Source organism: Panicum virgatum, chromosome 1N, assembly GCF_016808335.1.
Source record: "Panicum virgatum strain AP13 chromosome 1N, P.virgatum_v5, whole genome shotgun sequence".
In the NCBI taxonomy this organism is placed as follows: Eukaryota; Viridiplantae; Streptophyta; class Magnoliopsida; order Poales; family Poaceae; genus Panicum; species Panicum virgatum.
This window is the reverse complement of record NC_053145.1, coordinates 296,207-365,524: the sequence shown is the minus strand read 5'-3', so window position 1 is coordinate 365,524 and position 69,318 is coordinate 296,207. Positions and strand designations below refer to the sequence as shown.

The 69,318-nt window shown below is 47.0% G+C and overlaps 5 protein-coding genes, 1 long non-coding RNA gene and 1 other non-coding gene across 9 annotated transcripts; 3 read left to right on the top strand and 4 right to left on the bottom strand.

Moving 5' to 3' along the window:
* Positions 1 to 24,476: 24,476 nt before the first annotated feature.
* On the bottom strand, positions 24,477 to 29,343 carry LOC120654347 (protein ENHANCED DISEASE RESISTANCE 2-like). 3 transcript variants are annotated; one of them, XM_039931865.1, is made up of 22 exons: positions 28,890 to 29,343; positions 28,657 to 28,731; positions 28,495 to 28,548; positions 28,332 to 28,397; positions 28,144 to 28,244; positions 28,009 to 28,064; positions 27,786 to 27,902; positions 27,676 to 27,716; positions 27,491 to 27,591; positions 27,310 to 27,405; positions 27,154 to 27,218; positions 27,003 to 27,074; positions 26,721 to 26,876; positions 26,353 to 26,573; positions 26,145 to 26,184; positions 25,883 to 26,028; positions 25,699 to 25,800; positions 25,554 to 25,598; positions 25,323 to 25,463; positions 25,156 to 25,251; positions 24,951 to 25,052; positions 24,477 to 24,877 (listed from the first exon to the last, which is right to left on the bottom strand). In XM_039931865.1, the coding sequence occupies exons 1-22, from the start codon at positions 29,199 to 29,201 to the stop codon at positions 24,701 to 24,703; spliced, it is 2,382 nt and encodes a 793-aa protein (XP_039787799.1). In that variant the 5' UTR covers positions 29,202 to 29,343; the 3' UTR covers positions 24,477 to 24,700. The 3 variants fall into 3 exon arrangements, 2 of the variants coding, with proteins under 2 accessions (XP_039787799.1, XP_039787798.1); XR_005667042.1 differs by having other exon boundaries at positions 24,834 to 24,877; positions 25,156 to 25,238; XM_039931864.1 differs by having other exon boundaries at positions 27,676 to 27,902.
* Positions 29,344 to 30,423: 1,080 nt separating this feature from the next.
* Positions 30,424 to 32,550, top strand: LOC120654352 (small nuclear ribonucleoprotein SmD3b-like). Its single transcript, XM_039931870.1, has 4 exons — positions 30,424 to 30,756; positions 30,858 to 30,977; positions 31,118 to 31,174; positions 32,239 to 32,550. The coding sequence occupies exons 1-4, from the start codon at positions 30,598 to 30,600 to the stop codon at positions 32,299 to 32,301; spliced, it is 399 nt and encodes a 132-aa protein (XP_039787804.1). The 5' UTR covers positions 30,424 to 30,597; the 3' UTR covers positions 32,302 to 32,550.
* A 447-nt stretch (positions 32,551 to 32,997) lies between these two features.
* LOC120654350 (phytochrome-interacting ankyrin-repeat protein 2-like) lies at positions 32,998 to 35,568 on the bottom strand. Its single transcript, XM_039931867.1, has 3 exons — positions 34,883 to 35,568; positions 33,923 to 34,094; positions 32,998 to 33,470 (listed from the first exon to the last, which is right to left on the bottom strand). Exons 1-3 carry the CDS (start codon positions 34,994 to 34,996, stop codon positions 33,259 to 33,261), a joined length of 498 nt encoding a protein of 165 aa, XP_039787801.1. The 5' UTR covers positions 34,997 to 35,568; the 3' UTR covers positions 32,998 to 33,258.
* Positions 33,394 to 34,725, top strand: LOC120654353. The gene is made up of 2 exons (XR_005667043.1): positions 33,394 to 33,532; positions 33,888 to 34,725. It is a non-coding gene; the product is annotated as an uncharacterized LOC120654353 (long non-coding RNA).
* A 199-nt stretch (positions 35,569 to 35,767) lies between the features above and the next one.
* LOC120654349 lies at positions 35,768 to 39,038 on the top strand. Its single transcript, XM_039931866.1, has 8 exons — positions 35,768 to 36,284; positions 36,360 to 36,886; positions 37,037 to 37,087; positions 37,177 to 37,284; positions 37,885 to 37,980; positions 38,073 to 38,174; positions 38,252 to 38,311; positions 38,430 to 39,038. Exons 1-8 carry the CDS (start codon positions 35,783 to 35,785, stop codon positions 38,493 to 38,495), a joined length of 1,512 nt encoding a protein of 503 aa, XP_039787800.1. The 5' UTR covers positions 35,768 to 35,782; the 3' UTR covers positions 38,496 to 39,038.
* LOC120654351 (thiosulfate sulfurtransferase 18-like) lies at positions 39,019 to 40,769 on the bottom strand. Its single transcript, XM_039931868.1, has 4 exons — positions 40,361 to 40,769; positions 39,626 to 39,699; positions 39,482 to 39,535; positions 39,019 to 39,341 (listed from the first exon to the last, which is right to left on the bottom strand). The coding sequence occupies exons 1-4, from the start codon at positions 40,563 to 40,565 to the stop codon at positions 39,234 to 39,236; spliced, it is 441 nt and encodes a 146-aa protein (XP_039787802.1). The 5' UTR covers positions 40,566 to 40,769; the 3' UTR covers positions 39,019 to 39,233.
* A 20,361-nt stretch (positions 40,770 to 61,130) lies between these two features.
* On the bottom strand, positions 61,131 to 61,237 carry LOC120657758. The gene has a single exon (XR_005668297.1). It is a non-coding gene; the product is annotated as a small nucleolar RNA R71 (small nucleolar RNA).
* Positions 61,238 to 69,318: the final 8,081 nt, after the last annotated feature.

The following is a 69,318-nucleotide window of genomic DNA, read 5'->3' as shown; positions in this document are numbered from 1 at the left end:
AGTATTGCATAGGTTAAGGTTGCTTTATTTTGTTTTAGAAATTTGAAAAAGACCCAATTCACCCCCCCCCCTCTTAGTCTGTCGATCCTTATAGACAGCCCTGTCGGTCCGCTATGAAGCTGCTTCGTGGTTAGTGCACTCCACCCTGTCCAGGTACGGCGTAGAGCAACAAGCCGGAGGTCCCTAACAGTACCTGGGTCAGACCGGTGCCCGAAGTAAACGAGTGAAAGCCTAAGTCTACCTTACCTTGATCCTTATCTTTAGATAAACCACACTACCCAAAGCTCTCCTACTTCTTGTTCTCCTGGGTTAAGCTAGCCAGAAGGTCATTACACATCCGTTCCCTGTGGAAATTAAGATATCCTGAATACTTCCGGGTGAAGTGCTACAACGGTATCTTCCGTGCGCTTGCGGATTATTCTGTGAATGTTAAGAAATACCAACAAGCATTTCTGGCGCCGTTGCCGGGGAACGGTTGCTGTAGTTATCTTCGAACCTAGTTGACCCGTGTATCTTTTCTTTTACCTTTTCTTTTCTTTTATCCTTTTCTTATATCATGGAAAACCTTTCTATCCAAAACATTTCTGCTCCCAAGGGCGAGTTCGTAGAGCCACCACAATCATCGAAGCCAATCACAGCTTCCAGCTTCGAACTCCACCCTGGCTTTATAGCCATGGTTCGGGAACAAACCTTCTCAGGACGTGATAACCAAAATCCCTACCACCGCCTATGAGAGTTCGAGCAGTTGTGCTCATGCCTGTCAATCACAGGCATGGCACAAGAAATACTTCAGTGGAAGTTGTTTCCCTTCTCTCTCAGTGAGAGGGTGAGGAATGGTATGCCCACAACGTAGGAAGGGTAAACGGAGAGTGGGAAGAACTACGAGATAGGTTCTGTCTCGCGTTCTTTCCTATTTCTCGCATCGCTTCCCTACGAAAAGAAATCCTCGACTTTCGTCAGGATGAGAAGGAATCCTTAGGTGCAGCATGGGCCAGGTTCTCACAGCTTACACATGCTGGCCCAGACTTGTCAATCCCTGACCATGTGTTGCTTCAACACTTCTGGTTAGGGCTTAGCAAGGAATCTGCCCTACAGCTTGATATCTCTGCCGGAGGGTCATTCACCCATAAAACCACAGCCGAAGGAGAAGCTCTCCTGGATCGTATCCTAGAGAACACATCCTTCACAGAAACCCTTCTGGCAGCGGAATCCTCAAGCCATGAGGAAGTTTCGTTGGTTGATTCCACAGACCCACCATCAAATCCCGTAGAACCAACCACCGAATCTTCCCCCGAACCAGAAACAACGGAGGAAGAAGAAATTCAACCTCCAGAGTTTCCCTTCAACATCGAGGAAGACGTTTTGTATCCACGTGAACAGAGACCTCCAGTTCCTAGGGACCCAATAACCCCTCCAGACAAAGCTTCCTTACAAGAAGCCGTTAAGGGGGTAACAACTGTCATGAACAGTGAATGGGTACAGGAAGGGGAGATGTCGACCGAAGCAATTCGATTGCAAACACCCTTATATACCCTTCCCTGTTTCATCCAAGGAACTGCTGTCTCAGCCCATTATAGTCCTACGGTCGGAGCAAACATAATGTCTGCATCCTTTGCGCTTAGCCACCTAAGCAACAAACCACTGCTCCTGACCTCGAGATCCCTCTGGAGTGGACCTCGCTCCACCATGGAAGGGATCGGAATCTTGCACGACGAACCTATTTGGTATGATCAAACTGAGATTGCCCTAGATTTTCACATTTTCGAAGTCCAAGACTTCGACATTCTGATAGGGCATCCCGTCGAGAAGATGTTCCAAAACATCTCTTCCTTAGGAACACTCGACGCCACTCTTGGGGGTAAGGACATTAGCTTGCCAATCCTTCGGTCAAAAGATTCCATGACCGAACCTACACCCCAAGAAGAAATAGTTGACGAGGTCGAAGCCATCCTTCCAGTGGACACTCCTGAATCTTCCTTAGAAAATGATGCCGAACTCTTTACTGAAGAAGAGGATGATCAGGATGAAACGCTTGAGTTACCTACTCAGGAGCAAACTACTCGTCAACCCATAGAACTAAAACCTCTTCCTTCTGGACTCCGCTATGCTTTTCTGAATGACAACTCTGAAACTCCCGTCATCATTAGCGACAAGCTATCTGACAAGGAGACAGCAAAACTAATTGCTGTTTTAGAAAAGTATAGGGCCGTTTTCGGCTACTCACTCCAGGACCTTAAGGGAATCAGCCCTGCCCTCTGCACGCATTGTATTCCAACAGATTCTACAAAATCACCTTCCAAAGAGCCCCAGCATAGGCTCAACCATACGACGCGAGAGGTTGTCAAGAAAGAGGTCTTGAAACTCTTGCACGCCGGGATAATCTATCCCGTGCCAAAGAAGGGAGGAATGATGGTCGTTGAAAATAATAAAAATGAGCTAATCCCTCAACGAACCGTCACGAGATGGAGAATGTGCATAGACTACTGAAAACTCAATGCAGCCATAAAGAAGGATCACTTCCCGCTCTCGTTCATTGATGAAATGTTAGAACGGCTAGCAAAACATTCCTTCTTCTGTTTCCTCGATGGGTATTCAGGTTATCATCAAATTCCTATCCATCCCGACGACCAAAGTAAGACCACGTTTACATGCCCCTACGGAACCTATGCCTATCGTAGGATGTCATTTGGGCTGTGCAACGCTCCTGCATCATTTCAAAGATGCATGATGTCTATCTTTTCGGACATGATCAAAGAAATCATGGAAGTTTTCATGGATGATTTCTCCGTCTATGGAAAAACTTTTGATCATTGTCTTAAAATTTAGACATGGTCTTACAAAGATGCCAAGAGAAGGACCTGGTTCTTAATTGGGAGAAATGCCATTTCATGGTCCATGAAGGTATCATCCTGGGACACCTAGTGTCCGAAAGAGGAATAGAGGTGGATAAAGCTAAGATTGATGTCATAGAACAGCTTCCACCTCCGGTGAATATTAAGGGAATCCGTAGCTTCCTAGGACATGCAGGGTTCTACAGAAGATTCATAAAGGACTTTTCCCAGACTGCTAGACCTCTCACGAGCCTGTTAGCTAAAGATGCACCCTTTGAGTTCACCGACGAGTGCTGAAAAGCCTTTAACACTCTGAAAAAGGCACTCGTCTTGGCTCAAATCATCCAACCCTCGGATTGGAGCCTTCCCTTTGAAATAATGTGTGATGCTAGTGATTTTGCTATTGGGGCGGTCTTAGGCCAAACCAAAGATAAAAAGCATCATGCAATCGCTTACGCTAGCAAGACGCTAACAAGAGCCCAACTAAATTATGCAACCATAGAGAAGGAGCTCCTGGCAGTTGTCTTTGCTATAGATAAGTTTAGGTCTTATCTGGTTGGAGCCAAGGTTATTGTGAACACTGATCATGCAGCTTTAAAATACCTGCTCACCAAGAAAGATGCCAAACCACGCTTAATAAGATGGATTCTCTTACTCCAAGAATTTGACCTTGAAATAAAAGATAAAAAGGGAGTAGAGAATACTGTTGCAGACCATCTATCGCGTATGCAGGTTACTAACTTGCAGGAACCACCGATAAATGACATTCTATGCGATGACATGCTAATAAAGGTGACGGACTCTACCCCGTGGTATGCAAATATTGTGAACTTCATTGTTGCAAGATACGTACCACCAGGGGAGAATAAGAAAAAGCTGATCTACGAGAGCCGTCGACACCTTTGGGACGATCCATACCTATACAGGGTATGCTCAGATGGTCTGTTGAGAAGATGCGTACCCGCAGCAGAAGCCATACAGAACATTGAGAAATGCCACACTGCAGCATACGGAAGCCACTACGGAGCGTTCAGAACGCAAGCAAAAATCTGTCAAAGTGGTTTCTTCTGGCCGACAATGTATGAAGACACTAGAGAATTCATTCGAAGGTGTCGCAGATGCCAGATGAATGGTGGCATAACAACTCACAATGCAATGCCTCTCACAAACAACCTTCAAGTCGAGCTTTTCGATGTCTGGGGCATTGATTTCATGGGACCATTCCCAAAGTCCCAGGATTGCGAGTACATACTGGTGGCAGTGGAGTATGTATCCAAGTGGGTGGAAGCATTACAATGTAGAGCTGCCGATGCCAAACACGCCCGAAAGATGTCCCTCGATTTGGAACTTCGAGAATGGTCATAAGTGACGGAGGGTCACACTTCATTGACAAGACCTTCCGAAACTACCTCAGGGAGTTGGGAGCCAAGCACAACATTGCAACTCCGTACCATCCACAAACCAACGGTCAAGCAGAGACATCCAATAAACAAATCAAAAATATCCCGCAGAAGACCATCAACGAGATGGGGAAGGGCTGGAAGAACAAGTTGCTTGATGCACTCTGGGCATAAAGGACAACATACAAGACCCCCATCAGAATGTCCCCATTTCATCTCGTTTATGGCAAAACATGCCATCTGCCAGTGGAACTAGAACACAGAGCCCACTGGGCCATCCGGCAATGGAATATGGATTTGAAGCAAGCCGGAAAGAAGCGACAAATCCAACTAGCAGAATTGGAAGAATGGAGAGAGAAGGCTTACCACAGTGCCAAAATCTACAAAGACAGAACAAAACGATGGCACGACAAGAGGATCAAGCCGAAGGAATTCAAACCCGGAGATAAGGTATTATTATTTAATTCTAGAGTTAAGCTCTTCGGCGAGGGAAAACTCCGAAGCAAGTAGAAGGGGCCATATACCATCGTCAACACATCAACGCATGGAGCCGTAACACTCCAAGACGACGAAGGTACGTTATTCAAGGTAAATGGCCAATGCTTAAAAGTTTTTCATATGCCATATAACTCCAGTGACGAGTTTGATGTCATAAACTTAGTAGAATTCGACCTATATCAAACTCCTCAACACAAAATAAAACCCAAAACCACTTGCATGGGGGCCACCTCGAGCCCCCTGACCCATGACAAAAATCCGAGAGCCAGAGGGGCCCAAGTGGGGCCGGCCGAACCCCTGGGTCGGCCGACCCCACTTGGCAGTGAAACGCTTTCAAATTTTGTATTTGAATCCCCTCAAATGGCCACTTCGTGTTTCCATATGTGCCGGGCTGCGAAAAGGAAAATTTCTCTCGGTTTTGGCTTTAAAACGATCCTCTCCTTCTCCTTTCTTCCACACCTCCACCTTGATCTCCTTGCTCTCATCCCCTCCACAACTCTGATCATTCCCCATGGCCGGCAAGGCAATCATCCCGTTCCACGAAGCCTCGTCGACGTTCGCCCTCGAGGGAGAACCCTTGCCAGCAAACCTTGCCCTTGCAGCCATAGAAGTCGATCAGGAGGCTGAGCACATCTCCAAGACGCCATTGGCGATCATCCCCGCACCAGCCTCGAAGGAGGAGGCGAGGGGCGCTACAGGAGGGTCGGTCGAACCCCTGGTTCGGCCAAGCCACGCCGGCGACCCCTCGACCTCCCGCTCGACGCCGCGCACCGTCAAGAAGACCCCTGCCAAGAGGGGTAGGTGCCCGGCCTCTGGAGGTTCTGCGCGTCCGATGATGGGGATGCTCGCACCAAGGGATGTCTCCAAGCGCCTCTTCGCCGACCCACTCCCACCGATGTCGTTAGAGGAGGGACAAGAGCACGTTTACTCACTGTACACTAAGAGTGGGGATGTTGTTAGTCATAATTATGTAACTACACCCACGCGCACCACCACAACACCCTCACCACCACAGTGTTTCCACGTTGTGGGCATCCGTACCCCAGGCGGTGGGTACGGGAAGGGGTTGATGCCCGGACTTTCTCCTAAGGATAAAGGAGAAGCCGAGTCCGTAGCATCCTCCCCTAAGGGTGCCAAGCACGTTAAGAGACACATCCCCCCTCCTCCGATCACATGTCCCAGAGGGCAGTATGAGAGCGAAGATGAGCAGGTCCTCAAGGGACCTAAGGTCGCTCAGCTCCTCCGCACGATAATCAAGTTGCGCGATGGGCAAAAGGAGCTTAGCGGCAGCATGGCGGAGCTCACTTTAGAGCTCAAGTCCGTCAAAGACGATTATGATACGCTCCGCCGCGGTCTAGGTGTTAAAATAGAACGCCTAGAAAAGAAGGTTGAGAAGGGCAACAAGTAGACTGCACATCACCCTTCACAATATCCTTTGGGCACATTACCACTTTATTTTCAGCATTTATTTTCTTGCATTTCCCTTCAAATTGTAATGTGCCCCCATCTTTGATAATTGAATAAAGAAATCAACTCCCCGGTCTTCAAACCGGCAGAGTTTTGTTTCCATGTGTCTTTGAATAAGATCGCAGGCAAAAGACAAGTGTGGGGGAGCAGCACGCACCAAACACGACATACAACACCGAGACAAACCACACACGAAAAGAACGAGGCCAAAGGGGCCACCCTTGGGCTGGCCGACCCATGGGTTCGGCCGAGCCCAAGGAGAGCCCACATCAGCCCATCTTCCTCCTGGACCTCGGTTTGTATTTCTAAACTTGTTTCCCCTAATATTCCAAAAAGAAAATCCTGCGCAAAAATTTAAATGAAAAAAAGAACCATGCACTCCATGCACTTCAAAATAAAATTTGCATACACTTTATTCCTTGTGTTGGTCTCATTCTTGTGAAACCATTCATGATAGGGACCCCATGCTAATCTAGTAATTGACTTTTGTGATATGGTTAAAATAAATGGAACCTAGTTCTCCCTTGCAATGTACTTAGAATTTTCTTTTTAAAAAATAAAATCTTAATAGCATGGCTCCTTGTTTGTTTATAAAATACCTATCCACGGCCAGATATTGTTCAAATTTAAAACCTTCTACATATGCAACTTGTTTTCTCTTTGAGCCTTGTCAAATTGTTGTGACCCTTTTGAGAAATTCATTTCATACTCCCATTATCAAGATCACGTACACATTTCCACCACATACTATGCTAGAAGCAAGCAAAATTCCATCCATCCACAAAAATAAAAAATCCATGTCCATGTATGACACCACTCTCTCTCTCAAAAATATGCCAAAGATATGGGGCTATACAAAAAGAAAATAAAAGATGCATACCCAAAGAAGGTATGCCACATGCTTCGGCATGTCAAAAAAAAAGCCCCTTATCCAGAAAGAAAGAAAAGGAGAGAGATGGTGCATACAAAGGAGTTCATACACCATCCACCAAAAATATCCACACACTTGCACATCTTGATCAAGGTTTATGACTTGTTTCTCTTAAAGGATCTGGTCTTTGACTCAGCAACATAAGAGGAACAGGTATGCTTTCATCTTTTCCTACCCTGAGCTCCACATAAGCCTTTTAGAGGTAGGAAGAAAAAGAAGGTATAATCTGCCTTGGTGAGGATTCCAGAAAACAAAAAGAAAGATTCGAGAGTACAAACTGAGGAGCTAAGCTATGTTTTGGTTTTGAAAATATTCATAAAACCTAAGTACCTAAGCTTGGGAGACTAAGGAACTTGAAGTTTAAACCATTCCAAAGTTTCAATTATCAAGGTAAGCATGGTAGACACTTAAAAAGTTCACAAGTCTAGGAGAAAACTTGGAATAACTTGTATGCAGGTTTCTTCAAGGGAGTTGCATCCACCTTAGTCTTCGCCTCTTTACTCGAGGACGAGCAAAGGCTAAGTGTGGGGGTGTTGTTGACGGCTCTTAAGTCAGAAATAAAGCCGTCAACTCCTGCATTATTTCGTAACTTTTGAGCACCAAAAGTAGTTATAGGGCTTAATGCTAACCATTTCCACTAGTTTTGGTGATTCTTGGATTGCAGGCACCCATACCCGGAAAAGGGCCAAAACAGACAAAAGACGCAACACAGATGCACATAATATCCGATACTACGTCACACCAACAAAGAGGGCCCACAAACCAGACCAAACCGACCAAACCAGCCCCGGCACCGACCTATCTGACATCAGGACCCACCAAGCAGACACCCAGCAGAAGGCGGTGGCCAGAGGCGGCACAGGGGGGTTGGCCGACCCCACCTGGCAGGCTCTCGGCCTGAAATTTGGCGGGAAGCACAATCTTATCCTCCAGAAGGCGGTTATCCATGTTCCTATATTTGTTGATGGTGGGAACCGACCTTTGGAGCTATAAAAGGACTCCCTCACCCCTCTCAAGTCATTCAACCATTCCCATTCCACTCTCATACACTTCAAGGAGGAGAAGTAGTAGTAGTGTTCCACTTGTATCTTTAGAGTAGGGAGTGTGCGAGGAGGAGGATCGGAGAAGAGCCGGACTTGTCAGCCTCTCTTCGTCTTGTACCTCGATGGGTACGAATCATTTGAGTAAGTATCCTGAGTTCATCTTCTGTTAAGTTCTTAATTAAGTATTCTTAAGTTATTTATTCGTTTACGGGTTCATCGTACGTTCTTGTAACGTATGCTCTGGTAGAGGGCCCCTGATAAAGATGGGTAACCCTGTACGCCGCTAGAGTAGTAATCGAAGGATTAGACGTGGTGTCTAGGCCCTAGATTGCCTTTGCTTGCCTCGTACTCTACAGTATTGCGGGGTAGACCGCAGGTGGTGACAGCCCTGTCGGTCCGCTACGAAGCTGCTTCGTGGTTAGTGCACTCCCCCTTGTCCGGGTACGGCGTAGAGCAACAAGCCGGAGGTCCCTAACAGTACCTGGGTCAGACCGGTGCCCGAAGTAAACGAGTGAAATCCTAAGTCTACCTTACCTTGATCCTTATCTTTAGATAAACCACACTACCTGTAACACCCGGTTTATAAAAGAACATAAACCGAGCAATCATATACGTGCCAGGATCAAGTCACACGTATATACAACAGAATGAACAGTATATCATAGCACATATCACGTAAAAAGATATAATAAAGCGAATACGAATGTTATTTATTACAATAATGACAAAATGTCTGATACAGCGGAAGCGAAGTACAAAATACGAATAAAGCTCTCTGAAGCTGAAGCAGGGCGCCACAGGGACGTCGACTGGGAGACGAAGCACCTAGAAGTCCTCGTAGTCCTGATAGCGCTGGATGAACTCCCTCGTGTCGGCAGGAACTGAGCAGCAGTAGCGTAGCCAAGAGGAAAAAGTAGAGAAGAGGCAAGAGTGAGTACTCAACTTGTACTCAACAAGTATAACACAAACTATGAGGCTCTAGGCTGGCTAACTCAACTGCATTAGCTTTTAAGTGTTGGCAAAATTTTATTAAAGCTATTTTCTACGAGTTGATGAATTACCATTAACCCAGTTACATAGTAATTAGTCAAGTTTAATCATGTAACTACTGAGAAACCAAACCAAAACCAAGCCACCAAGGTAACCCCGAGAAGCACCTCCCTCGTCGGAAGAAGATAACTCCACTAATCAAAAGGAGGATCTGGGCCGCTCATAACCGTGAGCACGGCTAGTATACCAGTTTTACACTCTGCAGAGGTTGCACATCTTTACCCACAAGTCGTGAGCTACGCCAGTTGTTCATCACACTTCCTTAGGTGAGATGACTAGCGACTCACTACGAGGCCTTTAAAAAGAATCTCGTTGGTAAGGCGTAACCGCGAGAGTTAGGTCGGCGACGATGGGGCCCACCTCCGGGGGTACAAGCACAGGAGCGCAATCCAAGCACAGACCAAGCCGGAGGAGCAGGGACCATTGAAGCTTACTACTCTTGCCCCGCAGGTAAGTTACTCCAAACCAAAAAGATCTAATTTTTACGCCAAGTCTATCCCATTCTAGCCTTGTGGTAGCGCTGTTGTCCCAGGTTGTCGCTCTATGAACCGGTCCTTATGGAGAGTGGCCAACCAAGCACTAAGCACCGTGCTGGCCCCCTAAACCATGTTTCTACAAAAACAACTTTTAACGAGACGTGAGCCACTCAAGCCACACAGAGTGCCACTCTCAGAATTAAGTTCAAGTAAACCATTAATCAAATTAATTAAAAAGGACCAGAGTGTGTTATAGCGCAGCAACCTAGCACAACTAACCAAAATGCAACCCAAGGATATATATAAAGGATATAAAGTGGCTAGGAAATCCTTATAGGCATACAGTATTAAAATGCAGTATGAAAATGTATTTAAAGGTGATAGGTTGTTCATGTTATACTTGCCTTCCTCGTACTGCTCTGGCTGCTGCTCAAAGTGCTCGGAAGACGGCTGCTCCGGGTACTGGTACTGGGGCTCCTCAGATGGATCAACGTCTACTCACGAACACATGGCCAAAACAAAGCACGATAATAAGCATACAAACAAACATTAACAAAAACTAAGAAACAGTACATAAAAACAGCACACTAAACTACTCTAAAACTATTCTACGCGTCACAACGATCGCGTGGACATAAAGAACGCTAAAAACGGAGCTAAAACGCATTTTCTGGGCTAAAAACAAGGTTCAGGGGCTTATTTGCGAGAAAACTAAGGTTCCAGGGGGTTTTCTGCAAAAACCGAGGACTAAAACATAATTCACCATTAAATCTAAGGGCTAGCGTGCAAAAGACCAGGTGCTGGACGGCGGGTTCAATATTTAAAAAGCTCAGGGGGCTGCTTGCTAAATTCTGGGCCAAACTGCAAATAGTTTTACACTATTATGGACCGCGGGTTGATAACTATAAACTACAGGGGCTCTTAAGCAAAACAGCCGCAGCGAACCGGTACGCGTGGATGTGAGCCGTCGGATCGGGATCTAATGGCTCTAGATGAAGAGGTATGGCGATCTAATCTTGGCCGTGGATCCGAGATCGAGCGGCTCAGGGTAAAAGGGGCGCGGGCGGCGGCGCTGGCAGCGCCGGCGGCGTGCTCCCGCGGCGGCACTGCACCGGAGAAGACCGAACTCGGTCTTCCAGGGGCGGATTCGAACGGGGGCTGGGTCGGGAGGCACCTACGCGATATGCGTAATCCACCCGAGGCAACGGAACGGCGGATTGGGGCCTGGTCGGACCTTGGCAAGGCGAGGGGCGGCGCTGGGCCTTGGGGTTCGCCGGCGAGCGGGTGTGCAGGGCGCTCGGGGGCTCGGGCGTGTGTGCAACAGTGCCGAGGAGCATGCGCAAGACATGTGCAAGCTTGGGTGGAGGTCGTGCGGGGCAGTGCGAGGCTGCAGGGCGTTCGCCTCGGCGGAGCTGCGGCAAGAGTCGCCGGCGAGCGGCGCACAAGCACCTAGAGTGCGTCCTGGGCCAAATTGACGAGCGCAAACGATAGAGGAGGCCGGGAGGATGCTCACCTAGGGGTTGTGGTGGCCGGCGATGAGGCGTAGGGAGGTCGTCGGTGAAGGCCGGCGGCGTGAAGTGGCGGAGCTCGCGGAGGAAGGAGAAGCAGAGGGAGTCCGGGTGCCTGGACCCCTCAGATCGATGTGCGGTGCTCCTGTGAAACCGATGGGAGGGTTAGAAGGGGCCCGGGGCCGACGGTGGCGAGAAAACGGGGCGGCAGAGGGCTCACCGGCGGCGCAGGGGCTCTGCTCCGAGCGGAGGCGAGGCGCTAGGGTTGCGGGGTGGCGGCGCTAGCGGGATGAGAGACGCAGGGGGTGCGGCGCGGTGGTTAAAAGGCAGGGCCAGGCGGGGATTGCGGCGGGGCGCAGCGGGATGAGATCCCGGCGAACTCGCCGGTGATATCGGCATCCGTTGCGCGGAGGGGGAAAGAGGAGGGGGAAAGGGGCTCTGACGCGTGGGGCCTACGTGTCAGAGGCGGGGCGAGCGGGCATGCGCTGCGGGACGGGCGCGGGAGCCGGGCCAAACGGCGTGGGCCGCGCGGTGCGGGAGAGGCAGACAGGGCAGGCCGCGGCGTTGGGCTGAGCGGGAGAGAGACGGGCCGCGCGGGGAGGGGGTGTGCGGGAGTTGGGCCCGCGACTGGGCTGCTGGTGCGGGAGTGGGTCGGGCCGCGGGAAAGAAAAGAGGTGGGTTGGGCTGGATGGCTGGGTTAAGGGTTTGGGTTTTCTTTTTCCTACTCTTCTCCTTTCTAAATCTAATTCAAACAAAGTTTGAATTCAAATTTGAATTTGAATTCAAACCACACTCAAATAAAAGTATGCACCAGCATGAATGCAACACAAAAAATTAAACCTATGATAAATTTTAATTACTTATGAAACAAAATTAAATTAAATGCAAGGCTAAACACAATAAACCTTAGAAATTTAAATAAAGCCAATTTAATTTATTAATAAAAGCTGAAATTTAAATTAGGGTGTTACACTACCCAAAGCTCTCCTACTTCTTGTTCTCCTGGGTTAAGCTAGCCAGAAGGTCGTTACACATCCGTTCCCTGTGGAAATTACGATACCCTGAATACTTCCGGGTGAAGTGCTACAACGGTATCTTCCGTGCGCTTGCGGATTATTCTGTGAACGTTAAGAAATACCAACAGTCGCCGGCTAGCTCCCGATGGTGTGGTGAGCAGCGGCAAGTTTGTGCGGGCATGAACTTGCCCCCTTGGTGGAAAGGATTAAGATAGTGGAAATGAGGAGTGGTTGAAAAAGACCCAACTCAAGGGAACGAGTTGCAAGAGACTCAAGCCCAATGAGTTCCTCAACGGAGACATAGGATTCACGTTGGTGAATCTGAACTTCGGGAAACAAATCCTTGTGTCTCCTTTGTGGTTTGCCTCACTACTCATTTCTCTAGCTATTACTTTGTGCTTCCGCTTCGATCTACTTGGTAGTATTGTTTTTGTGCGTGCAGAGACTAGAAATATACTTGATATCATCTACAAAGACACTACACCAAGTTACACTTGTGCTAGAGTTAAAGAGGGGCGAAACTCTGATTGTGGGCAGGTTCTGCATAGGACCGGTCTGACCAGTCTGCACAACCGGTCTAACCGGTTGCCTTTTTGATTTCTGCGGTTAAGTCTTTGACCGGTCTGACCGGTCTGCCTAACCGGTCTGACCGGTCTATGTGCTGACAGTGCTTTTTAGTGTTGAATTTTGTAGAAATTTAAGAACGCCTATTCACCCCCCCCCCTCTCTAAGCGACATCCAAGATTCTTTCAATTGGTATCAGTGCTTCGGTCTCCGGATTGAAGCTTCACCGCTTGGAGAATCGTGATGTCGACTACTTGTGAGGTACCGTAGAGCCGCTATCACTAGATGGTTCAAACTACTCTTCTTGGTCAGCTCACATACTTAATGTCTTAAGGACCATGGGTCCTTCCTTTGAGCAGATTATTGATGAAAGCATTCTTCCTAATGACTTTGACAATTTGTTCAAATTGTCAAATGTGGAGATGAAATGCTTAATCAACAATCGTCCTGTCATTAACCTCTTGTTTAAGAATATGGACAGAGAACTATCAGATCTTATACACAAGGATGATAAGTTGAAAGAGACGATTTGATGCCCATCATCTTTGGAAGTTCATTGAGTCAATATGTGAAGAAGATGGTGACGATGAAGATCAAGAAGAAGAAGAGTCACTAGAGGAGTGTACTACAGCAGCAACACACTCCCATCCTCTTGTGACTCCTTCCGAAGAACAAGGAGCAGAATCAACAGAGTCTGCTGGTTGTCAGTTGGAACCGGTCAAACCGGTCCATGTGACCGGTCTGACCAGGAACCAAAAGAAGAAGAGCAAGAAATGCTCCCAAAGGCGATCAAGACAAGCACAAGCTTCAAAAATGTCAGCATCTTCCAGTGATGTTGATAACAAGTGCTTGATGGCCAAAATCAATGAAATGACCCAGGAAGATGAATTTTAAGTTAGAGTTATCAAGGCTTTAACTCAAGAACTTGAAATGATCAAACAAGAAAAAGCTTCTTTGGCACAAAGGTATCATGAATTGTCCAATGATTATTCTAATGCTACTAATTCATCTATTTGTGTAGCGTCATTAGAGAAAGAAAATCAAATGCTCAAGGCTCAAGTTGAGAGTCTCACTAGCAAGCACGTGGCTTTGTAAGGCACTCATAAGGAGCTTGAACACTCCTATGAGAAGCTTGCTGAATCACATGCTATGCTAGGCATTGCTCATGAGGTTGTGATAACATTAGTAACACACTATCAATCTCCCACACGCACCTGCACATGCTCACAAGTTCAAATTATGTTATCTTGTGATAAACCGTGTTGCTCCCAAGCAACAAATTCTTGTGTTGAGCATGTTGTTGCAGAGTCATGTGATGACCTCATCGCGGAAGAAAATGATGAACTCAAGCGAGAGGTCAAAGAGCTCAAAATTGAAATGATTAAGTTGAAGAGCAAGGATCAAGTGCAACCTTCTCAAGATAACCGTGATAATATGGTGAAGAAGCTTGAGAAGGGCTCAAATTCCACTACCATTGCTCCTCAACAAGATCAGACAAAAGAAGAAAGTCTTGTTCAAGTCAAAAGGTCAAACATGGAATCCAAAAACAAGACAAAGCTTTCAAGAAAAGAAAAGCAACATGAAAGAACTAGGGTATGCTTCAGATGCAAAGAAAAGGGTCCCCTCATTGCAGCATGCCCCATTCAACAAAGTGAGGTCAGGTCTGACCCGATCGGTCAGACCGGTCATCCTAGACCGGTCTGACCGGTTGGAGCCTAGAAAGCCCTATCTCACTCCTACAAGCGCAATCAAGATTATAACTCATGGGTGAAGCCCAAAGTGAAGCAAGTGCAGAATGTCAAGAATAATCAAGAGTCAAGCAAAACCAAACATCGCACTTGCTACACATGAAGAGAAAAGGGACATTTGGGTAAGGATTGTCCCAAAGGTAAATCACCCAACTCAAACCTTATTTAATATGATTTTACTAGGCTTAGGAAAGACAAAGCTGGTACTTGTGCTATTGGAGTAATTAACTCTCCTCAAACTAGCATAAGGGCCATTTGGGTTCCTAAGCATCTTGTGTCTAACTTGTATGGACCCAACAAGGTTTGGGTACCAAAAGGTACTTGCTGAGCTTATAGGACCATGGAGATGCATTGGAGGCTTGGTTTGCTAGGAGAAATTTTATATCTCAAGAAGCAACCAAGTGCAAGTCAACATTGGAGGAACATTCACTTCAATGACATCTCATCAATAAGAATAAATTGTCACATCTCGGTTACTTTCAGTTCTTTGTGAACTAAAGGGTGTCACAATTATTGTAGTTGTAAAACTCTTGGAGGTAACCTTGCTTTAATTCCTAGCTACCCTTTACTTTGTGACATATGATGCTTTTAATGTCTCTCTAGTAGAGAGTTTGTTTTATGATGAAATGCAGAAAACAAAGACATGTCATTTGCTTTCAACAAGACAAAATCTCAGAAGCAATGCTTCATTTAAGATGACATACGGAGAGACATTCCTTTAGCACTATCTTTCTGCACAGGGTCGGATCATCCTGAGTTACCCCAGATGATCCGAGCAAACAGTGTTTTTCAGTACTGAGCAAGTCCGGATGATTTGGCCCTACACCGGATCATATGGACCAAGACCGTTCTGACCGGTCAGGTCTGACCGGTCTGGCCCAGAGATGTTTATCTGTGCACTTTGAACTAAGAAATGATGCTATGGATTTTTATTTGAAGAACTCTCTCACTTAAAGTACAAGTTTGGGTACATAAAAGTGACAGTAAGTATTGCAAGCACAATTTCAATACTTGTAAATTATTTGTGAGCTTTGACCAAATTTGTAAATGAGTCTCCTCATATTCTTTATTGAATAAAGTGCCTCCTAGCTAAGATATTCAAAATCTTAGGCACTGATTTAGGGGGAGCTCATTATCAAATTTGTGTCACTCTTGAGACTTATACTTTCTTCTAGTGAATTTGTAGTCTCATTGAAGAGAAATAGAAAACTCTCAAGAAGGAGTATGCTATCTTGTGCCCAATATGAAAAGTGGTAACTTTCCTATATTTGTTATTTGGTTTGTTACTAACTCTTGCATAGCTACTTTCCATAATATAGTTTAAATTCCTTGAGTTGTACTAAAGTGACCAAGTTAGTGCACACAAACGTGCCTTCCACATATCTTCACATGTGCACTAATAATTGAGGAATTTAGCCTATATTGTGAGGTTTCGTCTTTGATGATCCGAAACCCTTCCACACTAAAAGGATCACTAAAGTGAAACTACAAGCTTGTGCAATTAACTTTATCTACTCTCTTGTTGGAATGATTGTAAAATCTATTGAGAGCAAAGGAACTTGAAACTAATGATAAATATTGCACAATGCTTATCTAAATGGCAAAAGTATGTTCCATAAACTCAAGTTTTTACATTTGTGCATCTAGGCCACTTCATCTTGCTAGTATGTGCATTTATGTGTCTTGTGTGACATAGAGTAGTTATCTTTCAAAATTCCACTAGCATGATAGGAAGTGTGAGTGTATAGGATAGAATTTGATTCTTAGTCTTTGTGACCCAATTGAGCCACTTGTGACTATAGTTTTCCTTGATTGACTGTTGGCTAGTCATGAGTGGTTCAACTAACTCAAGTCCATAAGATCCAAATCTAATTTCTTCTATTCTCATGGAAGTATCAAGAAAAGCTTGGAATCTTGGGTTTATCATCTATATCTATCAAGGTTCATTACCCAATTTTTATCCCTAAAATTCTTCTAAGAGAGACAGCCCTTGGACTTCAATTCACAGCTGTCAGGGGGTGACCGGTCTGACCGGTTAGCCCGACCGGTCATACCTGGCAGTTACCTCTTTTACCCCCTCACGAGTAAAACAGTAAAGATTCTTCTCACTCATCCCTCCACCGACGCCTCTTCATCCCCCTCTCTCCCTCACGCGACAAAGGCTCCCCATTGGCAATTTGGAGTTTCAACCAAGGAAAAGGAGTTCCCTTTGTGGGATTTGGACCTCATCACCAACCTGACCGTGTTCCCAAGCCGGTCCATCTTCATCTCCTTCAAAATCGCGCTCTAAAGGTACTCTATGGCTTGTTTTGCCCCGATCTACTTTTCTAGGCCATAGATTAAAATTTCTCTTGGTAGAACATCTTCTGCAATCCTATAGAGCCTATCTCTAGGAGATCAAACATTTGTGTTGGTTATTTTGCCTGATCCCAAGATCTAGGATTGGACTGGCAAGACCGGTCTGACCGGTCTGCCCAACCGGTCTGCCCAGTGGAACCCTAAATCATGGATTTGTGCAAAATAAGTTGACACATCGTACCCTAGAATTATCTCTACACACATACAATCATCTTTTATTCATCTAGCAGCTCAGATTGGTACTTGGAGCCATTGGCTCTGTTCTGGAGGCAACCGGTATGACCGGTTTGCCAGACCAGTCTGACCGGTCTGCCCAGTACAGATCCAATTACTTCATGTGTTGTTCCTACCAATTCTTAACCAAACCCAATCTTTTTTCTGTGTCCTTATACATCTGTTGCACATCTTTTGGATTCAGGATTAGGAGCAAAATGTCTGGCCACCGTGAGAAAAGAAGCAAGCGTCAGCATGATCCATCGGATCTTCACATGGCTGATGATGATTAGGGTGGCTCAAACCATCTAAATGTGGTCAGTGGCAGGCAATTGTGGTCAAGAAAAAGGTCAGCAGTTGATGATATAATTGAGGAAAGTGATGGGAGTTCCTCTAGTGATGATGAAGTGGAAGATGAGACCTATAGGATGGAGCACATGGCAGGGAAAGGAAAGGCCTAGTACAATAGGAGAGCAGTGAGGATGCTGAGGAAGAGGACGAAAAAAGTGAGGATGATGATGATGAGGCAGGTAGTGATGCACCTGTCATTACCAAGCCAATATATCCCTTTGGTCGTGCACCGACAAATTACTTTGGGGAAGGGATGACTGAGACAGTCAAGAGGCTGAGGAGTGAGAATCCTTATGCTGAGACTAGGAGTGCCAGAGATCATAGATTCTGGAGCACATTTTAGCAGGACTTCTATACCACTGTCATTCTAAAGAAGTCCAAAATCACTCATGAGGCACAATATGTAGATTGGGAATATATGGCCAGGAAGAACAATGCCATATTCAATGAGGTGATGGCCGAGTGTGCAAACAAGAGGATAAAGGTACTCATGGGTTTCAAGCACAGCTGGAATAAAGAAATCATTGCTCAGTTCTACGCCATAGTTTTCTTTGGACACCATGATAGTGAGAGGACTATGTTCTGGATGACATAAGAAGAGAGATATCAGATATCCTTTCAGACTTTGTTAGTCTTTTTCGCTTGGGGAATGCAGATGTAGAACTTCCAAAGCTTCATGATGTTGGTGTTCTAGAGACAAAGGAGATGCATTTCATGTATTCTAGGAATATGAGAGGCAGTTGGGGCAAGGTGTCTGGTCTATACACATATTATGCAGTGCTGAACAGGTTGTTTAGAAAGACCTTGACACCTAGAGATGGCAACACGTCAGATGTGACACCCTTTCAGAGGAATTTGATGGCAGCCATGAGGCCTGGGGCACCACAGTTCAGTGTGGGTGACTTTATTTGGCAAGAAATCAAGAACCTTTCTAAAAATCCTCAGAAGATCTGCAGCTATAGCCCCTATATAATGTACATGATCAAGAAGGTGATAGGAACTAAATTCTCAAATGACGTGAAACACAAGCCATTGAGGCCTCCCGTGAGCAAGAACCCCAGAACACCATCTCCAGAACCACCAGAACAAGAAGAGCATGAGATTGAGGAAGAAGGAGAAGAACAGCAGCAGCCACAGCATCATGGTGCTGCTCAGGGGGCGACCGGTCTGACCGGTCACCAGGACCGGTCTGACCGTCTAGGCCCGAACAGCACAGTCATAGGCGCAGCATATCCTCTCCAATCAAGAAACTCATCAATCTATTTGTTGGCATGTGCAAGAGCCAGAGAGACATAGAGGTTGAGCAGCAGAGACAGTGGAGAGCTGGCAAGAAAGAAAGAGACTCAATCAAAATGATGCATAATGCGATGAATCTTCAGCCACCTCGCTCACCCATTTCTCCTTCACCTCCAGAGGTTGAGATTCCCTCAGTAGATGCAAGGATGCAGGGCTATATGGATGCTGGATACTTTGAGCAGTATGGACACTTCTTCTATCCAGACATTGGTGGCACATCCTCTTCTCCTGCACCTGGAGAAGGCGTCTTTGGGTCATTCACATTCTTTGGAGCAGCAGGAGTCTCCGGATCAGCTCCATTTCCTCCTCCTCCAGTATATGGATTTGATACTTTTGGAGCTCCAGGGACTTCCTCTATGGCACCACTGCACACATCTCAGTCAGAAGCCTCTCGTCCCTCAGCAGTAGAGATTATTGCTCAATCCATAGCTACCTCCATTTTTGGTTCTCTTCCTGGTATGTCAAGCATTGCAACCTCCTTAAATCATTCTCTAGACACTTCTATCACTTCACTTGAGGCCACAACTCTACCTGAAAATTCTTATCTGACTTCAAACCTTTGGATTGGTATGCATGATTGGGGTGATCAGACTCCCTCAGATGCCACAGGCAATGGGGGTAATGGACAGTGATTGCCGCCAAGCTACTTCTCCCAGGGCCTTTATGGTGATAGATGACAAAGGGGGAGAAGAACATGGATTAAAGCTTTAGCATGGATTAAAGCTTCAGCTGGCACAGGAGAGATGCAGAAGAGTAGAAGAAAACTTCAGATCAAAGTGTCTGTTTTAGCAGGACCGGTCTGACCGGTCATCACTTCTGTACTCTGGATCTGTAATAATTCGTACTTTAATTTCTTTTGTGGACTTGAGGATTGTAATGAGTGCTATTTTGTGTTATGAACCTTTTAAAATTATCTAAGTAAATTTGTGCTAGTGTGATGCTCAATTGAGTGAAGAACTGTTGTTTTTGGTGTCTACCAGGACTGACCGGTCTGTTGGACCGGTCTGACCGGTGAGCCCTGACAGAACCAAATATCCTTTTCTTTTGAAATGAAGTGAATATTCTTGTCATATGCATCACGTGTATCTTTTATAGACACACTTGCACTCTTTGCACCCCATGAATTCTGAGATATAGGGGGAGCTCCTATTTGTTTAAATATGTGCAAATTGGTGTTTGAGGCCTCGGTGGTTGAATTCAATTCAAAGCACATATTTAGGGGGAGCTCATGATACATCTGAGAATTTAAAAGCTTTTATTTGACTCATTTGTAAGCTTTAATCAGGGTTGTCATCAATCACCAAAAAGGAGGAGATTGTAAGTGCATCTAGGCCCTAATGGGTTTTGGTGAGTTGAATGACAACATGATTAAAGGACTAACAATATTATTGAAGTTGTCATGAGCAGGGATTTATTTGCAAATCAATTATTATTATTAGCTCATGTGATATAGAATCAAACAAAAAGCAAATACTAGTAAATGTCAAGCATGTTGTGAAGAGAAACAAGAAACAAGTGTTCATGCAATGACAACAAGTGGTTTCTATCTATATGGATTGGCACATTTGAGGTACAAGTTGTTGAAAGCATTATTGCAAGGCTTCATGGGTTAATAAAAATAAATAGAAGACATACACTTGTGAGATTTATTGGTCTTATTTATGAAAGCTTGCAATGCGTGAAATATGGTTATCATTCATGATTACAATGCAAGACAAAGAAATGAAGATATGAGAATGGAATATGGAATTCATTGTTGGTGTGCAAAGCCTAACTCAACATGGCAAGGGTAAGTGATGAAGAAACCAACCGAGATGACTAGTCCAAGGGACTAAGCAAGTTTTGGTGGAGCGACGGCTCACCATGTGTGCGAATTGCTAAGGTGAAGTGCTAGTATCCGTGGGGTGTTCGAAGAATCATATCCAAGCCTTGTTGTGAGAAGCGATGCAATGCACCAAATATCTTATTGGAGTGACTTGAAGATCCAAGGATAGACTTGCAAAGTTATTGGGACTCTAAGTCACTAGCTCAAGTATGGAATTGCTCAAAAGAGAAGATTATGCAATGTTGGAATCCCAAGTTCGAGGAAATCAAAGTATGGCAAATATGAAGTGATTCAAGACTCAAGTGGATGAAATGTGTTTTATATTTAATCTTGAGTATAGGTATGCCGTACTATCAAGAGGGATGCAACATTGATTATTTGACTTGGTCAAAAGTGCTCATAGATGACCCATGAGAGGATCCTGAGAGAAAACCTCTGAGAACCAACATAGAAATACTTGAATGATCAAGTCTTGACTTGACGGATCAAGTGGAGTCTTGTAAACAGGGGTTTGGGCTTCTCTGGCCCGGACTGGTCTGACCGGTCTAGAGGACCGGTCTGACCGGGCAGGGGCCAACGGCTAGTTTATTTGAACCGACCGGTCTGTCCGGTCTGGGGGACCGGTCTGTACTGACAGAGCAATGGCTAGTTTTTGGGAGTGGGGTATTTATACCCCTCAGCCCTCTTCTTTGAGGGCTGCTGGTTCCTTGGCATTCCTGAGCTTTCCAAAGCATTTTCTTGACCAGCTAGCTCTTCCCAACACTCTGTGTGAGTTGTGCTAAGTAGATTGCATATACTTGGATTGGGTTGAGAGATTGAGCGTGTGTGAGATTGTTGAGCATTGTGAGAGCTGCATTTCGAGCAGCTAAGAGCATCCATAGCTTGAGTACTCTTGGTTCCGTCAAATATTTCAATTTCCATTTGCTACTCTTGGAGGTGAGCCTCCTAGACGGCTAGGTGTCGCCGGCTAGCTCCCGACGGTGTGGTGAGCAGCGGCAAGTTTGTGCGGGCGTGATCTTGCCCTCTTGGTGGAAAGAATCAAGATAGTGGAAAGGAGGAGTGATTGAAAAAGACCCAACTCAAGGGAACGAGTTGCAAGAGACTCAAGCCCAACGAGTTCCTCAATAGAGACGTAGGATTCACGTTGGTGAATCTGAACTTCGGGAAACAAATCCTTGTGTCTCCTTTGTGGTTTGCTTCACTACTCATTTCTTGAGCTATTACTTTGTGCTTCCGCTTCGATCTACTTGATAGTGTTGTTTTTGTGTGTGCAGGGACTAGAAATATACTTGATATCATCTACAAAGACACTACACCAAGTTACACTTGTGCTAGAGTTAAAGAGGGGCGAAACCCTGATTGTGGGCAGGTTCTGCATAGGACCGGTCTGCACAACCGGTCTGACCAGTTGCCTTTTTATTTCTGTGGTTAAGTCTTTGACCAGTTTGACCAGTCTGCCTGACTGGTCTGATCGGTCTGTGTGCTGACAGTGCTTTTCAGTGTTGAATTTTGCAGAAATTTAAGAACGTCTATTCATCCCCCCTCTAGGCGACATCCAAGATCCTTTCAGCGGGTGAGCAGATGGGTCACTAGTCCTTTCTGCCGAGGGGTGGCCTTGAGCGAGACGGAGTTGATCCGCTCCCCCGAGGGTAGGTCTGCTCCTCGAGCGAGGCGGAGGTGCGGTGCGCTATCGAGGGCTCCGGCGAAGGAGCCTCGAGCGAAGCGGAGATTGCTCCGCGAGTTCGAGGGCGTTCGGATGGGCTGCACTGTGGGGCCAGGCCATATGCTGAGCACGAAGTGGATTTCGTTGAGTTCATTCCTTCCTTTGGATCGGAAGGAGACTGTAGGCCTTCGTGGGCCTGATTGCTTAACTCATGTTTTGCGTTTTGAGGGCGGTTTAGTCCCCTGGTTAGGGTGCCCCTAATCATGGTACCTGACAGTAGATAATCCAATAATACCCAAAGGAGATATCTAAATTGCATCAATTTAAGTAGGCACAAGGAATCATGCATAGCTGCTTGCCTTGGTTTTCTTCCGGCTCAACAAGAAACTCAACACCGGGCTCGGGCTCAACGGACTCGGCGGGCTCAACGGGTTCGCTCTCCGGCGTCTCGGTCACTATAATGCATGAATGAGATGTATGCATTAGTTTGATGCCATCATCATGCATGGAATGATATGTCATGGAGAATGAAAAGCATCACATGCGATGACACAAACTAACACAAGCAATAGCAATCACGCACTAGTAACTAATACAAGAATTAATCAACAGAAATTTATACAGAAAGCATAAATCATGAAATAAATCAAGTATACAGAGGACATCACAAGGAACCCAATAGAGTTGGGTTTGCAGCAAAATCATTTTTCTATAATTACTTATGAATATTCCAAGTTTCAGCTGTCTTAAATAAGTTAATTCAAAAAAGACATACAAAATTAATTGAACAAATCTAATAAAATTACCACAGATACTAGGCATGAATACAAAGCTAACAAAACTAGTTTCACCATTTTATCATTTTTCTACAAAGAGTTACGCAATAAACAACCTTTCAGACAGCAAGTATGAAATTGAGATAAAACCCTAACAAACATGTGAGAGTTAAGCAAAAACGTTGTACTACTGGAAAGAACATTTCATAAGGATTCTAACAAAATTTAGTTTGTGATTTTTAGAGCAGTACACGATTATTTAAGCACTTTATTCACTTTTCCAAAAGTAAATCATAAGTATATCTACAGGAAAGTAACATGCAAATTTTTTTTCCAGACTAGATCTAAGCATTACGAATCCAAAAAAACAAATTTCACATTTTTTGGAGATCTGTACAAATTTACACGCATTTTACAAGATTGCAGCTCAACATAAGGAACCCTAAAACGCTAGATGCACCCAGCAGGGCCGACCAAGCCGCCGACAGACGGGCCCCACTGGGCAGGCGGCCCCCCAGCCGGGTCAAGGCAAGGCCAGGGGCCTTGACCCGCGGCCAGGGAAAGCGCGCGCCGGCCAGTGCGACGCGGCGAGGAGGGGCATGGCACGTTCCCGGGGACGGCGAGGCTCACCGGCGGCTTGAGCGGCGAGGAACGGCGGCGAGGTGGCGGCGCGACGAGCTCTGGCGGCGACGGGCGAAGACCGGCGGCGGGGAGCTCCTGCGGAAGAGGAACGGGCCGGGTGAGGGGCCAAATCAAAGGAGAGGAGGGAGAGGAAGCTCCCCACGCAAGGAATCGGAGGGAGGCTCACCGTAGACGGCGAATCGGCGGCGGCAAGGGAGCTCGAGGTGGCCGGCAATGGTGGAGGGGGTGGCTAGGGTTTGGGGGAAAAGAAGGGAGCGGCCGGGATGCTTTAAAGGGAGGAGGAGCGGGCGGACGGGCGGCTCGGCACCGCGGCGGCCCGGCCACGCTGGCCAACCGGCGGCCAGCAGTGGGGCGCCGCCGCCCCTGCTGCCCAACCAGGGAGCGAGGAGGCGCGGTGGAAGGGGAGGGGGTCGCTGACGCGTGGGCTCGGGCGAGGAAAAACAATGGTTGAAGTTTGAAATTCGAAATGAAGGTGTTCCCGGGCACAACAATTCACCAAATTTTTACTGGAAGAAGATAAAATCTCCAAGATCATTTTCCAAGAAGAATCACTCAAAAAGACTTTGTGGATTGGTCGCAGTAAAAAGAACAAACCAGCAGTTTTTGAATCTTCCAAGAATTTTATGGCTCGGTTCAAAAGTGCTAAAATCCTACAAAAATATTTTGAATTAGACATTTGAAATCTATTGTTTGAATAAAATTTTTGGGGGCACAGTTGTATATAAAAATTTAAACTCCCTTCACAAGCATTCATTTCAAGCAAGCACAAGGATTAAATAAATACATGCCACGCATGCACATGATGCTCCATTATGCACTAATGATGCTCATGATGCTGTTATATAAATGTTAATCACATTTTTAACATTTGGGTCGTGACAGCTAGTTAACCAAATCTGAAATTGAATTGCAACTCAATACACTACTGTAGATAGCTATGTACTAAAAGGAAACGAAAGAAAAAGAAGAGAGAGAGAGAGAGAGACAGGACCAATATAACACTCAGTAAGCAAGTACTAGTAAGGTTAGGAAGGCCAAATCCAATCAATTCGTTTTCTTGGACACATCATCCTCTGAGGAAGCATTGTTGTTGCTGTCGTCATTGTTGCCACTCTCACTCGCTGCGTTCTCCAGATCAGGAACCACTGCAGTGGCCGGTTCCACGTGAGCCAGCCGAGCTGCGCCGATCACCTGCTCCGGGAGCTCCTCATATGTGTTGGCCTAGATAATAGACCATCATCATTCATCAATTAGCAATGATGCCGCTGTTAAGAAAGAAAGAATTTGTTACTACCTGTATTAGGAAGGCCATGTCAACTACTAATGTTGTGACCACACCGAAGACGAGGCCCAGAACTCCGTTTGCTACCGCCGAAGATCCAATGTCAACGTCCACCTAATAAAACACCTTATCAATATATATAGATAAGAGTATATATGTATGAAAATGAGGAGACAAGCTAGCCAGGCAGGCTCCATCAATACAAGGTTCCAATTACCTCCAAGTATCCATGACCACGAAAATAGCTGCAATCTACAGCCTTTCCCAACAAACAAGGGGTGCTCCCAACACTCTGTCGCACTATCCAAGAGCCCTGTGCAAATTGATTTATTTCATATTTACGAAGTTAAATAAATAGGAATTCAGGAGCACAGAGCACCAGACCTTAGGAACGGATGGTATCAGCTTCAGTCTGCTATTGCGGAACTCATCATCGCCGTCAAAGAAACGCTGTAGTAACGATCCCTTCTTCAGGGAGCTTGTCACAAAATACATGACCAGGCTGTACTGAGTTGATCCAGGAATCTACAATACAACAGGACAGTAATAAACTTCACCAAAATCCTTTAAATACATCAATAATGTATGAGATATATAATACTTCCTACAACTTACCTGTATGTTGACAACAAATGTATGCATCCCTTTCTCAGCAGCAACCTAATTAACAAAGTTAAGTAATGTATGCATTATATTCCCATGAGGTCATGTAATAGTAGACAAGAAACCACAAATTGTTCGCATTCACAAGGTTGTTTACCTGAGCAACACAACCTTTCTGCCTGGCAACATTATCCATACGCTTTGTGTCCTTAAACCAGTCGATGGCTGCTAGTTCCATCAGATAACTCGCTGCAGGTATCTGTAACATGGATAATACGCCTATGTTAACATTCTTCATGCATGCTCCAAAATCAATAAACCACAAGCTGGAAGTTTTAGACCTTTGATTTGTCATGTGGGAAGTTCTTGCTACGAACTTTAAAGATCTTGCTATCGGGTACTGTCCAGCAGTTGCGGCTTTTCTCCTCAACATCACGGTGAAGAATCCCAGAAAAGCAAGATAAATCAATTTTTTCTGGTGGCTCATCTGCAGTAGTGATTATGCTATCACATTTACAGCAATCAGAAATAATTAAACCTGTCCTGGGAACCTCATAGCAGATATGACAATACAAGCATATAGAGCACCATGGGGAACCAAACCTGTGCGCTTAGCCTCATTGTCCAATTTGTTCGGGTCTTCCTGCACATTGATTTTGATCAAGGTTTAGTACAATGGTACAAAACATGTTTGAACTTCTAAGGTTTATTTCAGAGTGGATTGCCACTCTATTGAGTGTTACATCCTGAAGTATCCCAACTTGTGCTAAAGTACGCAATCATAAAATTTGCATGTAGTGTGGTTAAGAACCTCTAGATCAGCTTCAGGAACTTGATACTCATCATCCTCATCCGACTCTTCATCAATCATTCCCATGTTTTTATGCCCTTGGTAAACTGGTTTAGACTTGGAGTCTACTTCTTGAGTCTTATGACCTTTTGGCTCTGAATCCGCATCAAACATTGTTTCCATTACAGGAATCCTTGGGGTTATATGGATTTCATCTGTTTGGGAAAAATATTCGCGCAATCCTGGAAGTTGGTACAGAACATAAGAGCAAACATGAATCAGTGCGACAACTGCACTAAATTGTCAATTCGACAAAGATATGTTCTGCTTCCATTCTAAGATGGAGCTGTCCATTGTTGCTGGTATAAAAATAACAGTATTTTCAATACCTGCAACACAGTTTAGTATCTGCAGCAAAGAATGATACTGAAAGGAGAGAGAATAGTTCAGGAACCATCCCTTCAGGTCAATCTGCATAAGGTGTTGAACCTGAGTACGGGGTCTTCCATTGTGACACTTAAGGGGAGAAATCTTGAAACCTCCACCTATACTAACAGAAATTCAGGAAAAAGAAACAGAGGATCAGAAGTTGGCACTTCTCGTTTAATTATATTTGGAGTGTCTCATACTCTAAGGTGGATGAATATTTAATATGTGCCCACGGAAATTACTTTCAATGAAAGCCCTCACGAATCCTCGCTGCCGACCGCAGTTGGGATGTTCTATCGATCGGAATAGCACAACTGCATGTGTACACACTGTATCAAACAGAAGGCGTTGCAAACATTAAAGGCGGTAGGAAAAATGAAATCAAACAATTACCATAACTTCCATCATCATTACGACGCCAATACCGAGCATAACAAAGATCCCGAGGCCAAACTAACCTGCATAGTTAATGTTGTTATTGGCAACGGTCGGAAGAAAACTGAAAAGGCAAATAATAATGACTAGTTCATCTGTGAGAATCGTAGTTACATCGGACACCAGTGCAGCTGCAACCTATGATATAGTATTGCGGTGTGACCATCAATCTCTTCGACTAAACTACCATGATGAAAGCTACAGTCCCACCTATAAAATAAAATGGAAAATAAAAATTAAGAGATCAACATCAGTAGTAGGGAAATAGAATAAAGTTAGAAAGCCAAATGCTTACTCGTATCTTGTTACATCCATGCTCATCACCAGACCAAAAATGGCTTCGCACGTGGCCTCCACTACACCAACAGCCCTCATAGCTCGGCTGCAGCTTCTTGCCTACAATATAGCACATCAAAGTAATATGCTGTCATCAGTTTCAGGTCAGATCGTCAAAGAAAAAACAAAGCGGTTGGAACATACAAGGTAATCAACTTCCAGAAGTTCTTCGAAGATGCGCAGCCCTGCCAGTACCAAAACAATGAGCAAATTCAAATCCAATGCTACAAGGAAAGAGAGGAATGCAAACTTGCCATTTTGGCATCTGAGTAGTCGCCAATTCTTCTTGGAGTGAACTTGATTGGGGTCGTTCTGATTGAACAGACCAATGTCAGGCTCTTTGGTCCAGTCATGTATTGAATCAGGGGGGCCTAGAACCAAAAATGACATGGTGAATTCCTGGTTTAAAGTGGATATAAATGTTTCTTAAGATCAGTATTCTCCACTTCACTTGGGATATTTAATGCGATTATTTACCGTTTCCTATAGTTGTCCTGCGAGTCAAAATAGGCCGTTCCTCATCATCCTCTGCTCTACAATTGTAATGAAGTTTCTAGCTAATTCAGCAAAAGATGTAGCAAAAGATAATTTGACCGACGGAATGCCACTTACGCACTGTCATGATCTGAAAACGAAAACTGCTCTCCGAGTTCCATGTCAAAGTCTATTGAAGCAAAGGCCTTACGGTTTTTAGCTGTCATTGAGTCCTGTTGCTGCAAGAAGGAAGAAAAATGTTATTTTGATAAAACTAAATCCTTACTCTGTGGTTTGTTGACATGATCTATAATTACCATATATACCTGGTCAATGACGAGTTCTATCTTCTTTTTCCAGGCCATTGCATCCTCAATATCATATGCACCCATCTGTGAATAAAATAAATTTGTGACGTGAAGCCAAACAAGATATGGAGAAAATGTAGAAAAGCTGAAGGGTTGCTCTGCATTTAGATTTAGACCAAACCGTTATCTGGTGCTCCTTTTCTTTCTTGTTATAAATGCACAGGACATAAATCATCTAAAAGGAAATAAAGAAATGGAAGAGCGATGAGAAATTTAATGATCCCAATTATATATAAGCAAGTAAAGAAAGAAAGAAGAGAGGAGCAAATAAATGAACTCTCACTTGACCATGATGTGTTTTGAGCCCTCTATCCTCCACCCTGCAATTACTGTCTATTAGCAGCGACTTGAGCGGCACCTGGATGCACATATATATATATCACAGCATGTTGCATCAATTCGATCGGTTAAAGGTCATCAGACACCACAAGTTTGAATATTTTTTGGCACCCGTGATTATTTGATATATACACATCAGTACATACGTTGCAGCACATAAGTTAGAGAGAAAGTTACCATGTTGTCCTTTGGTTTCTTCTTGTAGTATGCGAGGAGCTTGCTGTCGAGCACGAAGTAGCGCGTGTGGAAGAAGGACCTGCCGATCTTCCTGCGGCCGTAGCGCACCATCCAGCCCTCGTGGCGCACGGCGGCAGCGGCGGCCTCCCTGACGACGGCGGCCATGTTGTTTAACGGCTTGGAGGTGGCGGCCTTGGGCGCCTCGACGATCTTGGTGGCGGCGTCCCGGAGGGACATGGTGGCGGTGGTCTTGGGGAGCTCGCCGCTTCTGGCCTCCCGCCTGGACGCCGACGAGCCGAGCATGTTGGGCATGCCTCGTGGATCAACACGGCAAGCCGGCCGGGCACAATAATCTGATCGATCTAATCCATGGAGGAATATGAATAATGCATGATTGGATGGATGGCGATACGGGAGGATCGGAGAAGCAAGCTATGCATGGAGGAGGAGGAGTAGGAGGAGGCATCGAGGGGCGGAAGGCCGAGAGACGCGCGCACCCGACCCCGCCCGCATGTTCGGCCTCCATGCGCTCTCCTCTTCCTCCTCTCCCTCTCGCTCTCCAACATTTTGATCCCCACACTCCTCCCTACCCCCCATGTAACATAATCATCAAATGAAACATTTATATACTATTTCAATATTTATTTGAAACATTTGCACCACAAAAATTAGCATTTGCGACATCAAAACATTTTAAAAAATTGTTATTAATGATCCATTGACGATGAGTATAAAATCCGCCGCAACATTCGTTTAATTTTTCATGAAACATTTAAAAATGCACATGAAACATCTCAATAAAAATATAACATCCGAACTAAACACTTGTAATATGTCTATAAAGCATAAACAATATTGCAACATCTAGATCTACTTTTACAACTTTAATATAAAACACTTGCAAGATTCTTCTAAAACATCTTAAACATATAAATGAAATGCTTGCAACAACACACTCAAACCTGCATATTGCGTGCCATTGAGCCGCTGGCGAGCTCTGCCTCTAGGCGCAGGAAGCGGCGCGCGGCGCGACATGGTGTGCGTGCCGTAGGTGGCCGCACACACGGCTGTCAGACCCGGAGCCACGCATACTTACGTCGCACTGTCCTATACGAGATATAAGGTAGGGCATGTTTTGTATCGATACGTCATATAACTAGTCGTATCAATTTTGTACTAGTCGATTTAGATGGAAACCATCCGAGTAGTACTTGGGTAAGATTCTAGACGACCTTAGGTTCCATATAATCTAGTGAAGAGAGACGACGGAACCAAGTGGTTAAGCAATGGTAGAGGGTGTAGTGTGAGTCCCATAATATTTCACCTCCATCCGAACGTTCGGATCTAAGCGTTAGTGTAAATTAATTTATGTTTTCCACCCGAATAGCAAAGTTTTGGAGTTACAAATTTCCAAAATCTTTGGATTTCCGAATATTGAATGAACTTGGGGACGAGAAGATGCCATCCATCCATCACTAAATCAAATCAAAAAAAGTTTCCAGTGGGCTAGGCTGGGCTGGAACTGCAGCAGGAAGCAACAGCCCAGCCCAGGCAAAGCAAGGCAAGCAGCAGAGTTGGATGCGGAGCAGAAGCCTAGTTGACAAACCCTCCCCGCGCCGCCGCCTCCCTCCCTCTACCTCCGTCCCACTCCTGCTCGCTGCTCCCACGACACAGCCGCGCACGAGCCCCTGCACCTACCCCTTCGAGGATGAGCCGCAGCCTCGGGATCCCGGTGAAGCTGCTGCACGAGGCGGCGGGCCACGTCGTCACGGTCGAGCTCAAGACCGGCGAGGTCTACCGCGGCGCCATGGTCGAGTGCGAGGACAACTGGAACTGCCAGCTCGACAACATCACCTTCACGGCAAAGGTCCCTTCCTCACTTGTCCACTTCCCTAGCTTCTCCCTTCTCCATGCCTGATCCCCACCCCTGAATAATCGATGGATGGATGGATTCCTTCCTGATTCCAGGACGGCAAGGTGTCGCAGCTGGAGCACGTCTTCATCAGGGGGAGCAGGGTCAGGTTCATGATCATACCCGACATGCTCAAGAACGCCCCCATGTTTAAGCGCCTCGAGGCCAGGATTAGGGTCAGCTCCTCATCCTTGTCTGCAGCAGCACTCTCCTTTTCTTCCTGAGGCCGCTGCAATTTCTTCCTCACCTTGCCGTACTACAGAAAAATACTAGCACATGACTGATTGATTGCTAACTATCCCTCATCTTCCTGCAGGGTAAAGGCTCAGCTGTTGGGGTTGGCCGTGGCCGTGCGGTCGCCATGCGTGCTCGGGTAATCACCTCTTACTTTCCAGCAATAAGTTTCACTTGTAAATCTGGAAGGATTTACTTCCTTCAGTAGCTGAATAAAAATTCCAAATTCACGAGACTCTCGTAGCTACTGTGAAAAATCTTCAACTGCTATTGCTTGAAGCGGTCCAAATACATGCAGCAATATCAACAAATCCTAGTCCCTGTTGGTATGAGAGGCTTGGGATCCAAATTCTTAAGATATAGGACCAACTTTAACTAAATCACCACAGACATCCTAATGCAGCTGTTCCTCTATAGATAGGCCTTTGACGGCTTTGCTCAAGCCCCGTTCTTTTGCAATGCCGCAATGCTCACATGTCACAACCGTGGGTGACCTATACAATTTTTTTCACTCACTCTTTGCATCATCATTACACCAAAAGCCTGCAGCTTGAGAATTCAGATATGTTCTTGCTAGAAAGTCCCTTGCGCCTGCACAATTTCCACCACCTGTAATCGCCCTCATGTTATTAACTTCAAGACGTGCATGTTTCTACATTTCATCTCTAATTACTATGTAGTGTCCGCCTTGCTAGTTACGTTATCGCCTTCTCTCAAGATGGACAATAGTCTTCAGTTTTTACTTTCTCTTGAGCTTGTGAATTTACACTAGAATTCTAGAAAAAGATTAATTGCTCTGAAAGCCACCCTTCTTTTCATCGTTTGATCTCGAAATCTTCCTCTCCGGAAGTAACTTTTTTCAAAAAAAAAGATCTACTAAATAATCAGAACAGTGCTATTACATCACAATGTGGCTAGCGCTTTATAATAATACCTACATAAATTTGCACAAGAAAGAATATAAACTGTTCCAACTTAGATCTTAGCATTTTGAATCACTCCAGGTCATGTATCAAATTTCCTGTGTTCCTCCATACCAATCGACACCCACTTATATGGGATTTTGAAATATCTTAAAAGTGTAGGCTTTAGAATGTCTGAACCGGAACATTAATACATGCAACCTTCAGGAATGAAATTATCTGTGCGTACCTGTGATTGTGTTATCTGTACTTTCTGACCTTTTGCCTACAATTGGTGTAGGCTGCTGCTGGTCGCGGTGGTGGTCCGGTTGGACGGGGCAGTGCACCCCCTGTGAGGAGGTAGATCTGTCTAAAGGATCGTGCACACGGTTATCTGGCGAACCAAGTTTGTGTCTTGTTATGAAAACTTTGCTTGGGCAGCCAGGCTTGTAAGGTAGCTTATGTGTATCTCTGCAGTAGTTTGTGTTTTACAGAATGGATGTGTGACTTTGGTGTCTTTGACCCGTGGTGGATTGCTCTTGAGCTAATGTGCTGTTAGGTTTAAGCATGGTAAGAAGACAAAATGGTAGAGATGCAAGTTTCGTGTTTTTTACTTTGTGTCATTGGGTTCAGGGTTCACCCAAAACTCATTCAACTCAACAAATCCAAGTGGGGGTGTTGTACTCGCCGCCGTGCCCTGAGGGTGCGTGTGCCATGGACAAGAGCAGCACTTCCCCCGGAAGTTCCCCACAACAACGCTGTTGTCTCTCAATGGCCGTCGGAGATCCTTCGTCCACCCTGCTCCGGCAGCAGAAGCTGCTCTCGTCGGCTCGTCGCCGGTCCATGATCAGGTGCCTTACACCAGGATCGCCTCCTGCGGGGGTGCGGCCAGACGGTAGGTACGAGTCGGAAAGCATGTAGGTAGAGCGCCGCACTGGTAGCCAGGCTGGGCGTCATCCCTACCTGCTGTTGCTGCTGCTCGGTAAAAGACGATACCAAACGCCCGGTGCTGCTGCTGCACCGGCTTTACTATTCACAGCTTGCATACCAGGAGCACTTGTTCACGTGTATCCCAAGATACGTCATGTAGATACGTGTACCGGTACAGTCGTACAGATGCACAAGAATACAACGCAACAACAGAGTACAAGGACCCTTCCAGAAAGCACATGTACGGTATCATCAACAATCATTCAAGGCAGCAGACTACATGCATTGCACTTGCTAACGTGGCAATTCCTGCGACATCAAACAGCTCAATGATGATGCGCATACAATTCAAGAATAGACACTCGACACGGTCCATCTTCTCAAATTCCATCTAGTTGTCCGAGCTTAAGGAGGTCTCGCCAGGGGAGTCGCTCTCATCTTGCATGCGCTTCACCTCATACGCCCATTCTAATCCAGAGCAGTAATGGAGGGGAGGATTGAACCTGTGATCGTTCATCTCAGGAGGCAGGAATGCACCATTCTCAATCAGGAATCTCACAGCTTTCTTGTTCCTTTCCTTGGCAGCAATGTGAAGCGGTGTCCCTGGGTTCAACCAAGAAAACAGGGCATTTCTGTCAAGACTCCAATATAAAATAGCACAGCAGGTCAGTTCATATTGTTATTCAGTAAGCATGTTACAATAAATTTTCCATGCTACCACTAGAGAGTTATAGGCATGGCCATATTATCATTCATATACAAATTCTGGAGAAGCTGAATGGATTTTGGGTCCAGAAGACCAGAACAAGCAAGAAGACCTCTCTATTGCAATTGCATATTTATGCAAACACATGTAATATCTAGGAAAAAAATGCAAGTCCATGGAAGGGAAAACTAAGCAGATGCACCGTAGTTGCATGATGTCAGATGCTGGAAATTATGTGCATTAAACAGCATCAACTCCAACAAAAACACGATAAAACCAGATAAGCACCCTAAACAACTCTACTGTCTTTACAGTGCAGGCAATGGGTCAAGAGGAGGTGGGAACTTACAGCCGCAGGCTCCTTTTGTTCGAGCATCAATATTTGCACCACGTTCCAGTAGTTCATCCATGATTTTAACATGCCCGCCCTGAGCAGCCAGATGGAGCGGGGTGGCACCCGGAGATTTTGGTCCCCATGCAGGTGCATTGACATCCATCCCCTCATCCAGGAGACGTCGGACCTAGGCACAAAGATAATTTATCATCTCACCAAGCGATTGTAGGAGAACAGTAAGCACTAGGTGAATACAGGCGACAGGACAAATAAGAAGAAAACATCAAAAGTTAACAGAGGGTCATATCCCAAGTGTATATGTGGCAATCACCAAATATGTGTCCATGCAGTATATTTATTGCTAGCTGATGGTAACAATCACATGAACAAAGAAATAGAAACAACAGCCTGTCACAGATGAATGTTGGGAAAATACTTGAGCACCTAGGATTGAGAACCAGACCGATCAGCAGATGAAGGTATGCATATGACATAGAATGGTGCAGGTCTGTATGGGAGCAAAATTTTGATACAGGCATACAAGTCACCAACAAAACTAAACTTTAGAAGTAGTATTTTGTCCAGATTCATGGATGAGGACGTGTTGCTGGGTTGCTCTACTTGGCTTAACGGGGACAGCTCTACTTGGCTTAACGGGGACAAAAAGGATTCCTGGTTATCTTCATTAGCGTGCAATTTTGTTTTTCTTTTTGGTGTTTGTGTGCGATGTGCATGCACGATTTATGTTAGGCAAGGCAATGCATGCTACAATCTCATGTGCTAGTCTGCCTGCACACATGGGTAATTGATTATTACGACATTTGCTTTCCTTTTGAATAAATCAAGTCTTATTTCGGCAGAATAAGAGAAGTAGCAACAATTATGGGCATTCAAGTTTGGTAATATACAGCATGCAGATGCAGGTAATAGCAAAATAAAACGGGAGAGAGGCGGGCAGGATTGGATGAGTGGTACCTCCTTGAGGTCTCCCTTGCGAGCGGCAACATGGAGCGGGTTCCAGCCACGGTCATCAGCGGCGTGGCAGCCCCGGAGGCGGCTCATGCTCAGCGACCAGCGCACCTGGACCATGCTATTCTCGTAGCCCGCGTCGGCTGTCAGATCCAAACCAATGGAGCAACGAAACAGACGGGAGGAGGCGATTCGCGAGCGAGGAAGCAGCCGGGACGGGATTTAGCAGCAGCAGCAGCAATCGGGGCAGAGATCGGAATCGGAGGAGAGGATTAGCGGGAGGAGGAAGCGAGGGAGTAGTTGCCCATGCCGAAGGGAGCGAAGGGATTCAAGCCGGGGCCCAGCGCGCGGAGGTTCTTGTGGAGCATCGGCGAGGAGGACGACGGCGATGGGCGGCGCGGAGAGTGAACCATAGTATGGAGGTGGCCGCGGGGTGGATGCGGTGGATTTGTTCCCCTCCCAACGGAATCCGAATTCGATTGCGAACAAGATTCAGAATACGACGAGAGGGGGAGGGGAAGACGAGTTGGGGATCATAGCTAGCCCTAGCCGATGGGGAGGAGGCAGGCGAGGCGACGAGCAAGCAGACCCTAGCAGCTAGCTAGCTACAAAATGAAAATTCCCCTCCTCTTTCTTCCTGCATCTGCCTCTGCCTCTGCCTCTGCCTGCCTGCTGCTATCTTCCTCGATTCCTTCTCATATACGACATGATATATTTATTTATTTATTTTGGAGGGCGGAATTGCCCCGGCAAGGCGAAGGAGGATAGCTCTTGGGCCGACCACACCATTGGGCTCAATCCAGTAGTGAAGCCCATCTAGATCGCGATCATTTCCGTCCCTTCCCTCTCAAAAACCCCCCTCCTCTTAGGCAGTTGGTCGTCTCTCTGTCCTCCGCCGCCGCCGCCATGGCCGCCGCCGCCGCCCGCTCCCGCGCCGCCGCGGCGTGGGCCCGCCTGCTCTCCCTGCGGCCGCACCACATCACGGGATCCACCACTCTTCCCTCCCACAGTCACCTAGGCTCGCGGATCACGCCCCCGCGCCGCCACCTGGCCTTCTCCGCCTCCGCGGGGGGCGCCAGGCCTCAGATCCAGAGCGAGCGGGCCGTGCATGAGCTGCTCGCGGAGGTCGAGCGCGAGCGCCAGGACCGCCGCGCCAGTCAAGGCGCCCAGGAGGAAGAGCCAGCGGAGGAGGAGGAGGACTACCTGGGCGTCAAGCCGCTCATCGAGAAGCTCGAACGCCGCAAGGCCAAGGAGGCGGCCGCCGACGAAGGCTACTGGGAGCCCACCGACTCCGACAGCGACGAGGAAGACGAGCGCTACACGCCCGACGCCATCAAGCGTCGCGTCGACGAGTTCGAACGCAAGTGCAAGCGACACGGGGAGCTCCTGCGATCATTCGCGGAGGCCGGTAATCATCCTATCCCTCCCGTCTCCACCACGCCAGCTTCTATACACCCTTACCATGATGCATGGAATGTGGCAGAGACCCTCGACGAGGCTCACAAATGGATGACCAAAATCGACAAGTTCGAGGAGCGCCACCTCAAGCTGCCACTCGAGTACAGGGTCATCGGCGACATGATGAACCGCCTCAAAGACTCCACCGGCAAAGACCGCTTCGTTCTCCTCCAGAAGCTCAACCGAGCCGTTAGGATCATGGAATGCAAGGAGGCATTCGACCCCAGTAACCCCGCAAACTTTGGCCTCATCCAGCACCAGCAGGTTGCTTCTCCAGAGGATCTGGTGCTCAATGCGGGCTTTGATAAGGAGAAGCAGATGATCCAGGGGGAACAAATTGACGACCAAGACGAGGAATTCAATGAAACAAAGGAGAGGGATGATTTGCTCATTGAGAAACTCAATGCTATCGAAAAGAAGATTGAGGACAAGCTGTCAGAGTTGGATCACACCTTTGGTAAGAAAGGCAGAGTTTTGGAGGAGGAAATTAAGGATTTGGTGGAGGAGCGCAATTCCCTATCCGAGAAAAAGAGGAGACCTATGTACAGAAAAGTAAGTGAAATCACCAGTTGGAAATGGTCCCATCGGCCTAGCAATCTTCTTTTCCCCCTGGGTCTGGGTGTGTTTGTTCCACCCTTTAGTGTTTCATAATATTGCCTTGTGTATACTAACATACAGATATGGCTGTGATGCACTTCTTAGGGTTTTGACGTCAATGTTATTGACGTTAACAGGACATGCAAAGTCACAAAGGTCCGCTTGCATTGTTTCTGTGATTTCAACTGCTGCTTATAGCCTTTTCACCTACTCTGCTGCCTAATTCTACATATTGTGAGTCTCAGGGAGGCCAAATAGCAAAATTCACAGCATTATTGGCCACCGGAAACTACCATGGTGTTGTAGGCTTTGCAAAAGCTAAAGGGCCAACAGCCAAGATAGCAATACAGAGGGTAAGGATGATTTTCCTTTCCAAATAAACTACTGCATTTATTAATGGCATTTTGGATGATGCATCTTCAGTTTGTCTGGTAGAGATTTCACCTATGATTGCTTTGAGCTTGCTATCTTTGCCCTCTGCTAGAAAGAAACTATGAGTCATCGGTATCTATTTATCCATTTGATTGCACGGCATATCGATGCGGTGCCTCAGTTTTGTACTTTTGTGGCGTACGGTTTCTACACATGCATGCTCGCTTTTTTAATGATTATGAATTGTATAACTCATGGCAAAGGATGCACTGCTTCATTTCAGGATCTTTAATGCTCAGTTTGCACTTATGTAGTCTGCTTTATTTCTTCTTGTACTCTGTTTGATGCATGATGAGGTTATGATGTATACTGCATTTTGTTCCTGTTAATATAAATTTGGTTATGCACCAGGCCAATATGGACTTGTACAATATGATTATAAAGAGCCATTGGCCTTGGAAACATCTGATACTATCATATGCTTGATAGTTCACCACCTGCATTCCTGCTTCATTTGGAGTTAGATGAGTGAACCGAGACATTCAGCTCTTACAGGAAGTGTCCTCTTTTGTTTTCATCAGGCATATGAGAAATGCTTCCAGAACCTCCATTACATGGAGCGGTATGAGGATCACACAATTGCTCACGCTATCCAGGCCAAATATGAAAAAACAAAGGTGAACACACGGAAATACTAAACCACTCTCGTATGTATCAATCTTCATTGTGGTAACTCTTATGAACCTGATGGCTGTTTGTGTATCTTAAGATATATCTCTGGCCTGGACCCATGAGAAGTGGAATGTCGGCTGCTGGTAGGACTGTTGAAACTGTGCTGTACTTGGCTGGTTTCAGCAACGTCAAGTCAAAGGTGTGTTTCTTCTCAAGTCATATATCAGAACTATATATCCGTTCTTATGCATGACGTTTATTGTTTTGAACTTGCAGATTATTGGATCAAGGAACCCACTTAATGTGATTAAAGCTCTCTTCATAGCTTTGAACGCTGTATGTGCCCATTTGTTTCTCATAATTTATCAGCCCATTCGAATCTTTCCGTTCTTGACACTTTGTGCTATTGATTGATATATGTGTTGTCTAATTTTGCCATCAACTTGTCTTGCAGATTGAGACTCCAAAGGATGTCCAGCAGAAGTTTGGGCGTACTGTGGTTGAGTCTTACTTATTGTAACCATCTGATTTGTTTGGAGGAGTTGAGGCCAGCAGAGTCTTGTATTGGCTTGTGCTTGGGAAGACCGAGGAAGGCCCAACCGTGAGAGATCTCCTTTATTTGTTTTGGCAGTTATGTGAGCAAGCAGTAAAAGGTCAGTGCGATGGGAGGGTGCTTGCTGAAGCGTTAAAGGTCAGTGGCAACTGCAAGAAGATAAGCAGATGGTAATTTCCCTGGCCCTGTCTGTTTAGAACTGGATGAAGTTGGGGACAGGCAGATAAGCAGGGTTGTTGTATAAATGAAGATCAAAACTGCCTCATCTGGTCTTGTTTTGTTAGCATAGTCTGTTGTCGCTGCATACTATACTACTGTTGCACACGGATGGAAATGAGCTTTAGACTAATAATTTCATATTGTTAGCGTAGGATAATAAGCCATGTTTCTCATATGTGCACCATTCATTAGCTTGATGCTGGCCTCCCTGCAGAGTGCAGCATGCTGTGATTTCCATTTGTGTTAGATAGGGAGGGAAACATACAGTTGGTATATAAAGGATTTGATCCATTTTATTAGCACTAATCATATACAGGAGTATGTTGGGGAATGCTGGCATGGAAACATATTGTTGGGGAATCTTATCCGGTGACAATAATGATAGTAGAAGTGGAGACGAGAGTGGCTGGTGGGAGCAATCGTTTTATTTCGTTTGTATTGGCCGGCCCTTTGGAGTTGGAGTTGGAGTTGGAGTTTGAGCTAGGCCTAGGCGTCTTGGCGTGGTGGCGGCGGGGTGGTGCGGTGGTGGACGGGGAAGCCATGTTGGAGCCAGGCAAGGTAGCCGCCCCCCATGTTCTTGACGTTCTTGAACCCCTGCAGCCATCATATTCAGTTCAGCTGTTACATACGTTGGTCACCACTCACCAGTGGTCATGCATACATACCTAGTACCTATATACATACATACTCCTATATATACATATAAATATATAATATTATATATGCACACTTACTGCTGCTTGGAGATCAACGCATGCTTGCTCCGATCTCTTGCCGCTTTGGCACCCCTGCAGATTCACATTATTTGCCTGCGTATTATTGTTGTTCTTGCTGCTGCAGGAATGAAATATATAAATAAATAAATGAATACGACCCACCACCACGACGTGTTCCTCCTTGGTAAAGAGCGACGCCACCTGCTCCACGAACTGAGCATTCTTCACACGGCCTCCTGTCACACTCATGTGATCGTGTCAGCTGGTCCTGGTCCTGGTCCTTGTCCTGGTGGCGCGCGCATGTGTATAGAGACGGCTTCGCGGCCACATGCATCAACTGCTACTAGTAGCTGTGGCCACATGTATCTCCAAAAAAAAAAGTACGTAGCACTGGGAATAAGCTAGCATGTGAATTCCAGTACTTTTGCAAATTATATATCGTTCTTACTTTTTGCAAAAAGCCATGTAGTCTAGGGGTGATAAATGCCCCAATAGCATCTGAGGTTCTGGGTTTGACTCCCATTGGGAGCGAATATTCTAGGATTAAACGACGTTGTGCATTCAGTGGTAGCCGGCGTTCCCGTCGACAGCGAGACGCCTGTGGTGACTTCGTCAATCTCGAGGATTTGCCGGCTCGGTCTTCGAAGATGCTCATAGGGGTAGGGTTTGCGTATGTGTGTTCATATAGAGGTGTGAGTGTCCATGCGTTGTGAGTGTCTGAGTTGTACGTGTAGTTGTACTGTGTAATCTAAAAAAAATATATATCGTTCTTACTCTAAATAGGGTATATATACACACCTGAAATAAATTAAAACAGCCTACTATAATATTATGAAGTATGTGATAATACAGAACGGAGGGAGTAGATGGATATACGAAGATTAGATTGATGCTTGCCTTCTGGGGTGATGAACATGTAGGGCACGTTGATGGACCTGTCCACCTCCACCAGGTGCCCCAGCTTGCTCAGCTCCTCCTCCGTCCTCACGTCCAGGTAGCGGTGGCCGCCGGCAGCCGCGATAAGGTCCCTCGCCGCCGTCACGTCCACCGTCGTCACCGTGGCCGGCGCTGATGAGTTCTCCGTCTCATGGGGAGGAGCCATGTTAGTTGATCAACAACGAGTTCTCCGATCCGCTGCCACTGCTGCTGCGGGCGGGTGGGCTCTAGTGGTACGTTGTACTAGCTATGACTAGCTCTAGTGTGTATGGACTATAGGCTTCGGCCATTGCTATATAGGCCGGTTCCTTCTCTGATCCACCCAATTGTTGGGATCGATCCAAGCCCCAGCACCAACACAGGCCTAACATATATCATTTACCTTTTCTTCCCGCACTCATATCAACCACTACCGACCATCGGGCACACGGCAAACCCCCTGTGTCCCCTAGCGAACGTCCCTATCTCTAGCTATCAAAAGACGCATGGATGGCCTTTTGTTATTCACTTTTATAGTCGAAAGTTGAAAATCAAATTTTTATGGTAGTTCGAGGGTGTAACTATACTTTTCTCGAAGTTTTATCTATCAACAAAAGAAATAGCCGCATCAATGAGAGGACGTGCGAAATCTAGAATTTAATCCTTCGTAGCTAGGCATGCAAGAGTTACAACCACATTCCTCAAAAAAGGAAAGAGTTACGACCACCTCCGCTAACCATACAAGCAATTGCTTACTAGTTCATCCTCCATATTATCTTTATAAAATATTAGCCATACTTTATTTGTACTCACTAACAAATCATCATTAACTGTAGATTATTCAATCAACTTTGTTATTAGGCATCTAATTAAATTCAGTTCGTCTTGTGTGGCTTATTCTGATCGAGCCCAAAATATCAGCGGCACAGGAATGGCGTCACCTATTTCATCATGGCATCATTCTTAGTGATCAAGGAATTAGGATTCCGCCTGCACCATGGTGCTGCAATTGCCGTTGCCCTGCCAGTAAGCAACCATATTTTGATAAACGAAAATGGGAGGGGCCCATTTCTTCATCTTTCTATCTCCGGCACACACTTGCATATATATAAAATGGGCCAGGCAACAATTAGGCTATAGATGGAAAATAGGTGATGGGAAGAGGGTGAGATTTTGGGAAGATGTGTGGTTTGGTACCTCCAGTTTGGTTATCCAATTCTGGAAGATTTATATGTTGATTAATGGAAAAGGCGCCTCTATAGCTGATGTTTGGGATGGCACTACTCTGAAATTGACCTTCAGAAGAACTGCATCTGAGCAGCTCGTGTAGCTTTGGGAGAAGTTATTGGCCATAGCTGGTAGCATCTCCTTCTCTGATGATGAGGACTCTCTTATCTGGGAACTAAATTCCCAGGGTGTCTATTCTGTGCAATCCCTGTATGCCACCATTAGCTTTAGAGGCAACAAACAAATTTGCACCTGTTATGTGGAAACTGAAAGTCCCTCCCCGTATTCATATTTTTCTTTGGCTTTTGGCTAATAACAAGCTTCTTACCAGGGACAATCTAGCAAAAGGAGAGAGGTTGCTGATAAAACTTGTCTATTTTGCAGTGAACACGAGTCGACCCATCACTTGTTTTTTGATTGTTGTGTAGCTTCTCTTACTTAGGAAGCTGTCTCTAATGCTTGTGGTTATGTACTTGGAGCCGATTTTGAATCGGTAGCCAAGTGGTGGATCAGAAATGATAATTTTACAGACTTAAATGATATTACAGCTGCTGCCATGTGGTCTATTTGGAGACCAAAAAATGAATTATGTTTTCAAGGTGTAGCGTGGAAGGACATGAAGACTTTGTTGAGCAAGATCGTGAGGACGACAAGAAGATGGAAACCATTGAGCAGAGAAAGAGATTGGCAACGGCTGGAGACCTTTGTTGGGGCTACGCTAGCCCGCGCGTGTGCCCCAGGAGCGCTCCTGGCGCGCAATGTCCGACACCCACTCTCTTTCCTTTTTTGGAAAGTTTTCTTATCCCGCATTTTTCTACTTTTGAAAATTTATAATTTATAAATATAAGTTTTTAGTATAATTTTTGCGCGTCTTCAGTGGAGACAGGCGCGGAGACAGGGGGGCGGGCAGGGGCCTGGCCCCCCATGGTCCCCAAAGTTCCATTAGAAATTTAAATTTTGATTAAATTTGTATGGTTGGTCCCCCCTAACAATGAAAAAAAAACGTCTTCCTGGCTCCGCCCCTGAGTGGAGAATAAACTATCATCATAACTTTTTATGATAGACATAACTTTCACGTATAATTTTTTTCTAGCAACTTGAGGAATAATTTGTTAGTGTAACTTTCACGATACATATAAATTTTTAGCATAACTTTTACGATCTATACAATTTTAATGCATAGATTTTTTTCAAATACTTATCGAGCATAATTTTTAGCATAACTTGTAGAATGTTGTCTTTATCAGGGAGATTCATCTTACAAAATTCTTTTACACAAGTTCATCATTCAACTTTTCACGTACGAAATTCATCATACAACTTTTGAGTGCAACTCTCAGTATACTTTTTTAGATAACTTTTCACACAATTTTGATGCATAAGTTCGTCATACAGCTTGTGAAAATATAATTTGTCGAGATAACTTTTCAACACAACTTGCTGGATAACTTTTTATATATAAGTTCATCATACAAATTCTAAGCACAATGCTTGATATAATTTTTAGTAGATTTTTTTCTAAAGTCTTTGTCAAGAGAATTTCTCTAGAGAAATACATAGTAGAAAGTAAAAAGTTAAAATCTGAAAAAATGAATAATAAATAGTAGAAAGTAATGGGTTGGGGCGCTTGATATTTGTGGGCCCTACAGATTTGCAAATTCTCAAAAAAAATCCTCAAGACCCGGGGGCAATAATAAAATCAATGTTGACTGTGTGGGCTGGCACAAACAGGCCAACCATCGATCGGCCCAGCTGCGCGCGTCATTAAATGGACCAGGAAAAAAACGGAAAGGTAACAGGAACGGACCACTGCCCGCTGTCGGATCGTTTGGTGGGAACTCAACTAGCCCGCGATTGGATTCTCGCCTTTGTTGGAAGGCTGGAATGTACGACGACAGTGACACTGGAGCTTGGGTGGGTTCTATCGACACAAGGACCTGGACTGTAGGAGGCTTATTCTACTATGCCAAGGTGGTACAGTGCAAGTCAGGAGGAGATGGTGCTAAACGTTACAAGAGCATCTGATGCAGTTGGCAGCTCTTTACCCTCAGGCACTTCTTAGCTTCCAAAATTGTATGCTCATGAGAGCTTTTCTTTTTTTTTTTTGCTAGCGGACACACCTTTACAACTGAACTCTCATGTACGCTAAACGCTTTGTGTCGCTGCAGGAAATAGGTGACTACTAAACTACTCGATTGCTTGAATGTTGTGCACTTGATCAGATATGGTCTAGCACGCAAAGACTCGAGGATTTAGACTGGTTCGGACCTGAAATGCCCTACGTCCAGTATGGGGGTGGTGTTCTTGCTCTATTACTCTCGAGTCCGGGTGCTCAAAGTTCAGAGGGGAGCTTACAAGCTGGTCTCGTAGTATCGAACCCGTGAGAGTCCAACCCTTTCCTACGTGGGGGGCCTTCCCTTTTGTAGTCCAAGGTGGGGTCCCCATTTACAGTTGTCTAGCGTTGTGCCTCTGCACTGTCGGGGCACAAATCTATCTTGTCAGTCGTCGGGACCCACTCAGTCGATCGGAAGTGGATGAGCTTGATCTTGGCAATCTTCTGGAGCAAGGAATGATCCTGGCGATCTCCTTCAGCGGTATGTCCCCTGGTGCTTGTCCCATCCTGGCTCAGTCGGGACGGCGCGACCTCCCGGTCGGTCGGTCGGGGGTCTCCTTCGGTCTTGTCCGCCGGAGCCTGGGTTTCTTGTCTGCGGGGCTATCTTACGTAGCTCTGTCACCAAGCGGCGCGCCTGGTGAGGGGTATCTTACCGAGGCCTGGCCGGGAGCGTCCGGTCACGGTCGCAGGCGTAATGGAGTGGTGCGCAGAGGCAACCATCATTACGGCGAGGGGAGGCAGTGTCTGTGGACGCCTCCTCCCGTTGTGTCGAGGGGCCCGCACGAGCGGCGTTGTCCCCTTGTCAGAGAGGCCTGCAGTCTTGGCCCTTGGCGCAAGATAAGGAGGAACGGCGCCTTGAGCCCTGCACGGGGGCTGTCTTGGCCGGCACGCCTGTCAGGGGACGCGGCGCTCTTGGAGCGCATGTCTTAGGCCTCCAACCCGGCCTCGGCCCGGAGCGCCATGTCGGGAAGCCGCCACGTGTCCTGGAGGTCGGGCTCCCAGACCCATTCGCTTAGCAGCAAAGGTAGCTTCCTGCGTGGCTCAACGGGCCGTCCCGTCCATGGCCCAATATGTCTGTTGTGCTTGATTTTATATAAGTGGGGCCTGTTAGGGACCCCTAGTTTATTCCCCCATCAAAGGCCCCCGAGCGGTTCTACGATTTTTGAAAAGTAATCATGGAGCCGTTGGTCTCGGCTTTGATGGCCCCTGACCGGGGCGTCCCATCCAACTGCCCGCGTCTTCAGCTTTCGGCACGCGCCAATGGTGGCGTGACGGGGTCAGGCCTGTCTTGATGGCCGGCTGACGGGTCGTGGAATCGAGACCGGTCATCGCATCTTATCGTTGTACTGTGGACGTCTCGTTTTCCCCCGCTCGGGACCGCTTCCCATTGGTGGGTCGTACAGCGATCGTGCCCCGAGTGATGCGGCAGTTGCCGGGCGCGCTGGTGCCATTCCGCCAGCATTAATGCGGGATTTTGGATAGGTGAGGGCTATTGGCGTGCCCCGTTCAGGCCGGCCCACTGACTGCTGGGGCCATCGGGGCCTTCGTTGGCCTATAAATAGAGGGTTTGTGGATACATGGTTCCACATAAGTAGACGGGTCATGGAGTTCCATTCGCCAGTTCTCTTCCTCACACCCCACACCCAGCCTCCAGATGAGAGTGGACGTGGCTCATTTTTCCGGTGCTAGAAGAATGCTTGCGAACGGCGGGGGATCTTCCTCAGGGATGAACTCACCGACGAGTTCATCCCGCTAACCGCCACCCGACGCCGAGGAGTTCGAGGGCTTGCTGCTGGAGTCAGGCAAGCCTGGCCACTGATGCCCCGGCTCCCTTGCCAATTGGCGAGGGGGGCCTCCGGCTTCTGGTGGCTTTCATGGTCTCCTTTCGGCGTCGGTTTGGAGACTTGGTGGTGGTACCACTCTACCCTGCCATGGGGGGTTACTCTTCTGCTCTGCGTCCTTCTTGCGGTTGCCGCTCCCTCGAGATCTCGGGTGGGCAGTTCACGCGTCATCGACGCGGAGCCGCAGATCCGCTGCCTCATCTTCCAACCTAAGGTTCAAAGGCTGCACAGCCCAAGTGCTGTGCGCCGAGGTAGCGGGGGACGGTGAAGAGTTCCTATCTCGCCAGGCAGGGTGGTCTTGCCACCATGATGGGTCTCCACTCCTCCGCCATTTAGAGTGGTGCCTGGAAGCTGCCGTGCCCAGCAGAAAGGAGATCACGGCACGGCTTCCGGCGTATGAGGAAGATACATGTGACACCCCGGCCTACAGATAGTACTGGAGAAGTTGAGGATCTCTCAAATGAGGCAGAAGAGTTATGCTATAGTTCCTTTTCTCGGAGTTATATAACACCTATCTGGAGTTAGCAGCAGAGATGCCTGCGCAGTGTTGTCTAAATAAGATAGAACTTTAAATAGTGGGGTTTTTCTCTCTTCCTTGGCCTTACCAATCTGTGTTTCCTCTTTGCCCCAGCTCAGATGTCGGCAGAACAAAAAGGCCTTGGAGACCGTGCAATGGGTGATAGTGTTCATGCAATAGTTTCCGTGAAGCAGCCGACAACGGTACAAGATCAGTTCTCGCAAACAACATACCACCCGAAGAATGGTGAGAAGGCTTACCCGTGTTGCCAATTCTACGGCATCCCTTGTCGTCAAGTTCGTGCGACTGAAGATGAAGCCACAACTAGGAGGAACCAGAGGTTGTTCTCCGGTACAAAGAGAAAGATGTCTCATCAAGAGCAGCTAGCAGAGGATTCCCTTTTCCTTGACTCCCCGTCGGTCGATGAGCTACAGACCATCCAGAAGAGAAAGGATCCTAAGTGCTCTAGAGATACACAGGTCGAGAATCAAGCTCTCCATGATTATGTTGATGGGTTGACTATCACTATGAATGTGATTCAGCCACGCGGTCGCAAGGAGTCCAAAGAGCAAGCAGCAGAAATGATGCAAGATGTGATGCTAAGTTCACATGGAGGTCAACCAAGTAGCGCCATTCACCACCACCGCATGTGCTACCAATGCGGGCAAAAAGGTCATTATGCCAAAAGTTGTCCACAGAAGCGCCTTCCACCGGCCCCACGGCAGGCAGGACAGCAGGGGCGCCCAACCCAAGCCAGGGCACCACGACAGGGGAAGGTGAAGCATGTGACGGCCGAGTCAGCGGCCGAGTCTCTGAACGTGGTTGTTGGTACGTCCATGGTCAACTCATATCCTGCTACAGTGCTTTTCGATACTGGTGCTACGCATTCCTTTATTGCACAGTCTTTTGTCGAGCATCATGGTATTCGTACTAGCACATTAAAGAAGTGCATGTTAGTATCTTCACCTGGAGGACAATTGAGGTCTCATATCTCCTGCCCCAGAGTCAGTGTTTCCATAGGGAGAGTAAAGTTCAGTACAAATCTGATGGTGATAGACACCAAGGGTATTGATGTGATTCTGGGAATGGATACTCTTACCAGATGGGGAGTCCGTATTGTTTGTGCTCAGCGGACAGTTCACTTGTCAGCATCTGATGGCCAGGAGGTGACAGTCAGTGCTACAGAGCCTTCTGGTTTTCTTCATCAGATGGAGGCTAGACCCACGGATGATATTCACGTGGTGTCTGAATTTCCAGATGTCTTTCCGGAGGACTTGCCAGAAGAAGGAAGAGGAGTTGATGAAGACATATCTGGATCTCTTTGCTAGCCAGCCCAGAATCTCGGGACGAGATTCCTGTAAGGGGGTAGGATTTGTAACACCCTAATTTAATTTTCCTATTTAATAATAAATTTAATTGGCTTTAATTAAATTTCTAAGGTGTATTGTGTTTAGACTTGCATTTAATCTAATTTTGATCCTCAAGTAATTAAAATGTATCATAGGGTCAAAATATTTGTGCATTCATGCTGGCGCATTGTTCTTTTTGTTTGAGTGCTAGGTTTGAATTCAAATTGGATTTTGAATTCAAATAAAATGAGTGGTGCTTGAGATAGGAAATAGGAAATAGGAAAGGAAAGGAAAAACCCAGAAAAAGAAAAGAGAAACCAGCCCAAACACAGTTGGCAGCCCAACCCGCTGGCCCACATCCCGACCCGTTTCCCTCCAACCCGGCCCAAACCCAACCGACAACTCAGCCCAGCGCTCACTCGTTCAGCGCTCCTTCCCAGCGCACCACGGCCCAGCTCGCGCGGCCCAGCTCCCCCCCCCCCCGCGCCGGCCTGCTCCCAACAGCCAGCTCACCGCGAGCCGCTCTCGCCCACACCCCGTCGCTGACAACCCGGGCCCCCTCGTCAGCGTCACACCCCCGCCTTCCTTCCTTCAACCTCCAGCCGCGATCCCCGCCCGAGGATCTCGCCGGCCATCCTTATCGGTTGCGCACGCCGAGGCCCGGCCTCCCCCTTTAAGCGCGCCCTGACCCTCCCTGCATCCCACTTTCCTCCTGCAGCGCCGCCCAGAACCCTAGCGCATCGCCCCGCCTTGCCTCCGCTCGGAGCAGGACACCCCGCCGCCGCGGACCAGCCACGCCACGGCCTCCCAGCCTCGGCCAACCCCCGCTGGAGCTCCGCCCCGTGCCCAAGATCTAGCCCGTGCCCGCTTGCCCCGAGTCCACCCGTGCCACGGCTGGATTTTCACCTGAGATCAGTCGCCGGTAAGTCGTTCCACCGCCCGATTTCCTCTCCGCCGTTGACTCTCCGGCCATCTTGACCACTTGTGCACCTCCGCAGCACCACTGCGCGTCGATTCGAGGGGATCCGAAGCTCGGAGGAGCGCCCCTGCACCCGGACCACGTGAGCAGCTCCGAGCGCCGCCGCCGGACTTGCCGTCGACGATCCTGCGCCGCCGCCGGACTTGCCGTCGACGATCCTGCGCCGCTTCCCCGTTCAGTTCCGAGCTCGGTGAGCACCAGTAACGCCTCTCCGTCACTTCGCGCTACAACCTAGGACTCGTAGCGCCCTTTTAGGTGTCCGAACGCCGGCTCGCCGGCGAGTTCGCCGCTGCAGTGCCGCCTCCACCTCCGCGCGCTCCGTTCCACCCGCTGCAGCCCCGCGCTAGTAATCCCAGTAGATCACACGTGCCCCGGGCTTGCTCCAGAGCCAAGCCGCGGTCCAAACCGGCCACGGGAATGTGACATCCCAGAGTTTTAAAATGCTAAGCAAGAAATATTAAATATGATATCATGCATAATCAACCAAGAACATGGAATTGAATACATTTATGTGTGCATGCATGTGTTTGTGTATAGATGCATAGGTCAGAAACCGTAAATAATTTTTAAACCAATGCAAGTATACGTATGAAATCGAATAGGCGTCTCTATAAAATCATGTTAAATCAAAGTTTTGTTGAAGTCAAAGAGATAAAATAAAAATTTGAACATAAAATGACAGGTCCTTGGAACCATAGTTTTCAAAGATTTAAACTAACTTTCAAATTTCAAACTAATATGCTTTGAAAATAATTTCTAAAATATAGCTCAAAATATTTTTTGTCCAAAACCAAAGTTGTAGGTTTTCAAAAGACGAGCAACTTTTGTGTTCAAAGTTTTTCGAGTCGCCACACAAAAATGGGAGAAAAATTTAAATTTCAAAGCGTATAGAACCTTTTCGAATGCACTCAAGTTTTAAATTTTATCTTTCAAACGAAGTTTCAAATGAACTTTTGCCTAACACGAAAGTTGTAGATCTCAAAATTTTAAGCAAGTTTGGTATTCAAATGTTTTTCATTTGAGGCCATGTAGAAGGAGAAAATTTGAGTTTTCAAACTGGAGTTTTGAACTTCGCTTTATTTACTAAATTACCCTCACTCCATCTCCCTTCTCTGCTCACGCCGTTCATCGCCGTTCGCCGCTGGACGTCGAGGCCGCCGGCCACGCGCCATGCCCCAGCCCTCTCCGTGCCCCTAGTGCCTTCCTGGAACTTCTCGAACCGCCATGCGTCGCCGTCCCCTGCACGCACGCCGAGGTTGGCCGCCGAGCCGCCACGACGACATCGTGCAGCGACGGCCGACCGCGCCTCGCCTCCTCCCTCGCCCGTTTCCTCCCCTTTGGCCCGTGCAGCAGACATGCTCGACCCCCTCTCCACTCCTTTCCCTTTCTCCAGAGCCGAGCCGAGTTTTTCCTTGCGCCAGGGAGCTCGCCGTCGTGTCCATCGTCCATGGCGCCACCCCCCCTGCTCCAGTGGAGCTCGCCCCTCCGGTCTCCCTCCGCCCCAAACGACCCTGTAGCTAGCTTCCTTGACATCCACCGGTGCTCCCCGACCCCTCCACCGCCGCCGCGGTTCAGACCGCCGCCGGCCGCCCGCTCCACGTCGAGCTCCCACCTCTGCCCTCCCACAGCTCCAATCAACCCCGGGAACGGCTTCACATCGCCCCAACGGAGCTCCCAAGCCCAGCCAAGCCGCCTCCCCCTCGCCGGAGTGCCGCAGCCACGGCACAGGGCCGCCGCCGGCCGCCGGCGCCCGCGGACAGCCCGCTACGGGCCACCCCAACCCCCACCGAGACCACCGGCAGGTGCGCACGAGCCCCCTCACCCTTTTCCCCAACTTCCCCCTCGCCGCCGGGGCCGAACTTCGCTGGAAACGGCACCGTAGACCCTCCCCTGTTCTGTTCCGTCCGCCAGGGACCCTCCCTGAGAAGAAACAAACTTCCAGGGGCCTAGATGCAAAAGTTCGTTTCCTTTTTCTTTTGTTTTCAAAAACAGCAAACTTGTAAATTCCATATAAAATCGTAGAAAAATAAGAAAAATGCAAACTAAAATGTTTTGGAATACTTAGATCAAAACCTACAACTTTTGTTACAGTCACATGTTCATATTATACTTCTATTTTAATCTAGGATAAAGATTATATTAAATATCACACCAATGTATCTCCTGTTGTGTTCATGAACTAAGGCTAGTTTTTGGACAGTGTGCTACACCGTATATGGATAGATTACTGTAAAAATTTGAGGACATTTTGACAAGTCTAGCTATAGGTTTCATTAGATCTTAGTTTATGCTTGTGTTAAATAGATTTAAATCCACAGGTTCCTGTACTAGTTTTCTTGAGCTGAAATTTTTACAAAAGCCTTAAATTTGTTTCTAGATCCTATGGAAAAATTTTGGGAATTTTTAGTAGAGTATAACTAGTTCTTTTGATTTGTTCATGAATAAACTTTGTAAATCGAAAGCCCTAGTTTCCTTCATTAGAAAAATTTCATATTTTTACTAGAGCTTGGTTTTCAGTACATGATCATGCCTGTAAACTTTTAGCCACTGAAGCTAAGTAGTTTACTCTGTAGATTTGTAGTTAGACAAATGCCTAGGAGAGGAATCTAATTTACTATGCTTGCTGTAAAGCTCAATAAATTATGAAAACTTTACCACGAGCTCATCTTAAGGAATCCAATCCTCAGTTAAAAGATCATTACCAGCACTTGACCTAGGTACGATAGATGTACCACGTGAAGGACGTGATGTTGAAGCCGAAGCAGGTCCCGGAGAAGCTCAAGTGAATTTCATAGACGCCGTTGAGAATCCGATCCCAACTCCAGAAGCCTATAACTAACACTGACCTAGTGTTAATTCCAGGCAAGCCCCGGAGCATATCCTATCTATTTTAAATTATGCAACTTATTACTGTTTCTATCTACTTGCGCATTTAAGTTTACAGGAGTTGCTTGGAACCTTAGCTGCATATTCCTAGGTACCTATGCTTGCACCCTAGTATGTGTAGGTCGCTAGATGGCTAGGCTAATGGTTCGGTAGAAGTCGAGCGATTTCCTGTCACTCGCGAGAATTATAGGAGTTGAATGTCTTCTACATACTGCAACTATAAGGCTCACGGGCGGGGCTGTGGTACTTGTGATGCCCCGTCTGTTTAGTGAAAATGGTTAAGGCCGCAGTGTGTGGTAGTGGTGGTTAAGCGTTTGAACGTACTAACCACATGCCGAGAAATATGGTAATCGGTAAGCTTAAGTACCTGATTGGCCCGGCAAGTGGACTTTACTCTCACCTTCTTTGAACGTCGTTTCTCATGCGCGCACATGCGGGTGCAGAGTCGTCGTACTCTGTAGTCGAGGACGGTGACCCTGATCCACAACCCGGAAAGAAAGGGGAAAAGTCGTGTGGGTGACTTGGTTCCCATACGTGTGTGTTAGGTCTGCCTGGCCAGGTTAACAAATTCGATTCGAATCGTCCGCTTCTCACGGTTTGGGACTGCTTAACCCTTTTGCTACATAGAGTAAGAAGTGAAAGATGATGATGATGAATATGGTTGGTTGGATGATGAAAGATAATTGTTTCCCACCATGTATGCTATTGGACAGATGCTCACCTAGAATGGTTAATTGAACTAGAATTTGGAAGTTAAAACCTGAAATTAAGGATCTACTCTTTTCTGCTTTTCGGCAAAACAAACCCCTCAAGCCAAAAGCCCTGCATGTCTAGATAAAGGGCTAAGTATACCCTTAGTCGGGTAAGCCTTGCTGAGTATTAGTATACTCAGCCTTGCTTGTGGCTTTGTTTTTCAGGTGGTACATCTGAGGATGTGGCTGACGTCATGTACGGGCTTCATCATGACGTCTTGTTTCGTCGCTAGACTATCGTTCGTTTTCCGTCACTCTTGAACTCTGTTGCCTTTTATAAATTCAAACTCGGTTTGTAATAATAATTCAATTTTATACTCTGTGCTGTAAAATTTGTGGAATGTTATATTCTCTGGACTGCTTTGTCGATCCTGTTTCAAGTGGTTTAATCGGGATTTTACCCGACAGCACTGCCGGATTACTCCGTTTTAAGTGCGTGTTAACCCTGATTGTCGTTTTGATAATAGTTAGCGCACTTAAGCCGGATTAATTTAGGCGGGGCTGCCACAGCTGGTATCAGAGCTGCAAAGCATACTTCGGAGAGTGTAACAAACCTTGAAAACCTGTTTTCTTAGAAATTTGACCACAAAAATCACGTTTGCAAATGCGTTGGTCCGTTAAGGATTGTGCATAGTTCTTAAAGCCCTAGGGAAATTATGGGAATTTTGCTAGGTGGCTATCTATTTATGGTTTATTTATATCTGACTTCCAGCACTTTACTTTCCGTCAGACCTTACTTTTGTGCACAATCAATCTTTAAATTCTGTAATGACGCACCTACGCTAAGGTAAGAAGGTAAGGATCCTCAGTCAATTGAGAGAGTCTGACCTTCCCGTCGGTGATGCGAGCCGAACGCTACCCTCAAGCAACGGCTTACTTGAGGTGCTGCCAATATACCAACTATCGGCTGGCTATATTGGGAGTAAAGTATACTCAGTCAGCTGAGGGAGTCTGACCTTCCCGTCGGTGATGCGAACCGAATGCTATGCTCAAGCAGTGGCCTACTTGAGCTGCTGCCAATATACCGACCTCGGTCGATTATACTGGGAGCTCCTGGGCCGTTAGATCAAGATCAGACGGCCCAAAACAAACCAGCCCGGAGTCAAAGAACCCAGAAAAAAACGGTCAGCACTGGTCATTTTGGAGAAAACCCCCTGCTCTTTCCTAGATTCAACCCGCAGTCCATCTCTTTTCAAAAATAATTGCAGTTTGGCCCAGAATTTAGCAAGAAACCCCCTGAGCTTTTTAAATATTGAACCCGCCATCCAGCCCCTGTCCTTTTGCACGTTAGACCCCAGATTTAATGTTTAATTATGTTTAGGTCCTCGGTTTTTGCAGAAAACCCTCAGAAACTTAGTTTTTCTTGCAGATAAGCCCCTAGATCTTGTTTTAGCTCTAGTTTTTGTGTTTTAACTCCGTTTTAGGCGTTCTTTATGTCCACGTGATCGTTGTAACGCGTAGAATAGTTTTAGACTAGTTTAGTGTGCTGTTTTTATGTATTGATGTACTGTTTCTTAGCTTTTGTTAGTGTTGGCTTGTATGTTTATGTTGTGCCTTGTTTTTGGCCATGTGTTCGTGAGTAGACGTTGATCCATTTGAGGAGCCCAAGTACCAGTACCCGAAGCAGCCGTCTTCCAACCAGTTTGAGCAGTAGCAGGAGTAGTACGAGGAAGGCAAGTATAACATGAACAACACCTATCACTTTAAATACATTTTCATACTGCATTTTAATACTGTATGCCTATAAGGACTTTCCTAGCCACTTTATATCCCTTATATATATCCTTTGGGTTGCATTTTGGTTAGTTGTGCTAGGTGCCGCGCTATAACACACTTGGTCTTTTTTTTAATTAATTTGATTAATGGTATATGCAACTTAATTCTGAGAGTGGCCCTCTGTGTTGGCTTGAGCGGCTCACGTCTTGTTAAAATATGTTTTGTTAGAAACATGGTTTAGGGGGGCCAGCACGGTGCTTACTGCCTGGTTGGCCACTCTCCATAAGGACCGGTTCATAGAGCGACAACCTGGGACAACATCGCTACCATAAGACTGGAATGGGACGGTCTTGGCTTACTAATTAGGTCATTTTGGTTCGGGAGTAACTTACCGACGGGGCATGGGGGGGTGGTGAGCTTCAATGGTGCCCAGGCTACGAGGCTTGGTCTGCGTACCCCTCGAGGTGGTTACCATCATTGCGGAGCCTGATTCCTTAGCGGTTACACCTTACCAACGTGTCCTTTGTAACGGCCTCGTAGTGAGTTTGCTAGTCATCTCACCTAAGGAAGTGTGATGAACAACTAGCGTAGCTCACGACTTGTGGGTAAAGATGTGCAACCTCTGCAGAGTGTAAAACTGGTATACTAGCCATGCTCACGATTATGAGCGGCCCAGATCCTCCTTTTGATTAGTGGGGTTATCTCCTTCCGACGAGGGGGGTGCCTCTCGGGGTTACCTTGGTGGTTTCAGTTTGGTTCTCATTAGTAACATGATTAATCTTGATTAATTAGTATGTAACTGGGTTTATGGTAATTCATCAACTTGTAGCAAATAGCTTTAATAAAATTTTGCCAAGACGTAAAAGCTAATGCAGTCAGTCAGCCAACCTTAGAGCCTCATAGTTTGTGTTATACTTGTTGAGTACAAGTTGTGTACTCACCCTTGCCTACTCTACTCTTTTTCCTCTTGGGGACACTCTACTGCTGCTCAGTTCCTGTCGACGCGAGGGAGTATGCTCAGCGTTACCAGGACTACGAGGACTTCTAGGCGTTTGTCTCCCAGTCGACGTCCCTATGGCACCCTGCTTCCGAGAGACTTCGTATATGTTTTTACGCTTCCGCATACTCTGTATCAGATATTTTTGTCATTAATGTAATAAATAACATTCGTATCCGCTTTATTATATCTTTTTACGTGATATGTGCTATGATATACTGTTCATTCTGTTGTATATACGTGTGACTTGATCCTGGCACGTATATGATTGCTCAGTTTATGTTCTTTTATAAACCAGGCGTTACAATACCCAGGGGCGGGTGCCGACGGGGAGTCTTGGGCTAACATCAGCTCCGAAGACTTCCCCTCATTGGCATCGTCTGCCTCCTTCTCTGCCAGGGGTTTCTTGGCGCGGCTGGTGCTGGAAGAAGGCTTGCGATGCGCTACAAGAAGTCTTGCAATGTTCTTTGACCATGTTCTCCAGCATGCCAGGCTGCAGCCGCTGCCTTAGCCCCTTTTTGTTGCTCCCCTTGAGGGAGTAAATGGATTTGATCCATTGTATCTGCTTTGTCCGTGAGTTGAGGACAGCTAGCTTTCGTTTGTTGTAACGGCTTGGAGCCGATTATTCTAAAGGAAGATTAATGAAACAAAGTTGGCCCTGGGGCGTTCTTGTTTGTTCATTTCCTTGTGTTATTTCTTGCGTTTTCGTGCCTCAACGGTGACTGACTCCATTGCGATCTGATAGAAATCGGAGGAGGTGAACCCTGCCGCTCGATCTAGATGGCCCGGAACGGCGGGTTCGGTGAGCTCAATAGCGGGTAGGCCCAATTAAGGACAATCCGAGTGCAGTCCGACCCTGCCACGGACGACCGGGTCGACGGAGCCCCAGATGGGAGCACTCCACTGCTCTACATCCCGCATCCCAGACAGATGCCCGAGCCATTGTTGACGGTCGTTAAGTGCGAAATATGACCGTCAACTATACTCAATAAAGAAGGAAAACTATACCTCTTACTCGCATATTTGTATCACTAACCTAGCTCCACAGTTGTTTTCAAGAATTTATGATTCCAGGAGCACAAGTCCGGAATAAAACGAAAACATGATGAATACGCAGACAGAAGACACAAACGATCGTATCCTGCGTAACATGAGCAAAGGAGGCCCACAAACCAGAGCAAACCGACCAACCAAACCCCGGCACCGACCATCTGACATCAGGACCCACAAAGCAGAGAACCAGCAAAGGTCGGTGGCCAGTGGCGCCAAGGGGGGGTCGGCCGACCCCACCTGGTAGCCAAACAGGCTGAGTTTTGGCGGGAAGCTTGATCTTATCCTCCTGAGATCGGTTAGGCATGTTTCCATGTATAGAGATGGTGGGAACCGACCTCTCTAGCTATAAAAGGGGCCTTCCACCATTCTCTCTCTCTCACCACTTGGAAGCCTCTCTCTCTACACTCTCTTGTGACTTGTACTCCTTAGGGTAGTGGAGTTAGGCTAGTACTTCATCTCCTTAGCGAATCCAATCGTCCTCGGGGTCGGCGAGCAATCCTCGGCCTCTGGTATGGCTTTGTATTCCGACTTTCTTTATATTAATCATTCAGAGTTCATTCTTGGTTATCTTGCTATGTTCGTAGCTTGCTTAGCCTTGATAAGTGCTTTATCAAGTTATATTAGTTGCATGCTTAGACTAGATGATCTGGGTAAGGATATCGGTTCGTTGTGGTTTCGGGCTTGCCTTAGCATCTTACCTGTCCATCCGAAGGGTGGGGGACCCGGGGGTGCTAGGGTAGTGACCTCATATGCGGACATGGTGCCCGGGTATGTGGGATCCTTCGGATATGACGTTGCTCCACGGTGTGACTGGGGGTAGACCGCAGGTGGTGATAGCCCTGTCGGTCAGCCGGGAAGCTGCTTCTCGGTTAGCGTACTCCCTGACGTTCGGGTACGGTGTAGGAGTTCATGCAAAGATGAAACAGGACTGGATGTTCTCCAGTGCGGGTCATTCTCCCCGATGTCCCTAATTTCCCGGCACCTGCAGCTCTAAGCAACACAGCTAATGTAACTTATCCACTAACATGATTAGTATAACAGGAATCTTTGCCTATGCTCCCACTAACCTTAGGATTGCTTGTTTATTTTTTATTCATGAGAGTTGGCTGTTCTGTGTGTGTCACATTACCCCTGATTATCTTTATCATATTTCACTTACCCCTGTATAGTCAGTGGTCTTCATCTTGCTCATACGTGTCATGGTTATGTAACTAAGTAAATACACATTACACAACCTAGCCATCCCTTGGGAAAATATAAATAACGATACCTTGAATACTTCCGGGTGAAATGCTACAACGGTATATCCGTGCGCTTGCGGATCCTTCTGTAAATGTTAAGACATACCACATGGCATCTTCGAGGCGCCGTTGCTAGGAACTAACCACTCCTAGTGATGACGCTAAGAAATGCCAACAAGCATTTCTGGCGCCGTGTAACACCCGGTTTATAAAAGAACATAAACCGAGCAATCATATACGTGCCAGGGTCAAGTCACATGTATATACAACAGAATGAATAGTATATCATAGCACATATCATGTAAAAAGACATAATAAAGCGAATACGAATGTTATTTATTACAACAATGACAAGAATGTCTGATACAGCGGAAGCGAAGTACAAATACGAATAAAGCTCTCCGAAGCTGAAGCAGGGCGCCACAGGGACGTTGACTGGGAGACGAACGCCTAGAAGTCCTTGTAGTCCTGGTAGCGCTGAGCGAACTCCCTCGTGTCGGCAGGAACTGAGCAGCAGTAGCGTAGCCAAGAGGAAAAGTAGAGAAGAGGCAAGAGTGAGTACACAACTTGTACTCAACAAGTATAACACAAACTATGAGGCTCTAAGGTTGGCTGACTCAACTGCATTAGCTTTTAAGTGTTGGCAAGATTTTATTAAAGCTAATTACTACAAGTTGATGAATTACCATTAACCCAGTTACATAGTAATTAGTCAAATTTAATCATGATACTACTGAGAACCATACCAAAACCAAGCCACCAAGGTAACCCCGAGAGGCACCTCCCTCGTCGGAAGGAGACAACCCCACTAATCAAAAGGAGGATCTGGGCCGCTCATAACCGTGAGCACGGCTAGTATACCAGTTTTACACTCTGCAGAGGTTGCACATCTTTACCCACAAGTCGTGAGCTACGCTAGAGGTTCATTACACTTCCTTAGGTGAGATGACTAGCGACTCACTACGAGGCCTTTACAAAGAGTCTCGTTGGTAGGGAGTAACCGCGAGGGTGGATCGGCGACTATGGAGCAGGTCTAGTGGGCGTCAAGACACGAAGCACAGACGAGGCCACTCAGCACGAGGGCCATAGAAGCTTACCGCCCCTGCCCCGCAGGTAAGTTACTCCAAACCAAAAATATCTAATTATTACGCCAAGTCTATCCCATTCTAGCCTTGTGGTAGCGCTGTTGTCCCAGGTTGTCGCTCTATGAACCGGTCCTTATGGAGAGTGGCCAACCAAGCACTAAGCATCGTGCTGGCCCCCTAAACCATGTTTCTACAAAAACCATATTTTAACGAGACGTGAGCCACCCAAGCACGAAGCACAGAGGGCCACTCTCAGAATTAAATTCAAGTAAACCATTAATCAATTTAATTAAAAAGGACCAGAGTGTGTTATGGCGCAGCAACCTAGCACAACTAACCAAAATGCAACCCAAAGGTATATATAAAGGATATAAAGTGGCTAGGAAAGTCCTTATAGGCATACAATATTAAAATGCAGTATGAAAATGTATTTAAAGGTGATGGGTTGTTCATGTTATACTTGCCTTCCTCGTACTGCTCCTGCTGCTACTCAAAGTGCTCGGAAGACGGCTGCTCCGGGTACTGGTACTGGGGCTCCTCAGATGGATCAACGTCTACTCACGAACACATGGCCAAAACAATGCACGATAATAAGCATTCAAGCAAACACTAACAAAAAGCTGAGAAACAGTACATCAATACATAACAACAGCACACTAAACTACTCTAATACTGTTCTACGCGTTACAATGATCGCGTGGATAAAAAGAACGCTAAAAACGGAGCTAAAACGCATATTCTAGGCCTAAAACAAGGTTCAGGGGCTTATTTGCAATAAAAACAGGGTTCCAGGGGCTTTTCTGCTAAAACCAAGGACTAAAACGTAATTAAACTAAAGCTTCAGGGTCTAACTCGCCAAAAAGACAGGGGCTGGACGGCGGGTTCAATTTCTAGGAAGGTCAGGGGGGTCCTTGCAAAGTTTCGGGCATATCTGCAATTACTTTTGAACTACAAAGGAGTGCGGGTTGATTTGGCTAAAATCCGAGGGCTCTTTAACAAAAGGTGCAGGCCGAAGGGGTATGCTTAGATCTGGATCGCCGGATCTGGATCCGAGGGCTAGGAATAGATCGGTGCGGGATCTAATCTAGGCCGTGGACATCGAAATGGACGGCTCAGAAGGGTTGGGGGTGAGGGCGGCGGCGCTGGGTCGCCGGGGTTCGTTTTCCGCGGCGGCGAAGGGTAGGGTCCGCCGGAGTTCGCTCTAATCCGACACTCCGGGGGTTAATTTGCTGTGGGGAAGGGCCGGGGAGCACAAATGCGGCACGGGTGATACACTGGGATCCCGAACGCGGGCCAGGGATGGCCGGGCTAGGGCAAAACGGCGGTGAGGCGGTTCGGCGGGACATGGCATCACCGACGATGGCGGTCTAGAGGGTCCCAAGGGCTACGGCTAGCGCCAAGAGGTCCAGAGCAGGTTCGCGAAGCTCACCGGGCTGTGTATTGAAGGAGGTGGCCGTCGTAGGGCGTTCGGTGGCGACGTCCGGCGGTGGCGCACCGGTGGAGCTCGCGGAGGGAGGTCGAACCGGGGTCGGTGTGGATCGCAGTAGGCCCGGGGAAGCTCCTGGCGGTCCTGTGCAAAGATTATGGGGGTAAGGGGGGGCTCTGGGTCGCCGGCGGCGGAGAATTTGGGCGGCGGAGTTTACCTGCGGCGGCGCAAAGCTCTCCTGGTGGCGGAGCAGAGCGGGGGCGGCGCTAGGGTTAGGGTGAGGGGATGTTGGGGGTCGCGGGGCGCTACTTATAGGGCGGCGGGGAACCTAGGCGTGCGTGCTAAGGACGCGGCGCAGCGCGGGGATCACGGCGGGAAGGTCGGGGTCCGTTGGCGCAGCGGAGGGGAAAGGGGAAGGTGACGAGGCTGCCAGGTGGGGCAGGCTTGTCAGCGGGGCGCGGGTGAGCGCGGAGCGCCGAGCGGGTGAGCGCGATGCTGGGCCAGCGAGCGGGAGAAGCAGGCCGGGCCGGTGTTTGGCGAGACATGGGCCAGGCTGAGGTGAGGTGGAGAGGGCCCGTGGCATGGGGTGTACGCAGCGGGTTGGGCCGGATTATGGGTTTGGGCTGGGTTGAGGGTCTTGGGTTGGGTTTCTATTCTCCTTTTCCTTCTCTTTTCTATTCCTTTTTCCTTTCCTCTCAACTCAAAACAATTTGAATTCAAACTCCTCTACAAACAAACAAAACAAAACCATGCACCAGCATGAATGCAACAACAAAATTTAAACCTATGATAAATTTTAATTACTTGAGGATCAAAAATTTGGGTTAAATGCCAGACTAACACAGAAAATCCTTAGAAAATTAAATAAAGCCAATTAAATTTATTGATAAATGCTGAAATTTAAATTAGGGTGTTACACGCCGTTGTCGGGGATGGCACTAGGTGTAAAGTATATTTACTAAAGTACATAAACATGGCAATATAAGTAAGAGGTAGCTACTGCTTATACAGGCTAATGTGTTTATCTTTTTGTTTTTCTCCTGATTGGATGAAAATAGGGTAGTGTATGTCTGGTTTCTCTTTGCCGACAAATTTCATTGAAAGTCCCGAGAAGCTAGTGAGAAGGGTCCGATCTCGCGTCATTCCTCCTCCGATCTCGCAGTCGACAAGTGAACCAGCTTCCCAAGCAGCATCAACTGAACTCATGGCTGAGAAGACTCTCTGTGACTTCTCCGTCCCCTCAGCAGCCAATGTTGCAACTGGACCCAACGTTGATGTTGGGGACATGAACTTTGAGCTGAAGTCCAGCCTCATAAACATAGTGCAGGCTAGCCCATTCTATGGCAAGCCGAATGAGGACGCCAACGCCCATCTCCAAAACTTTCTGGAGCTTTGCAAGACCGTAACCATACGGGGCGTTACGGCTGACGCCATCAGGCTCCGCCTGTTTCCTTTCTCCCTCCTGGGGAAGGCGAAACAGTGGTTTTATCAGAACAAGGAAGCCGTCAGCACATGGGACAAGTGTTCCACGGCGTTCCTCGCTAAATTCTTCCAGTTGGGCAAAACCAATGCCCTACGTGGACGAATTTCAAGTTTTCAGCAGACAGGGATGGAATCCATCCCAGAAGCTTGGGAAAGGCTGCAAGAGTACATACTCGCCTGTCCTCATCATGGGATGGATGAGTGGCTCGTGCTACAAAGTTTCTACAATGGGCTAACGACTACATCCATAGCCCATCTTGATGCTGCTGCTGCTGGAGAAGCCTATCTTGATCTCACGATTGGCAAGGCTACGACCTTAATTGAAAAGATGGTCTCCAACCACGGCTGGAACTAGGAACGTTCCCAGCCTAGAACCAAGGGCGGAATGCATACCATCAAGGAGACGGACATGCTCACCACCAAACTGGACATCCTATTGAAGAAGATCGATGAAGGGAACCGCCTCCAGATGCCGGTTCCCGTATATGCCATGAACTCGTACTTATAGTACGTACGAGGTTTGTGGTGAAGGTGGACATTCAGGGAATGACTGCCCCGAGACCCGTGAAGATGCAGCGTACATCAACAACAACACCGGGTTCCATCCACAAGGAGGCCAGGGGTGGGGTCAATCACGCCCACCATTCCAAGGAGGAGGTAATAGTTTTAACTCAAATTTCAATTCGAATTTTAATTCGAACCAACCCTCCTTGAGAGACTTAGTCTTTGGCCAAGCTAAAATAAATGAGTCTCTAAACAGAAAGCTTGCTGCCAACGATAAAATTTTGGAAAGTATTCATGCAAAAGTTGAAACTCTTTCTTCTGCTCATAAAAATCAATTAAGTTTCAACAAAATGATAGAAACACAGCTGGCTCAGTTACACGCTGCTGCTCCTGTCTCTAAAGACGGGAAGATTCCGGGGCAACCCGAATCTTCCGTCGAAACTGCAAATATGGTGTCTACCGGGTGGGGCAACCTTCCTCGGTAGACTTCTCGGACTAATCATGCAGGAAGAACCACGCATCCAAGGATGAATGCATGGGGCGGACTGACAGCAAAACTTCATGGAGATCCAGGGGTGCCCATGATCAGCTGTTCCATCTTCGATCAAACCTACACACGGGCCCTCTGCGACCTTGGGTCAAGCATAAACATCATGCCCAAGGTAATCTTTGAACAATTATAGTATCCTGCTCTTTCCCAGACCCGTATGCTCGTACAGCTTGCAGATTCCACAATTCGACATCCCGAAGGGATAGTCGAAAACATCTACGTACGAGTACAGAATTTCTTCGTCCTAGCCGACTTTGTCTTCCTCAACATGGATGGAGACTTGGGACTCGACCTCATCCTCGGACTTCTGAACAGCGTGAAAGCTAGGATCGATGTCGGATCTGGAGAAGTCCAGTTCCGCATCAGGGTCGACGAGATAGTCTTTAAATTCCTCCACAGGAAAGAGTAGAGGTTCGTGATCTAGCAGGCCTATGACAGAAGTCCACTCTGGGGTGCATCTGAACCCCAGTCAGATCCTACGACAACACGATCCAGAAGAAGACGATCAAAGAAGGTGTGGCGTAAGGTCGCAAGCTCGTCCTCGTCCAATTCTCCAGGACGAGCTGAGCAGTGGTAATCATAGCAGGAGAAAGGTCCCGCTCATCAGACTCTAAACGGCGAGCCCTTGCCGAAGGTAAATCGGTACGTATATCATAATCACCCTCCATCATTTTTTTCTTTTCTTGACTTTTTTTCGATTTTTCCCACTGCATGTTTGAATTTTCTAAAACACCCATGCATGCTAGAAACTTTTCTAGCAGTTTTTCTTTCTTTTACAAAAATCCAAAAATATTTTCGAGCATGAAAATCCTTTGAAAAATAAATTTAAGTATCTTTCGAAGCAAAGTTTGGCTGGGCACCAAAGTTTTCAAAACATATGGCCATTAGAGAGCCCGTGGGCCCTGGCTGTCAGCCAGTGGGCCCACAGGGGGGCCGGCCGAACCCTAGGGTCGGCCGACCCCACCTGGCAACGGCTCTCTGCCAACTTTTTCCAACGGCTAGTGAACATTGTGTGAAGCTCCTAGCTGTTGTGCTCGGGCATTCTCCCTTTAAATAGAGTCCGAGGGGTGGGTGTTGAGCTCTCACACTCAACTCTCATTCAGTCACTCCCTCTCAAACTCTCTCAAACTTTTCTCTCGGGTTTTCATTGGATTTTTGCTCAAGATTTGAATTCAAGAGACCTCTCTCTCTCTCATTTCTTTATTGCAAGAAAGAAGGAGAAACTTACAGGTAAGATCATTCAATTCGGTTTCACTAACGTAACCCGTTTCGAGTTGCACTTGTGTTTGTTCCATCATGAAAGGCTTAGGGCGGAAGGTTTCCGGCGCATTCAAGAAGATGATGGGTGGAAGTTCATCCCGTTCTCGGGGTGGCTCGAGCTCGTACACACCCAAACCTATGCCTACACCAAGCACGATGGACTATGAAGAAGAAGAACAACACGAAGAGATGCAAGCCAAACCGCAAGCCGGAGTCATAGAGATTGATGCAGAAGATGAACCGTACCTTGACTTGCGGGATGATCGTGAACGACAAGGCTATGCCATCCTCAAGAACAGAAGCTTCGTCCACACCCAAGCCTTCGATCCGGACCTCCTCATCAAAACAGGTATGTACGAAGACTTCTCTAATATTTGGCATGAAATTGGATGGGATAACTTTGTTCCCGTTGAGGAGTATGGTTCTCGACTCCTCACCATCCAATTTCTTTGCACTCTTCGGGAGGTGGAAAATGGGGTCTATTTTCAACTTTTCGGGAAATAATATTTGCTTTCTTGGAAAACTTTTACCGGCCACGTCGATTTTGACAAACGCTGGCCTATTTCTTTGGACCAAGCTTGCCGAGGTTTTAATCGTCATGAGTTTTGGGGCCGGATTTCGGGTCAAGTTGTCCATGGCAAGTTTGCACCTCGGTGCAGCAATATTCATAATCCAACTATTTAGTTGATGCACAAGTGGTTGGCCATCACTCTCTTTCCAAGAGATGATGTCCGGCCCGTGTGCAACGATGAGTTGCTCATTTTATATGCCATGGTCAACAATATCAAAATCTCCCCCGCGCAAGCTTTTGTTAAGCAATGGCTTTCGAATTTCAAGATGACGGGTCCTATTGAGTGCACTTCTTTGATTACCCGCATCGCTACACGTATCGGTGCCTTAGAAGGGAATTCTATTCCTTTCATTGAGGGCGATCGTGCGTATATCGATGAGGACTATTTGATCCAAGGTCACACACTTAAGAAAGGCCCGAATGACTCTTTGATTTTCTTTTACATGGGCTATACGAATGAGATTCCGCTGCCCAATGCGGAGTTCCATTTGTATAATTGCCATTCGCTAACCATCCCTCTCGTTCCACGAGAAGGGGGTCATAGGCATAGATCTTCTGGTTTGCCTGGCAGGATGACAAGAAGCAGGACCAGAAGAGAGGCAGAGCCAACACCACCGCCTCAGCAGCCACATCACTCACATCACCATGAGGCTAGTGGTTCGTCATGGCACAGTGCCAGCACTGAGGAGTGGACACGGCAGGCACCAGGCCGCCGGTCCACTAGTTCCAGCTCCGGTGGAGCCCCGAACCTCATCAGACGGACGTCTTCGTCCCGAGGTTTCTTTGCCATCACCCAGTAGCTAGGTGAGCTGCGGGTGCAGGGCGACAACATACAAGAGACGTTGAACCAATACATCGACAACACTCAAGCATGGCAGTGTCACACTGGTGAAAGACTCCACGACATGGAGCAGTTGCAGTTGCAGCGACAGGAGGAGTGGAGGGCATACTGCCGCTGGACGGGTTTCAACCCCGATCAGCCGTAGTAAGCCTGAAGCTAGCTTGGGCGAGGACCCCCACGAGAGGTAACTTGTATCATTTCTATTTACCGCTTTCATAACCTTGCATGAAACCCATAAAAATTTGCAAAACTTAGAAAATACCAAAAATATTTTAATATGTGTAGTAAGCATGGTGTAAGTTTTCCTTGTTGAGATGATGAATAGTTGCTCTACTAATTTCCTTCATATGCTTAGTTACAACTTTATGCTCTACCTAATTTTGGGTTTGGTGGCTTAAAATGTTCATACCTTAAACTTGAAACTTGTGGGTAGCAGAAAGCATGATCCAAATCTAAGTTGTTGTGAGCTATGATATAGTTAAATAGAGTTGCTATGATCTTCTCCTAAGTGATACTTGACATCTGGAGTATTTAATTTTTGAAAACACAAAACTATAATAAAGTTCCTCGATAATATGAAATTGCTATCCAAAGCCATATGTTGATTTCATTGCAAAACCTTCCACATATGCAGCTTGCTATCTCATTGAGTTTTGTCAAATTGTTGTGACCCTTAGTGAGATTCATTTCATACTCCCATGATCAAGATCACGTACACATTTCCACCACATGCTATGCTTCTACACTAGAAGAAAGCAAAAATTCCATCCATCCACAAAATAAAACTCCATGTTCATGTATGACACTACTCTCTCTCAAAAATATGCCAAGGATATGGGGCTATGCAAAAAAAAATATATATAAAAAGATGCATACCCAAAGAAGGTATGCCACATGCTTTGGCATGTCAAAAAAAAAGAGAATAAAAGATGCATACCCAAAGAAGGTATGCCACTTGCTTAGCCATGTCAAAAAAAAAGAAAAAAGAAAAGAAAAAGATAGCCCCTTATCCAAAAAGAAAGAAAAAGAGAGAGATGGTGCATACAAAGGAGTTCATACACCATCCACCAAAAATATCCACACACTTGCACATCTTGATCAAGGTTGATGACTTGTTTCTCCTTTGGATCCGGTCTTTGACTTAGCAAAATATGAGAAGCAGGTATGTCTTCAAATCCTCCATACCTACAGCTCCACAAAAAAATAGCCATTAGAGATAGGTTGAGGAAGAAAGGCACAGTACAAAGCCTTGGTGAGGAATTATACACATTGAGCGATCCGAGAGATCATCCAAGGAACTTTATAAATTTCTTTTGAAAAACTTTACAAAACCTCCGGATTGACGATTGAGCTAAAAGAGAGAAAAAAATATGAGCACTCTATGATACCGTTCTGACTCTCAACCGCCAAAGATGAGGTGAAGCTATAAGCACCACAAGAATAAGGTAAGAGGTAAGAAGAAAAGGCCAACTTATTCAAAATAAAGGTAAGAGGCATTTGGTTGTGCCTAAGTATGAGTTGGAAATTCAACATTGTAGCAACTCCTGATCAACGACGAGCGCCTTGTTTTACTCAGGGACAAGCAAAAGGCTAGCTTGGGGGTGTTTTTGACGGTCGTTAAGTGCGAAATATGACGGTCAACTATACTCAATAAAGAAGGAAAACTATACCTCTTACTCGCATAGTTGTATCACTAACCTAGCTCCACAGTTGTTTTCGAGAATTTATGATTTCAGAAGCACAAGTCCAGAATAAGACGAAAACACGATGAATACGCAGACAGAAGACACAGACGATCATATCCTGCGTAACATGAGCAAAGGAGGCCCACAAACCAGAGCAAACCGACCAACCAAACCCCGGCACCGACCATCTGACATCAGGACCCACAGAGCAGAGAAAAAGCAAAGGTCGGTGGCCAGTGGCGCCAAGGGGGGTCGGCCAACCCCACCTGGCAGCCAAACATGCTGAGTTTTGGCGGGAAGCTTGATCTTATCCTCCTGAGGTCGGTTAGGCATGTTTCCATGTATAGAGATGGCGGGAACCGACCTCTCTAGCTATAAAAGGGGCCTTCCACCACTCTCTCTCACACACCACTTGGAAGCCTCTCTCTCTACACTCTCTTGTGACTTGTACTCCTTAGGGTAGTGGAGCTAGGCTAGTACTTCATCTCCTTAGCGAATCCAGTCATCCTCGGGTTTGATGAGCAATCCTCGGCCTCTGTTATGGCTTTGTATTCCGACTTTCTTGATATTAATCATTCAGAGTTTGTTCTTGGTTATCTTGCTATGTTCATATTTTGCTTAGCCTTGATCAGTGTTTTTATCAAGTTATATTAGTTGCATGCTTAGATCATATGATCTGGGTAAGGATATCGGTTCGTTGTGGTTTCGGGCTTGCCTTAGCATCTTACCTGTCCATCCGAAGGGTGGGGGACCCAGGGGCGCTAGGGTAGTGACCTCATATGCGGGCATGGTGCCCGGGTATGTGAGATCCTTCGGATATGACGTTGCTCCATGGTGTGACTGGGTTAGACCGCAGGTGGTGACAGCCCTGTCGGTCAGCCGGGAAGCTGCTTCTCGGTTAGCGTACTCCCCGACGTTCGGGTACGGTGTAGGAGTTCATGTAAAGATGAAACGGGATTGGATGTTCTCCAGTGCGGGTCATTCTCCCCGATGTCCCTAATTTCCTGGCACCTGCAGCTCTAAGCAACGCAGCTAATGTAACTTATCCACTAACATGATTAGTATAACAGGAATCTTTACCTATGCTCCCACTAACCTTAGGATTGCTTGTTTATTCTTTATTCATGAGAGTTGGCTGTTCTATGTGTGTCACATTACCCCTGATTATCTTTATCATATTTCACTTACCCCTGTATAGTCAGTGGTCTTCATCTTGCTCATACGTGTCATGGTTATGTAACTAAGTAAATACACTTTACACAACCTAGCCATCCCTTGGGAAAATATAAATAACGATACCCTGAATACTTTCGGGTGAAATGCTATAACGGTATATCCGTGCGCTTGCGGATCCTTCTGTAAACGTTAAGACATGCCACATGGCATCTTCGAGGCGCCGTTGCTAGGAACTAACCACTCCTAGTGATGACGCTAAGAAATGCCAACAGCCGTCAGCCAGCTCGGCGGGACCCAGTTGGCCTCCCCCTTGGAGGGGATTCCGTGGAATGCTAGAGGCCCGATCGGACAAGAAAGGTTGAGACGACCCAAGTGCTCCGGAGCAGGTCAGGCGTGGCCGCTTGGTGCTCGTCTCGGTTTTTCTTCCCTGGCTCTTATGGTCAAGGCAGCGCGGAGCCCCTGACGGACTGGCTTTCGAACCTTGATGTCGAATCGTGCGGTTGTGATTCTTTTGAGGCATCGAAATGGTTCACCGTCTTCCCTGCAATCGAAAATAATATAGATGACGAGGATTTATTTGAAAACTGTAGAGTACGCACCCGTAGAGTTGATGCGTCGCGCCGGTTGCAGCGGAGAGGTCCGTTCATGGCGGCTCGTGTCTCGATGCATCGCGTCGCTCGGGAGCTTGTGTGGAGTGATGACGGTGTTCACCTATTTAATCCTCTGCCTTCTGTCACCTCATCTTCGTCGACATTGCTTCCTGCCATTTTCTCGGAGAAAAGACACAACGAAGAGGGGAAAGCAAAGGCGCAGGGAGAAGAAGAAGAAAAATGAACTCTAACTGATCCATTCGTCGTCGCTGATCCTCTTCGATGGCCGGTGACAAGCGTCCTCACGATGAGGAGTCCAGTGCCGAGCCGCGTGGTTTGCCGCGGGCGCACCGCGAGTTCTTCTGGGGAAGGTACTTTTCGGCGTTGTCCTCGTTCTTTTATTCCTGCATTGTGTTTTGTAGTGTTAATGATGGTACCTGTGTGGTGGCAGGATAGCCTCGTCGGGCCCCGGAGCGTGGATCGCCGGGCAAGGCAGCGTCGAGCCATCCGGTGGCCCTGGCACCTTCGAGTCTTCTTCGTCCGGTGGGCTCCCGGCGCATGATTGCACTGGGGCGTCTGGTGTTGCCGCCAGTGGTTCGGCGTCGTCCTCCGTCGTTCTGCCGCCGCCGATTGTTGCGGCTCCGCCGATCGCGGTAGCCGGGGCGCCAGTTCTGCCTGCGGCGGGATCGCCCGCGTAGGGTTCGCCTGCTGTGTCCGCTACCTCCTCCGGGGGAGTCAACCCGGATATTGTGGCTCTGCAGCGGGAGTGTGACCTGGCACACGGCCGCTTCTCGGCCGCCACGGTCGAGATAGAGCATCTGCGGGACAGCCTCCAGGCGGTCGAGGTGGCTCGGGGTGCCGCCGAGGGGGAATTGTGCGCGGCGAGGGACGCCGCGGAGGACGCGCAGGCTCGCGCCTTCGGTGAGTTCCGTTTTTGATCGTGTCCTTTATCCCCCGTTTTCCCCTGCATTTTATACTTTTTACCTGTAGTGCTGGAGGAGGAGTTGGAGGCCGTCCACCATGAGGTGACGGACTAGCAGCACCGCCTCGGCGAGGTGGAGGACCAGCGCGAGGCCATGGAGGAGAGTGCACTCGCCGT

Bases quoted from the DNA above. Each gene is read 5' to 3' on its own strand.
- LOC120654349 (XM_039931866.1), top strand. From the start codon at position 35,783: ATGGCCGCCGCCGCCGCCCGCTCCCGCGCCGCCGCGGCGTGGGCCCGC. The intron at 37,088-37,176 runs GTCCGCTTGCAT...TGTGAGTCTCAG, and splicing joins GGACATGCAAAGTCACAAAG to GGAGGCCAAATAGCAAAATT. The intron at 38,312-38,429 runs GTATGTGCCCAT...CTTGTCTTGCAG, and splicing joins TCTTCATAGCTTTGAACGCT to ATTGAGACTCCAAAGGATGT.
- LOC120654350 (XM_039931867.1), bottom strand. From the start codon at position 34,996: ATGGTCCAGGTGCGCTGGTCGCTGAGCATGAGCCGCCTCCGGGGCTGC. The intron at 34,095-34,882 runs GTACCACTCATC...CTTTGTGCCTAG, and splicing joins GCAAGGGAGACCTCAAGGAG to GTCCGACGTCTCCTGGATGA. The intron at 33,471-33,922 runs GTAAGTTCCCAC...GGTTGAACCCAG, and splicing joins AACAAAAGGAGCCTGCGGCT to GGACACCGCTTCACATTGCT.
- LOC120654347 (XM_039931864.1), bottom strand. From the start codon at position 29,201: ATGCCCAACATGCTCGGCTCGTCGGCGTCCAGGCGGGAGGCCAGAAGC. The intron at 27,903-28,008 runs GTAAATAATCGC...TTTTGGTTCTAG, and splicing joins CAGGACAACTATAGGAAACG to GCCCCCCTGATTCAATACAT. The intron at 27,075-27,153 runs GTAATTGTTTGA...GTACACATGCAG, and splicing joins TAATGATGATGGAAGTTATG to TTGTGCTATTCCGATCGATA.
- LOC120654352 (XM_039931870.1), top strand. From the start codon at position 30,598: ATGAGCCGCAGCCTCGGGATCCCGGTGAAGCTGCTGCACGAGGCGGCG. The intron at 30,978-31,117 runs GTCAGCTCCTCA...ATCTTCCTGCAG, and splicing joins GCCTCGAGGCCAGGATTAGG to GGTAAAGGCTCAGCTGTTGG. The intron at 31,175-32,238 runs GTAATCACCTCT...CAATTGGTGTAG, and splicing joins CGGTCGCCATGCGTGCTCGG to GCTGCTGCTGGTCGCGGTGG.
- LOC120654351 (XM_039931868.1), bottom strand. From the start codon at position 40,565: ATGGCTCCTCCCCATGAGACGGAGAACTCATCAGCGCCGGCCACGGTG. The intron at 39,536-39,625 runs GTGGGTCGTATT...GTGAATCTGCAG, and splicing joins AGGAGGAACACGTCGTGGTG to GGGTGCCAAAGCGGCAAGAG. The intron at 39,342-39,481 runs GTAAGTGTGCAT...TGATGGCTGCAG, and splicing joins GCGTTGATCTCCAAGCAGCA to GGGTTCAAGAACGTCAAGAA.